Here is a 72089-nt window from a genome sequence, read left to right as displayed (position 1 = left end):
CAAGCGAACTTTGGTGGGCTTCACATCTTAAGACTTATTTCCAACTTATCTTTATGAGTTTATGTGGCGGAGGCACGACAAAATAGATTTATTACATTTATGGTTTACAAGTATTACATTTGGGTGATTTGTTTATTACATTTATGGATACCATTTATTACAATTGTGGTTGGTGTTTTTATTACATTTATGGTTGATTTTTTGTTACATTATAACGTTGGTAACACACTACGGCCTCCCACCACAGCCTAGCTTGCAGACTGATATAGAAAAAACCGCTGGTGGCTCCTCAGAAATACGGCGGGCAGTTTCTTCGCCGAAAACAGCCGATTTTGAATTCAACACTGGCATTGATCTTCGTTTTCGAGCACACCCATCTCGCCAAGGTACACGATGTGCCCAGCCGCGCTTGTAAACTTCCGCAAAGCCTACTTTTCTCTATCTATGCGAGGGAAGCGTTCGTATCCGCCGCCATTGTTCATCTCATTCAACCCATGAGCACTCGGGCGAAAACCAGCCCTGCCATGCAGAGCTTTGCGGATCAAAGGTCAACCCCGCCACCGCATAGCTACGCACGCTACCCGCCAACAGATAGCTGTGTTTCGACAGCTAGTGTTTGAAGATTAAAAACCTCAATTCCAAAATGTTATGGCTTTATTTCGAGAGAGATTTGTGAAGCTTCACAACTCCCCTGACTAAACAGGTACTGTAGTGACTGTGGGAGTACGTGTTCATACTGATGACAGTGATGTTTTCATGGCGGCCCATGATTTCGCCATGTATCACTGCACTTTTTAGTTCGACCGTGATTGAAGTCACTAATTCAGTACCTAATCCGTTCATTAAACCCAGTAAACCGACTGCAGTGGTCACGGACATTATTTAAATATTGGATTTTATTGGAAAAAAAAAATTGGGGTTGTGGAAATGTTGTCATTTCGTGATTTCGCAAAGAATCTATTTCGTTGTTCATCATAAGGGACTGGACATAAATTACAGGGGGAGGGGTGGGCCGCCATTTTTCGCGCAAGCATTTTTGAAGGGTCATAAAATGTTGTGCAAGCCTATGGGGGAGGGTAACCTTTTTTCATGCATCAAAGTTGAAATTGCATATGCACGTATTGAAGAATATGGAATACCGAAAAAAGAAAAATACCTCCTGGCACTTTCATTTTCTGCCATAACCATTTTTCGGCGCGCCCTTCGGGCGCAAATTTCAGGTATAATAAACAATGTATTGATGATCCAAGCAGCCACATTAATTTAAGTTGTCATGATTTCTACTTATTCAACTCCTCTATTGTGCATAACTGTCCCCTATAATGACTCTTTCAATAACAAATTGGGAGATCACTTATATGACATCATTCTCCCATTGACAATACATTAGGCATAGGTCGGTGTCAAAACGGCATTCATGTCGTTGTATGTACATTTTCTATTTTTTGAGGACATAGAAAGAATACAAACTATTCAGAAGAGTGCACAGTGTCATCAATAACAACTGGAAGCTTCAGGTCGAACAACTTTTGAATAACAATTTAACCTATGAGTTATTTGTAGTTTCCTCATAGCCTACAATGTATAGTGAATCAACATTTTGGTGAAATTCCAAAATCAAATTTCTTGCACAACCATTGACTTGAAACCACTATAGTCTAATCATGAACATTAATACCAATAATCAAGTGTACATAAATGCACAGGTTTACCTAGTTTTGTATTGGAAAAAAATTATTCATAGTTTCATCATAGACTGCCATGTATAGTGAATGGACATTTCAGTGAAATTCCAAAATCAAATTTCTTGCACAACCATGGACTTGAAACCACTCTAGTCTAATCATGAACATTAATACCAATAATCAAGTGTACATAAATGCACAGATTTACTTAGTTTTGTATTGGAAAAAAATTATTCATAGTTTCATCATAGACTGCCATGTATAGTGAATCTACATTTCAGTGAAATTCCAAAATCAAATTTCTTGCATACCCATTGACTTGAAACCACTCTAGTCTAAGCATGAACATTGATACCAATAATTGAGTGTACATAAATGCACAGATCTACCTAGCTTTGTATTGGAAAATAATTATTCATAGTTTCATCATAGACTGCCATGTATAGTGAATCGACATTTCAGTGATATGCCAAAATCAAATTTCTTGCACACCCATTGACTTGAAACCACTCTACTCTAATCATGAACATTAATACCAATAATCAAGTGTACATAAATGCACAGATTTACTTATTTTTGTATTGGAAAAAAATTGTTAATAGGGTTTCATCATAGACTGCCATGTATAATGAATCAACATTTCGGTGAAATTCCAAAATCAAATTTCTTGCACAACCATTGACTTCAAACCACTCTACTCTAATCATGAACATTGATACCAATAATTGAGTGTACATAAATGCACAGATTTTCCTATTTTAGTATTGGAAAAAAAATTATTCATAGGGTTTCATTATAGACTGCCATGTATAATGAATCAACATTTTGGTGAAATTCCCAAATCAAAGCTCTTGCACAACCATTGACTTGAAAGCATTCTAGTCTAATCATGAACATTAATACCAATAATCAAGTGTACATTAATGCACTGAGTTACCTAGTTTTGTTTTGAAAAAAATATTCATAGTTTCATCATAGACTGCCATGTATAGTGAATCGACATTTAAGTGATATGCCTAAATCAAATTTCTTGCACAACCATTGATTTGAAACCACTCTAGTCTAATCATGAACATTAGTACAAATAATTGAGTGTACATAAATGCACAGATTTTCCTATTTTTGTATTTGAAAAAAATTATTCACAGGGTTTCATCATAGACTTCCATGTATAGTGAATCAACATTTCGGTGAAATTCCAAAATCAAATTTCTTGCACACACATGGACTTGTAACCACTCTAGTCTAATCAAGAACATAAATATCAATAATCAAGCATACATAAATACACAGATTTGCCAAGTTTTGTATTTAAAAAAAATATTCATAGTTTCGTCATAGACTACAATGTATAATGGATCAACATTTTATGCGAAATTCCAAAAACAAAGTTATTGTACACAGATGCACGTGTTACCACCGTCTTCTAATCAAGCACAATTATGTCAATTATTCAGGGTTCATATATGCACAAATAGTGCATATTTTTAATTCTGAAATTTTTTTTTACAGTTTTGTCATAGACTCCCATGTATAGTTTTGTCATAGACTCCCATGTATAGTTTTGTCATAGACTCCCATGTATAGTGGATCAACATTTTGAGTGAAATTCCAAAATCAAATATCTTGTTCACATGTGCACTTGTAAACAACCCATGCTAATCAAGTATATCTATATCAGTTATTAAACATCTATAGATGAACAGATATTGCTAGTTTTATACTGGAAAATACACGTTCGTTGTTTTCTTATAGTCGACTACCATGTATAGTGAATCAACATTATCGATGAAATCTAAAAATTACATTTTTTGTACAGGCATGCACTTTTTACCTGCCACTTCAAGCAAAGTACATTTACATGAATTGTCACACACATATGATTTGATATTTTTTGGACAACGCGTTATATCGGCCACATTTTGCCTTCCTTTCGGGAGGGCGACTTAAAAAGTATAGCAAGTCAGAAGGGGGTCTTGAACACATTGCGGGTTTGTTGGGGGGGGGGGTTATTGAGTAACAGGGGAGGGTCACTTATTTTCATGCACGGATAAAGGGGAGGGTCACTAATTTTTGTGCATGAACTTTTGAAGGGTTACTATTTTTGATGCAGTGGTATTTCGAAAACACCGGCCCACCCCCACCCCCCTGTAATTTATGTCCAGTCCCTAAGCCTTTTCATTTCTGTCTTCCTCAGAGAATGCAGCACAGTGCAGTGTTGTTGCATGCAAATTTAAGCGACCTGTATTAACGGTCACAGCTGCACAGTAAGTGAGACTACCCACAATTCCCCTTGATTTGTGTGCTCAGACATTATTTCCTAAAGGCTTCTTCAATTTTATCAGTTTCTGAACAATTTGAAACCTAAAATTTAATTTTAGAATTATTTGTTTAAACTATGGTCCAAAATTATTCATTATGTTTAAAATTCAGGAGTAAATTGAATAAGAATTCCACGTTTGAAGGTACTAAAAATTGTACACTTGTCACGGTAAAGTTATCAGCAACTGAGATGGTCTCATCATACCACTTGTCAGACATGCAAATTTCCTTTGTTACGCACATTCAAAAAAATCAATACCCTTTCTTTTGCCAACACAGATGCAAATTATTCCCTTAGTTTTCTTGAAAATATTGCATATGGCTGTCAAAAAACTATGTTGAAAAAATCACGAAATTGCTATCTCCTCCGCGGAAAAGGGGTTGATCTTCTCATTATTCACAGTGAGAAATTAGAGAATTATGATTATCAAAACTATGGTCCCAGACTTTCGAAATATAGACCGAGCTGTTCTGTGTACAGAAGAAATTTGCTTCAGTTCAGTGAGTGATCTCCGTGTGTACGGATCATGGAGAATTGTGGGTAGCCTCACTTACAGTGAACTGTCGGTCTGAACAGAAAAAGACCCACGTTGATCGTCGTATCTTAGTATAGATATCGCCTTGGAGTAATCTATCGAAATAATGCAAAATACACGGGGAAGAACCTACATCCGTGGAAAGGCAACCAGCAGTGATCTCCGGCAATTAGTAGTTCACGAAATAGAGGAGATAGGTGGTGATAAGGCTACTGGATTTGTACCTCGTGAATCATATGTACAAACAGCGAAGAAATGTCGATTGGCAGCAACGACCGTAAAGAAGATTTGGGTAAATTTTGCAAGACCGGTTCAGTAATTCCCCCTAGAAACTATCGCCGTGGTTGACAAAGAGTGTTACTGGACGTTGAAGTTGAGTTCATAGAAGCCATCAAATCTGAGAAGCCCTCCGTTACAACTAAGGAATTGAAAGCACGCCTTGAGCAGCACTCATTATCCAGAGTAAGTTTGTCAACGATCAACCACACAGTGCGAAAGCGACTCACCGGTGGTAGCTGGACATTGAAAGTAATGAATCGTCTAGCCGTAGAGTACGGTGGCCCATATGTGACAGGTATAAACTTATTTACACAGACAAAACTTTAGTTTTGGGGACATAATTCTAATTTTTGCGGACAAAACTTTAATTTGGACGGACACAATTCCAATTTGGGCCACCAGATCTCTATTTTCTACGGACACAATTCTAATTTGGGCAGACAAAACTTTGATTTGGACGGACACAATTCTAATTTGGGCCACCAGATCTCTATTTTCTACGGACACAATTCTTTTTTCAGCGGACAAAACTTTCATTTGGACGAAGACATATTTAATTCTTATGGATACAAGTCTTATATTGTACAGACACAACTCTATTTTTCTTGGACACAATTTTAATTTCTTGAGATAGAGCTTCCATTACTCCCGAACAAGTCTCATTCAACGTAGGCAACTCCTATTTCAATGGCCTTCCCTCTAGTGTTCAATGAGACAACAAGCAACTTACAAAGACAAAACTTTAACTTTCGAGGACAAAACTTTCTTTTCCTCACGGCGGATATTGAAGTATCCCACAATACTGTTCGTCTACATCGCAGTAGATCGCCTCGCCAACCATGGTGCTAGTGCTTACTGTATGTTACATCCATTTATGGTTGAAAAGGTACTAAAATCATCTTACAGCTTCATTTCATTGTAAGATTTGCAATGAAATGACGCTGTAAGATAATTGATGTACTTTTTTTAGTCTCCTCAGGCAAAGACATTGTTCAATATAGAGCCAAATGCACTCTAAAATTCAGTTAAGTAGAGCCAGAACGGTTTCACACCTCTGGAGCAAACTTCAGCCAAATAAATCAACTATTCCTGGGCAGTTCTATATCTTTCTCCCAGTACATTGAGGGTAGGGGTTAGTAGTTATCAAACAGTGTTTACTTTCATAACATAATTTTGAGACCAGTTCTAATAGTTTTAAATTGTAATTCTGAAATCACTACAGAAAGTTGCTGATCATAGACCTTAGAAATCAAACAAGGTGTGTAAGATGTCTCATAGGTCCAAGTTTTACACTCAATGGATCTTGCATTAGAATAGTGAAAAAATGATAAAAAAGCTATTGATTGGTCTACTGTTGGATGCTTGTTGTTTTTTTTTAAATAAATGGGTTTTTTTTATTCAGCAACTAAGCATATACGTTGTCCATACATGCTTGCATGTGAATGAAGTTACATTAAAGAACCACATGTGAAGTAACACCAAGAGAGTTATTGGATATTTCACTTAGCAAAACTCTCTACAAAATACCCTATTGCAATTTTGTAACAATTAAGTGGCCTCTACACCAAATCAGCGTAAGGATCAGACTTTGAGATGAAGATTTAGGTGCATCTGAAGTTTACTTTTCAAAACAAAGAGTTCTGGCTGTATGGATGCAGGTATTGGTGACTAAATACATACTATTTATATGAATTTATGAATGGGCCTGAAATATGTTTGTATTGTATGCTTTAACATGTACTCAAACTCCCCTGTAAGCCCAATGACTTCCTGACAACCATATATAGCATGAAACATGAATGAAGGATTTTAAAATGACTAACAGTTTTGAATTACTGAACCAACATTCTTCACTGTACTGAAATTTGCATATTTCTCCCCTTTTAACGCATACTGTAAAAGACAATGGAGTATTTACCTATATGAATCTTTGTAAAGAAAATGTGATCCCATTCACTAGGACACTTGGAACTGAATACAACTGAGATACTGCATACTGTTTCTTCCATTGCAATATTTGATGTTTTACAAAATGAAGAGAAATTTCAAATACACTGATATCTATTTATTGTCTTTTCTATTTTGTCACAAACAAGTATTTTTATGATATACTTTCAGCCAATATTATTAATTAGAAAAAATCTGAGACAAGAATATTGGCGACATTTGAGTCACAAATTTTATTGAGCTGCAGCTCATGGGGCTTTAACAATACAAAACAAAAATTTACTATTCCACTGCATTCATTCCTTAATGCACATTATGTGCCATCACTTGCACATACGAGTAAATTCTCGTACAGGGCTTTGGCTTCCCGCCAATTTTCTGGTACTGACAGTTGACAACTTTGAACCACATACTTGAAGTAATCCTGGTATTCATTTGTACCATCTGATTCAATGATTTGTGTTTCTGCATAGTTTATTTCTTGCTCTGGAACAGGCAGAATCAAATTGTCTGTGCCACCATGGTGTTCTGGAATGAAGTACAATGAGTCAGGTCTACCACAGACAGTCTCATTTCGAGACTGTCTTATATAGTGTGTGTTCCAGTGTTCTTTCACATGATCCAAGTCTTCTTGAAGGAGGCCGGCAAAACAAAACCATAAACATTCCTTATTCAGTCTATCACTACTGGCAAAGATAACCTTTGCTTCCAAATCTTTGAACAGGATGATCCACCATGATGAACGATTGTGAGGCAACATATCTGTGAGCATCTGAGTCATCTCGAAAAAGCACTGAAGTGCTGCCACTGTCCCGTTTTCAGTAGCCAAATCAGTATCCAACTCAATGGGGCACCCTCCAAATTCACGCACAGCATGTAAATAGTATGCGGCCACATTGTCTGGCAAGTTATTAGAACGGGTTATATACAGCCATAAAATCTTCCTGCTATATCCATCAACATACCCGTGTACAGGGAACCCAAAGGGCTTTAGCTAATCGTAGCCATCGATGTGCCACACACAATTTGGCCCTGAGTAAAGATACTCCCTCTGTTTAAGACGGTGCGCTCCCCGTAATTCGCTGCCTTCCGGATCCAATTCCCTCAACATTTCTTGAACAACACTTCTTGGCACACGTATGCCACGCAACTGAAGGGAATGCCACACTGTTCTATACCCCTAAACAGCCAGGGTCATCCAGTATCTGAATAATAGAGTCTCTCACAACAATGGTATCATAATAAGCAGATTGTTGCCGTAAATTCAACCGTGCCAATCGCCTCATGAGAGTTCTTGGACTGATATGAATGTCATAATATTTTGCCATGAACAACACATTTCGTCGTACCTATATCCTCTATAAGAGAAATAATAGATCAAGTCGTCTTCGCAATACTCCGCAATAAAGTCGCTACAAGTCTCCATTGCGAATGCAGCAGCACAGCGCCATTAGCGGACGAACAGTATTGTGGGATACTTCAATATCCGCCGTGAGGAAAAGAAAGTTTTGTCCTCGAAAGTTAAAGTTTTGTCTCTGCAAGTTGCTTGTTGTCACATTGAACACTAGAGGGCAGGCTGTTGAAATAGGAGTTGCCTACGTGGAAATGAGACTTGTCCCGGAGCAATTAAAGTTGTATCTCAACAAATTAAAATTGTGTCCAAGAAAATTAGAGTTGTGTCTCTACAAAATAAGACTTGTGTCCATAAGAATTAATATGTGTCCGTCAAAATGAAAGTTTTGTCCGCTGAAAAAAGAATTGTGTCCGTAGAAAATAGAGATCTGGTGGCCCAAATTAGAATTGTGTCCGTCCAAATCAAAGTTTTGTCTGCCCAAATTAGAATTGTGTCCGTAGAAAATAGAGATCTGGTGGCCCAAATCAGAATTGTGTCCGTCAAAATTAAAGTTTTGTCTGCCCAAATTAGAATTGTGTCCGTAGAAATAGAGATGTGTTCTTCCAAATTAGAGTTTTGTCCGCAAAAATTAGAGTTATGTCCCCCAAAATTAAAGTTTTGTCTGTGTAAATAAGTTTATACCTGTCACATATGGGCCACCGTAGTAGAGAGATTTCCCCCCGAAAACATGGTTTACACCCAGACGTTCATCGATATGCTGCATCAGTGTGACCCCCATCGCCTTAATTTATGGATGAGTCTGGGTTCAAGTCAAGAGACGTAGCAAATCGCACCCGGTGGCCATGCGCTTATTGGAGAGTGATGTGTGGAAATTATTTAGGTATCATCAGACGCCAAATGTTAAGTTGAATTTACTGATGGGTATCAACGGTGTTATGCACGCGTCTACTATAGACGGCCCATCAAACTCTACCATTATCCTTGAATTCATTGGTGAATGTGTTGACACAGTAACCCTTAACGGAGAGTCCGCCCTCCAAGCTGGCGACATACTGGTAATCGACAATGCACCCATCAACCATAGTCAAGACGCCCAATTTTTAGCTCGATGGCTAGCTGTTCAGGACATCGATTGTGTCTTTACACCGAAGTATTCACCCGATATGAACCCCGCTGAGAACTGTTTCAGTAAAATAAAAAAAAACTTTTAACTCAGCCATACTACACAAACTTGATCCACCGAAACCTACATGTTGCTTATTCACGATGCTGTAGCCGAGATAACAGGGGTGATACTCGTGGCTATTTCAGACAACTCGGTTATCTAAACATGGAATAAACTCTGATACTTTTAGCGGCAAAAACCGGACAGTGAGCAAGTCACCACTGTACATTTTCTGAATTTGTAGCGTGTTGGTTTTTTTCTGATTTAATGCATTCAACTTATTATTCGTACCAGAATATCCTGTTATAAAATACAGATTTTTTGTGATTTCCTGTTTTCGACAATGTAGAAATCAGCCTAAAACTTTCGCATTTACCGTTACGTATAGTATAAGCTTATGATAGACTACAAACACCCAACCGTAACACGGATATTGTGAACAAAAACATCTGATTCAGTAGCAGTACTTCACTGTAGATTTTATCAGTGTTCTATCCGTGATAATGTCTCTACTACACCAAACATGAAACTTTGAATTTCGCTTTCCGAAGAGATATATGTGATTATTGTGCCACATGTTCAAGATGTTTGTTGGGACAAATAAAATGACACATTCGATGGCGAAAATTGCCCATTTTTCTCTGTTAACGAAAAGTACACACACATATCACTGATAACTGCCAGATTTATTTAAACTTCAAAGCAAACTCTTAGCAATGAAAACATTTGTGTAACATACTGTCACTGCATCCGAAGTTTATACGTAATGAGACCAAACTTCTGTAAATTTTGAGAAAGAAAAACAACTTGGCATGAACCTTAGTTGAAGCAAGGGAATACTAAAACATTCTGAATAACATTCATCATACAATTTTTTGTATTTTCCTGACTGTAGGGCAACTAAGCTGATCGGCCCTGTTTCAGTCTTCACGAATAAATGAACATACTGCTACATCCTCTGACACTGTGTGAAACGTGGAAAAACGAGGATAGATGAGTAATAATAACACTTCAAAATACGTCGAAAATATACTTGCTCCTCATGTGAATTCCGCCACATAAAATTGTGCCGTATGATAACAGTAAAAAAACCTTCACTTATATCGCAACCTTTTAAACATGTGTTTTGTCCTGTATAAACTTATTTGATGCATGGCAAACTGCAATTTTTGACCAAGTTACCGTATTTAAAGTTATGAAGTGGTCGTGACGGGTTGATCATCCACGATATCTCTTTGCAGTAAAGGTTGGTTGCAGATGTTATTTGTTTGGCTGAAAATATGTGGATATTGGTGGGGCACATAAGGATAATAAAATGAATCTTGGGGTAAGTACTGCAGTTGTGACCGACTAGTATATAGAACTGATGTGGCCGTGGGAAGGAATATGACGGTGTATATTGGTAAGGTGTCATACTACTATAAATTATCAGTCGACCAGCGGCTTGATTCCATGTTTGCGAATCGGTCACACAAACACTGGCCGAGGCACTTGTTAGCCTACTGCAACTGTCGGCACGTCTGGTGACAACTCATCTGTAGCTGTGACTGCCTCATGGCCGTTGGGTGCCAGTGCTACGGTTTGACGGTCATCCCTGTCTGTTGTAGTATTGGGAAATCTTATGCCCTTGCTTTTTAGTGTTTCCTTCACAGTATCTTTTCTCAGGGCTCGCCCAGTGCTTCTGTCAAAGCGACTCAAATGCGCTGGAAGTGCTTGGCTTCCTCAGCTAAATTTTCGGGCACTTTCTCGTGATAGTGATTCTTCAGGATGCAGATATCACAGTTGAGAACTTGTTTTCTTGGTCGGGGCCGATGGATGTCTAACAGAGATATTTTTCTTTGTTGCTGTTGATGAGAGCTGCCTCAACTCGACGCTCAAATTTATTATGAAGTTTATCCTGCAGTTGAATTTTATCTTTTAGTTAATTCTGCTTCTTTTGTAATTCTTTCTTTGTAATATCGCGTTTTCTACTGATCTCAGCAACCGTATCCTTTTCATCCTTTAATATGTATCGACAGATCTCCACAAACTGCAGCTGATATACACTGACCATTTGGGCAATTACTCCGGATATGACCTTCCCTTAGATAACACTTGCTGCACTTGTTTCCGCTTCCGAAGTCGGTGGCTGGCGTGTACTTTTTATTCATGCGAAGAAGACTTGTATCTATCAATATCATTTCTTCTTCCAGGTCCAAAACCTCCTCCTTCATTTCGTCTATTTCACTCTGCAAAGGTGTTTTGAATTCATAGTCGGCGAATCGTAAATTATCTGCATGCATATACTCATCTTCACGGTCCGTGACTGAGTCTGAAGACTCGCCAAACTTCGCAACGTACGCTGGGGTGTACTTAAGTCAGACAAAGATTTGTCCGTCTGAGGTTGACCAACGATCTCGATTGCACCACTTGCCGGCGAATAACGCTCAACCACTGTTATCTTGATCCTACGATACTCTACATCTGCGATGAAACTGGCACACCTTTTAAGATCAACTATGTCCATCTCACTTGTTTTTGACAGAGTGATTGCAACACCCTCTTCGTTCTCATACTGAATTTGATACTCACATGAACTGAGGGACGGAATATTTGACCGAGCTTGGCTGTCGAGGTCGTGGTACGAGTCCAAAAGGGTTGTGTAAAATTGTCTGCGTTTTCCCCTGTATTGGACTTGGACTTGGTATAAACAGGTGCAGCCAACGGAGCTATTCATCGAAAAAGCTATTCCAGGAGCAATTTTTGAGGGCAGGGGAAATTTTAATTTTGCTAGGGCAGGGAACATGTTTTTAGGTGGTAGGGGAGCAAATTTTAGTTTTTTTTGTAGGGCAGGGCGGATATCGGTTGATTGTCCTGGGGACAGGGCTTGGCGAAAAACTTTTTGAGGGGCATTGTTTCCAGGGCAGGGGAAATTGGCAAGTTTTTTTCGCCACAGGGCGAGGGAGCTTCAAAAATTCACAGTGGGGAGGGGAAACAGGCAAAAATTAGTGGGGAGTGGGTAAAAATGAAGTTTGAGTGTGGGAGGGTAAGTCGAAAAATTTTCTGTGGGAGGGCAAATTATGAACAGCTAATTTATTACCCTCTTGACTTAAAATTAGTCAGTTCACATTACTTGTCATGCACAATATATCTTATCATAGTAAAGACCTTTTTAAAAGTGCATTGTTCGTTGGCTGCACCTGTATAAACTGAGACTCATGCTTGTTTATGGCAAGAACAGGCATGAGCTGCCGCTGCTCTCAGAGAGCAAAGTTGGCGGGAACAAGTTTTCATGTTCAAGTTTTGATGAACACTGAATACACAGGTGGTTTCCGTTATGGAAGTCACACCTGGCTACACTGAGTGAGTGTTCATTTATTTCTCATTATTTTGAAGCTACCCTTCAGGGTACAATACCAATAAATGTTTAGTCAAGTTCATAACCAATAGCTTCAATTTTTGCATTTATTTTAATACTCCCGGTAAAAATCACGCCCTTTAGTACAAATCACACCCCTTGATGTTAAATGGAAGAGTCTTCCGGTGTGTTTGACCGAGAATGCGAAGGTTTGAACCAATCATACGCCTGTATCGGGAAAGACTACTGTCACTCTTAGGTAAAAGTTCTGCTACAGTGTTATAGCTCCGTAACATTCTGCATGATAAGACTAGAACGTGCGGCAATCGACACATCCTTTGATGTTGTGTGTCGGAGTACAACAACTTGTACGTTACAGTCCACAGGCGCTTGGCACATTGCTGGATAATAATCGTATTTAATATGTAGAGTTGATTATTTAGTAAAAGAATCACCGTAACGTGAGATATTAGTGTAGGCCTATAGGCCTACATGTTGACTGGCATTATACCGAGTGGCTATGGCTGCCTGGCTCGGGCCAGGCGAACGCACTGCATAATCATCAATGCGTAGAATGTCTACATGACTTGATTATTTAATAAAGAATAACGGTACGTGATATTACTGTACATGTCGGCTAGCTTAACCGAGCGGCTGTAGCTGCAGGGCTTTGGCCATGGCCCGGCTTGGGCCCGTTGTCCACTGCTGCACAGACATAAACTCAAGGCGTGAAAGCTTTTCACCGCCCGATTTCATAAATCAGCGAAATTCAGGATCTCCGAGCGTTTTCGGTGATAAAAACTGGTCATCGGTCAGGTGGTTGCATAAACAATCGATCGACTGGCCCTTTTGCCTAAATCATACCTTACCCTATGCTACTGGCAAGAAATTGTCCTGAGATCGGCTGGGCACACCAACCCAGCGCCGGCCATTTTGAATAAGCTTCCTGCAACGTACGCGTCCAATGAGAGAAGAGCAATTGAAAGACAATACGTCATCTGCCAAGGGTTGTATGCACAGGCGCATACATTGCATGCAGCTCATTCAAAATGGCCGGCGCTGGGTTGGTGTGCCCAGCCGATTTTAGGACGATTTCTCGCCAGTAGCAGGGTAAGGTATGATTTTAGGCAAAAGGGCCAGTCGATCGATTATTTATAGCTAGATAAGTTTATTTCAGTACTGATGGCCTCCGGCCAAAATGTACAAATCAAAAAGCATAAATTATGAACTGGTCGCTAGAAATATACAGATGACAGCAAGGCAACGAAAAAAAATATTATCTTAATTATTAATAGTGTCATCTCTGAGTTTTGTTGCATAGAAAATAAACCTACTGAGTTTCCTTATTGTATTTGTATTATGAGATGTTAAAAGTATCTTGAACTTATGTACAAGAGGTGGATTAAAGTAATATTGTGGAATATATTTCTGTCTCAGATTGTTATACATTGGACAGACAAGTAAAAAGTGAAACTCGTCTTCAATGTGGTCTCCTTCACATAATTCACATATCCTTAATGCCCTTGGAATATTGTTCTTGCGCCCGATTCAATTTTCAAATTATGGGCAGAAGTTCTAAATTTACATAGTGCAATTTTGAAGATAGCTTTGTCAATACAGGTTAAATATGGTTCTAAAGTAAGGTCTCTTTTAAAGGTGGCATATGTATCTAATTTTCTTGATGCATTCATTTCGTCTGACCAAAGCTGTATATCTATATCTATACAACGCTGTTTAAATGTTTTCAAAAAAACAGTCTCGTTCCCAACTCCTTGCTGCTCCCAAACTTCTCCAAAGCCATAGCTCTGGAGCAAATGCTTAACATCATTTGCCCAAAAGTTATATTTTTTACACCAATATTCTTGAGTTGAAAATCGTAACATTTGTAAATGAGTCTATTTTTATCCATATTTACAATTCTTAACCATATTTGATAATCTTACAAAATCTTGGTACTCTCAACGACATTCGACCCATTCCCCTCTAATGGCAGCAACTGAAGTATTTGTATACAAACTAAGTATATAGCGCAGCATATTATTGTGAACCCTTTCCGTATCTTTAGCAGGATGGAAGCCCCAGATTTCAGAGCCATAGAGGAGGATTGGCAAGATTTTACTATCGAAAATTTTTAAAGCTAGTGTTGGTTGAAGGGTTCCAAACTTACACAAACAACTTTTCAAGCTGAAAAGCGCCCTGTTGGCCTGGTCACTCAAGCATTTCTGTGCTTGGAACCATTGGCCAGTCCAGGATAAAACGATGCCCAAATAACTTTGAAAAGAAGTAACTGCCACCCTTTTCCCGTCATAAAACCACTTCTCATAATTCTTCAGGCTCCCACCCCTCCTAAATACAACAACTTTAGTTTTATCAATATTAACTGACAGTTTCCACTTACTACAGTAATCATACAATTTGTTGAATAAACGTTGTAGACCAATTTTAGAACTACTAGTTAAGGTGAGGTCGTCTGCAAAAAGTAAATAAATAATTTTCAAAACACCAATATCGACTCCAGAAAAATGTGTACTTTGTAGTGCTTCCCCAATATCATTTACAAACATAGAAAACAAAATAGGTGAAAGCACTGAACCTTGCTGGACACCATAACTACAGGTAAATAACCAGTAATACAATTCGGTGTTCGTACACAGGATTTGACATTTTGATACATCGAGAAGATAATTTGTACATTTTACCGTTTACACCAGATTTAAGTAGTTTGTAAAACATACAGTAATGGTCAATTCTATCGAAAGCTTTCTCGAAGTCAATGAAAGCTACATACACTCTGCCCTTTTTATTTGCTAGGTATTTTGAAATAATTGTGTAAAGAATAAAGAGATTATCAGAAGTACAGTATGATTTTCTAAAACCCGCTTGTTCTTCAACGATTGGAGAGTTTTCTTCTATCCATTTATGCAATCTTATATCAAGAATGTTACAAAAAATCTTCCCCATTATTGGTAACAAGGTAATACCTCTATAGTTACTTGCAGAGTTTCTGTCTCCTTTTTTGTAAATAGGAACAATGACACCTTGAGCCCATTGAGATGGGAAAATTCCTGCTTCAAAGACAACATTGAAAAGTTTACACATCATTTCTTTCATGACAAGTGGACAATTTCTGTAAAATTCTGAACTAACACCATCGATACCCGAGGCTTTGCCTATTTTAAGCTTATTAATACACATGTCGATTTCATCCAAAGTAATTGCAGAATTCAAAATATCTAGGTCATTATAACCACCTTCTTCTCCCAACTCCACGTTATCAACAAAACCCTTAATTTCGTCATAAAAATGAGCAAAACTATCATTTACTAGACCTGGTGTATTTAAAAGGGATTTAAAATAATCCAACCAGTCATCAGTTATTATTTTACAAGAAGGTGGAGTTGGCTTCCCCTTCACCAATGACCAAAAATACCTTGAGTTCGTTTGTTTGGCCGCATCAACTAGTTTTTGAAGATTACAACTCTTGTGACTTTGTTTCTTGTATGCGACAAACTCTCGGTACTCACGCTTACATTTTTTCAATTCTTCTAATTACATATTGATCTATTATTTCTGTATCTATTTACACAAGCATTTAAAGTATGTTTAAAATTCTTACACTCATTGTCATACCATGAATTCCTAGAGCCCGTTGCAAAGTCATTTTGTCTAGGAGCACAGTTACGTGTATGTTTCATATCATTGGCCGCAGATTGCAACATCTTCAAAAGGCAGCTAGCGCCTCATCAATATAAAATTCGACAAATATAACTCAAAATTGTCTATCTGTGCTCTAGCTTGAGTGGAATCCCAGTATGAAAAAAATGCTCAGACTTTTCCTTATCCCAAATATATTTGACAAAGCTTGTAACTGTGTTCAGGTTGTCAGTGTCATCACCGGTACTATCACGAACATTTTGTACAATATCTGACCCTGGAAATTGGTTACAACATCAAACAAAAGGGGTTGATGGTCTGACTCAACTCTGACATCAACTTGAAATTGTACAATATTGGAAAAATTATATGGAAAGCTTAACAGATAATCTATTACACTGGATCCTGAGCCACTTACAAATGTAAAATCCCCACTTCCGTTCTGCTTACACAACCTACCATTAACAATACGCATATTAGTGGTTTTACAAAAGTCAAGAAGTTTCTTGCCAATATTATTACATACATTATCTTTGTTTTCACGGATTGATACATCCATGTCAAAATCGTTCAAAACAACACTGTCAGGCCATACATATGTGGATACATCATCATTTGTAAAATCTGGTTCGTTCGCTGTGCGGGCATTAAAATCGCCACAAACGTAATATTGCAAAGAGGGAAATTGTACAAAAAACTGTGCTAACTCATGGCTTAAAATATCAAAGGTGCTCCCCGAATCATCACTTTCAACATTTTCGGGTGGAATGTACACGACAGAGAATATGTATACTGGAACTTGTACAGAATTTTCATTGTACATAAACACCCAGACAATATCATTAGACTTGCTGCAAATAAACTTCACCTTAAAGTCTAGTGATGCCCTGTACAAAACGACTATACCCCCAGGGTGTCTTCCATACTTTGATTTTTTAAAACCTGGTTTTTTGAATGATTTAAAGCCAGGAATACCTATGCTTGAATCTTCTGAAATCCATGTTTCTACCAGACAGATTAAATCAAATTGTTGAATGTACATGACAAAATCAAAATCACTCAGTTTTGACACTAATCCATGGACATTCCAAAAAATGCAACGCAAGTAATGCTTAGTTATGTGATCACAATGTGGAGAAATGATACACTCTGTTTCATTATTGCAACTCTTCTCTCTTTGACCTTGGCCTTCATCCTATCTGCGATCGCGGTTCACTATTCTATCGGATAATGGACGGATATTGTCTCTCGCGCTATCATAGACATACAAGATACCGTCTATTTTCAGTTTATCGTATGATAGAAACGCTCTCTTACCCTGAGCTCTTGCTGCTGCTAGGTGGTGACCAAGTTTTCGCCGAATGTCTCTGACTCTTTGGGTAAAATCTTCCGTAATCTTGTAATCGGTGTCTTTCAAAATCTTAGCTGCTTGATAAACTTGATTGCGTTGTTTGAAGTTAGCGAACTTTGCGATTATTGGCTGCTGTCGTGAACGCGCACCCGAGAGACGATGTACCCGGTCAAACTGTATCGTGCTGCCGTCAATTCCAAGATTATCAGTCATGAATGATCTCACTTTGGTGCAACGTACGCGTCCAATGAGAGAAGAGCAATTGAAAGACAATACGTCATCTGCCAAGGGTTGTATGCACAGGCGCATACATTGCATGCAGCTCATTCAAAATGGCCGGCGCTGGGTTGGTGTGCCCAGCCGATTTTAGGACGATTTCTCGCCAGTAGCATAGGGTAAGGTATGATTTTAGGCAAAAGGGCCAGTCGATCGATTGTTTATGCAACCACCTGACCGATGACAGTTTTTATCACCGAAAACGCTCAGAGATCCTGAATTTCGCTGATTTATGAAATCGGGCGGTGAAAAGCTTTCGCACCTTGAGTTTATGTCTGTGCAGCAGTGGACAACGGGCCCAAGCCGGGCCAAAGCCCTGCAGCTACAGCCACTCCCGACATGTACAGTAATATCACGTACCGTTATTCTTTATTAAATAATCAAGTCATGTAGACATTCTACACATTGATGATTATGCAGTGCGTTCGCCTGGCCCGAGCCAGGCAGCCATAGCCACTCGGTATAATGCCAGTCAATATGTAGGCCTATAGGCCTACACTTATATCTCATGTACGGTGATTCTTTTACTGAATAATCAAGTCGTATATAGACATTCTACATATTAAATACGATTATTATCCCAGCAATGTGCCAAGCGCCTGTGCATTACAGTCAAGAAACCCGTGTGTGCCAAACCCTGAAACTCCACACTAAATGACAAGCGCTGTAAAGCAGATCAAACAATACTCATTCTTGGCCATCACGCATGTGCTGATGGACGTACTGCCAATCATGGACCGTTGCAATCTTGTATTCCAACGAGAAGATGTCAACTTGGCTACTATCGAACCGATGGTCCAATCAACTATCGCGTCTCTATAGCAAGACAGTCTAGGCGAACATGAGAGCAAGCTGACGAGGGAAAGTGAAAACAATGTATATCTTGGTCATTCTCTAACTCACGTAGCTGTCAATCATATCGAAATTTATGCAAATGTCAGGCGTGACTTCATAACGCATCTCATCGAACGACTGCAAGCACGTGCACGATTTCCCAGTGAATGTACTGATTTACTAACGTGCCTCGATAAAGTTCTAAATGCCAGCAAATATCCAGATCGTGATCCTGAGATTCGTGTCTGGCGACACTGATTGGCCCATTTTGGTGCTAATCGCATTGAAGATGGCGTGCCAATGGTAGCCCCAATACATGGGCCCGATTTGCAGGGCGAGTTTACTCAAATGAAACCCACGGACGACCCAATTTCAGTGAATATTGTCGTATTCTGAGAAACGAATATGGAGAGCTGTTTCCAATGTTCCAATTGTTAGCCTGCATAGCTCTGGTGACTCGGTTTCGTCCATGCCCTGTGAACGGGGATTCAGTTGCCAAAACCGCGTACTCACAGCACAACGTAATCGACTACGTGACGATCATGCCGATGATCTGATGCTCCTTACAATGGAAGGACCACCGGTTGCAGACTTTCCTTTTGACCGAGCAAGGGAAATCTTTGCTTCGCGTGCTAACAGAAATCCCATTAAATTCTAGAGGCACTTTTTATAATTCCCGGTATGAATTTATACCACTGTTACATTGTTAGCTACAGCATGGAGCGAGAGACGTTACCTCTATGATTACAGTGCCTCAGAATACCACGTTGCACACTGTCAGTGTATGTGTGATTTTGATCAGTTTCGTATTTTTATTTTTAATTCAATTCAAATTTGTTTCTCTGTTCAGTATGACTACCAGTACATCAAATATCATGTTACTATTAAAAATATCATCATTACTGTAAACATTTATTACAATTCTCCGGAACCAACAGTTATAGACGGCTCCGAAATTTAGATCGTCAGCAAGTACAATTATCTTGGTTCTACAGTGGATGATAAGTTATGCTGGAATGAAAATGTCGATGCTATTTGTAGTAAAGGTCAACAACGTGTGTATTTCCTCAGGAAGTTGAACCAATTTAATGTAAATAAGTCTCTGATGACGTTATTTTATGAATCTTTTATTGAAAGTATTTGCACTTTTTCAATGGTCTGCTGGTATGGCAATTTAAATGTTAAGAACAGAAACAGAATTAGTAAGATAGTTAAAGTCTGCAGCAATATTATCGGAGAACAACAAGTAGGCCCCACTGACTTGTACGAGAAACATGTTTTACGTAAAGGGAATTCCATCATACATTCCAAGTTTCAGCATCCTCTACAAAACGATTTTGACTTGCTACCATCCGGCTGCCGTTTCAGAGTACAGGCTTTTAAAACCAATAGAACCAAAAACTTTTTTATCAACAGAGCTATTGGTCAACTGAATAGATTGAACTAGTTTTTGAATATACTTCTTTTTATCTCTCTGTGATTTTTACTTATTGGATGTGCTGTTTGGTGTTTAACCTTTTTTAGTTTGTCATGTTTTTTGATTGATGTACTGTGTTTGTCACTGCTGCAATGTCAATTGCCCAGTCATGGGTTAATAAGATTGATTGATTGATTGATTGATTGATTGATTGAAGTGTCAAAAAAATTAATCACAACATTTTTGCTCATGGTTGAATGCGGAAGTGGCCGTTACGCATTCAGATGACGACGATACGCATTTTTGCTAAGCCTTTGCGTATGTGAAACGCATTCGACCGCGAACACTGTCACAGTGTAACTAGTATAATAAATTGAAATTAGAAAAACCCACGTAAGTCATATGTTTCAATGACTTACGAAAATGAAGCATCTAGCTGACGGCCACGACGTATATAGCAGAACGTGAATTCGCGATTTCGACCATGAGAAACGTCAAAGTAAGACAATTTCTTGTACAACAGTACTAGATGGTATAATGCGCTTTTTCGCAGTACTAACTTTTGTGAAAGAGCTTGTTTAACGATAATGGTGACAAAATAACATTTTTGTCTCACTGTGTCCTTTTTGACGAATGTACGCTTTGCCAAAGTGTTATTTTCAGTCCATCCTTCAATCAAAAACATTCGTTTCTGCGACATTGTGGTCCCCGATAGGAACGCCGATGAGTTGAAACATGTCTAGTATCTCTTCCCTTGCAAGTTCCACGCGACAGCTATCATCATTCAGGATTTTTAGCAAGTTGCTGAAAGTACTCTCATATATCTCGAACCCTCATTTGGCGACCCCCCACTTTGCCTTCGCTCTGCCCATCTTTCGGACCACTCTGATAAAACAAGCTTTGTCATCGACATTGATTTAACCACCCATCCTCTTACTTTGATGTGTGGTATGCCCATTAGACTTGCCATAGTCCAGAAGTCACCTGCTATTTGTCTTTCTACATCCATTATCATACAAAGATTTTGTAGTGTGTCATGCGTCATCCATTTTACATCTGACTTTTCTCGCATGATACGAAGTATTGTGGTATCAAATCCAGCGCAAATCAAATCAGTAGTTGCTTCTTCGTAGCCAAGTTCTTCATCATACACGTTTACACCTGTCAGCTCTGCATCCACAATCTTTTGCATCGGGTAAAATGTAGCTTTTTCAGGATTGTTATTGCGATTCAATGAATGAGCACTAAGGACATGGCTCTCGATATCACTGCCAGGACAACAGATTTCTACAACATCATTGATATCCTCTGTCACCATTTCTAGTAAGTTGTAGCAATTTCTGATATTATTTTCATCCTGTGTTTTAACGCAGATGTGAATGGCCCTCCAACCCCTTGTCATGTAAACCAAACATTCAACCACGTGACAAACCTTTATACCATTCTTTCATATTCCACTTGGTGGTTTACCCAAATCACAAAAATGATTGTAAAGTCTAGTCTGCAGTCGTGGAAACAATCCTGGTGAGAAACTATCTGTTTCATCTCGACACTGAATTCGTCGACCGAAGTAAATTTGTTTTGATTGATCTTGGGCCCATTGAGATTCAGGCATGTTTTCAGACAACAACCCAGGCGCGATGTATTGTGTGTCGCCAACAGATACAGAAGGGCTAACATAGGCTTCAAAGACAAGTTCAAATGTTTTGAAAAGCTGTAAAAGTAAATCAATCTCGGCAAACTCACAAACACCTCTTCGATATCACTTCGACTAAAAAACTTTTGATGCTTTTGTAGCTTCTTGCTGTATTGAGAGAAATGTCAGTGGCTAGCATCGGACCAAAGATTCTTGAGCACAGCCACTGGATATTAAGGACAATGATGTCGTCACCATTTGGATTCTTTATGAAGAGAAGCTGAAAGAAAAACATTTAGGGTCAATAACATAGCGAATTTAAGCTGTTCATTTAAGATTGTAATAGCCATGTCATTAAATGGGAAGTTACAGGACCGTAGGCGTACAAGGGGGATTGCTGATGAAGCAGCCATTTGAGTTTTGAATTCTCATAGAATGGCACTTTTGTGACTTATGCAAAGAGAGGTCAAATTGTCGTAAAGGGAATAGTCTGGGCCAGGGTGGCATCATGCAGATCCTGATTCGATAGGCTTTGAAGATACAGAAACCACCAAGAACCATTATGGGGCCGAATTTTTGGGTTCGACCAAAATCAGGGTTTCTGCACCGACTAGAACACATATTCGTTCTCCGATATAAAACGGAGCAGTTTTTCAGTTTATTTTCCACTCGTTTAGTCATCGTGTATTCACAGACATAATATGCAAGATTCAATAACAATGAAGGCCTGAAACGCGGCTTCTTTTATATTTGCATAGATTTGCGACAATCCGGCTTTTATAGGCCTGGGGAAGTTCCTGTTTAAATAAGCGACTATACTGTGATACGTAAATCTTTTTTTTTTCAAAATACCCTTGAATATTAAATACGAAGATGTATATTATGAGGTTATCTCTCGATATCACCTCTTGGTGGGGTCGTATTGCTGCGAGTGCGGTTGTGGGCCGCATCACACGAGTCGAAGACGAGTGTGATGCGGCCCACAACCGCACGAGCAGCAATACGACCCCACCAAGAGGTGATATCGAGGGATAACCTCTTTATCATATACCTATGCCCACGTTATTGAATGAATAGATCTCGTATATTAAAATATGATACGTTTCACTGTGGTTTTTCTTGATGGACTACATTTGTTTGCGTCATCTCGCTCAGGCGGATTGATATACTAGCGTCTGACGTAATCAATCAGCTGGCTCATTGAAATTATTTTACGGTTGAGCGGAGAAATGCTTGAACTCTGTCACCAAACATGTAGGATATCTACCGAAGTTTCCTTCACAGAGAAAATGAAGCATCTTAGATGGTTTATTCACTACACAGACACTGCATCGATGTAAGTTCAAACTTTCTTTAATAACTACGAAACTCGGGCTGAACAGCTCACGAATTAATTACTACATCGGGAGCGACTTGTTGACAATGATATATCCTCCACATACGCATGCAATCTGAAAACTTTTGTTAAAATTTCATTAAAATCGGATGGACAATTTTAACAAAATCACGAATAAAATGTTTTTAAACTGATATTTGATCTGGAAGAGTCATTAAATTGGCGAGAAAAAAACAAACACGGCAATTTCAAATTCAACTTCAATGAAACACAACAGTCACATGTTTGAGTCCAACGTGTGAAATCTGGAGAATACGAGCGCGAAAGAAATTGAAAAATCTGGTTTCCGAAGATCACCAGTCCTGGGAGTTGTCAGAACTTGAAGAATCATATATTACGGCCCTACGACGTTTGCGTGGTGGAGACTTGAACGTGGACGTGGCAACATTAATGGTGAATGAACCGCTGTAAATAACCGCCCCGCTGAATATACCCGCTGTAGCTGCTGCCTGGGTTTGGTACATGCTTTCGTTGATGGTCTTGTGAAACTGAAATGGTGGATTTGCTTGTCTTGCTTCCGTCACATTTCCCGATGATGGAACCATTGCTGTTTCTTCCTTGTTACTGTTGGATAGTATGTTGGACATCTCATTTTGTTGCTCGAGCGACGCTACGGCGTAGTTGTTTATGCTCTGAACGTTACGGTGTCCAGACAACTGCTGCACTTGAGTTGGGGGAATCCCGGCGTGGAGCAAATTTGTTATGGCCGTTTTCCGCATGCTGTGATTAGTTTTACTTCCCGGAGATTCCCGCTTTATTACACGTCGTTTTGACAACATTAGCTAACTTGTTTTGACCCATTGGATTTTTCTTGTACCAAATATGAGTCGTGGGGGTGTAATTGATACTGAGATAAAACGGACCGTCCGGAGTGTTCATTTCTTGGGACGACGGCTAGCGAATTGACGATAAGTCTCGACCGGGCAGCTGTTCATGGCGTTGGGTGTCGCAAATATCTTGGGGTTAAACGGTCGTGTTGAACTTCCTGCTTGCCCCCATCGCGTTTTTGTTTCCCGCTCGTTGAATTCGAGATATTCTAGGCCGCCGGCGGTTTTCTTCAGCATTATATCACCCCATTTCAGCTGACGATTTTCTTGCCCGCCGCGGAAACCGAGCATTTTGGTGTTGTTAGTCCACACTGCATTGAAGAGAGCTTCAGGGGTTGATCGGCCGATAACTTCCTTGTCAACGAGAATTTTTTCTTCTTCCTCAGTCAGTCTGTCGGTTGCGTTTGGTTTGTTTCCCATTCCGTGCTTTTTAAGTTCTACTCTTTTGGCTGCGAGGCATTTTCGCGACTTCTCGAACAACTTATCGCGTATGATGGAAAACCCGTAGCCGCTGTCTTGTAAAAACCGATCGATACCTCTTTGATAGTTGGTAAGTGTATCAGGCTCATAGTCGCTGCCGTCCTTCTGGCGAGTCCCTAAAAAAACGCTGCCAGATAGTCGTCAAGCTCAGCAGGAGGGATGTCACATATTCGGCGGGTTTCGTTTGGCCTCATAGCATTCAACCATAGCTGAAACTGTTTGGTAGCCGTGTTGGTGTTTCGCACGGTATTTTTCTTTTTTTGAAGACTGACGAACTCCTCCCGGTCACTATCAGTAAACTCTACATACCGTTGATGTTGTTGTTCGGGTTGGGGTGGTAAATTGTCAAAAACTTCTTCCGCAGCTAACAAATCTGACAGACTGAAAAGCTCCTGCAGGTTTTCGCTGACAGACATGGTGGAATGGCAAGGTTGTTGTTATAGTGACCGTCTTATACCGGTGTCTCATGAAAATCACAAAATATTTCAGATGATGAAAATTGTGTAAAATGAAGTTCATTTTACTTCCAAATCGGTACGGTACATGCAAGTGTTGTGTTTGGTATTATTTTTCATAACGCATTTACCATGAATACATGAAATTTTTGAAAGTTGTGCTTTTGAATTTGCCGGTCCTCCGACATGTCCGATAGCACTTTTTGCTTGTCATCTGCACGTCTATGCTTAGCAGCACGGACGGAACAGCTGATCGGTCATCGATCTGTCAGTGCCCGTACGGTGTGATGCTCTCCTCTTTAGTAGCAGGTTAATCCGATATCGACACATGTGTTTTACTTAGTTACCCCGCATTTCCCTATGCTTCAAAACCCTGCCACTTTGGAGATCGGACACGAAATCGTAGTCAAAGTCAAAATCATAGACGGGCACCATGGTTTGTTTTGATTAGGGCACCACCATGTAAGTAGTCCGGTATGCAAATCAACAGGCCGTATCAGGCTTTGTTATGTAAATCAACAGGTCGTATCACTTTTTCATATGCAATATTCAATTGAACGAAAGAAAGACGCGCTGATCATTCCTTTCATATGCAAATCAACAAGGCGTATCACTTCATTGACATGCAAATGAACATGATAAATCATATCACTGAACTCAGTACAGACACGATACAGGGCATAGGTATATGATAATATGTATTATTGAATTAAAAGAAGACCTTGCTTCTGGAAAAGTTACAACGATGCAGTTACCATTCAGATTACTAATGAAGAGAAGCTGACTAAAGTATTTCAGAACCAGTAACATGATAGCAAATGTTAGCTGTTCATCAAATGTGCTATTTCTATGTCATTTAAGGTAGTATGCGCCTCGAAAGTGAAAGACTCAAACTTTCCTAAGGGAATATTTCAACAGTTATTTTTCAAAATCAAGAATAAAAAATCGGGGACACCGTGCAAATTTGGTACTAGAGATACAAATTAAGGAAGATTTACCGATAATTGAAATTCAAAATGGCGCCATCCCTGTGTCAACTCTATGGAGAAAAATTAAATTTTCGATTATCGAAGAGCTAAAAAGGTGAAAAGTTTTCAAACACCAAGACCTTCAAAATAACCCCCACAAGTGGTAAATCAGAAAAGAATAGTTAAGTATGAACGCCCAAATATTTGTCCCCCAGGCGCGTTTTACTTAAAATTAGCAGCTTTCACTGTAATATGTAAGTCTTTTTTCACAACATCCTTGCATTATGAAAAATGAAGACTTATCATGTACTATTGAATTAAAAACAATATTTTTCATCGAGAAGGAGCCTGTTTTGTCCGCTCTAAGATGTTACAAACGACATTTTCGTATTGTTTTGAATTTCGATAATCTTTGAATTTCTGCCTTCTGTACAGAGTTGAGTCAACCTTTACGGCATTGCACTAACTTGGAGAATGACCTTTGATCGGTAATTCCGCAACTGTATTAAGGGCAATCCATTAACATAGCTGCGCACTACTGTTTTGCCATTGTTAACGACCGCTGACTGGTTAAAACTAGTTAGGTCCGGTTATATTTGTTTTTTTTATCCCAGACAAGATATATCCTTATGCTAATAGTGTATTCATTATTATTTCAATTAAAATATTCTGATATACAGGAGTCCGAAAAAATGGTTCTGCTCTGATGAAATCGGACAAATAGAAAAACGTACTCCATTTCCAGATAATCTAGCAACTGTGCCGACAGTACATTTCTACTTTTGATGCGTCAAAAAGACTTCTCCGCATACTATCATGTGCCCCCGAGTTTGATGCCATAAAAAATGTTAGAACAAGAATCTGTTTCAAAATTTTCCTTGACTTTGTGCCTGACGAAAATCCATGCACGCTTACAGTCAAGCATATACAATGCTTAATTGGTTGTTAGGCATTCCACTGTTTTCCGACAAATGTCGTTCTAACCAAACATTTTTTATAGGTTGACTTAATGATTTGAGCGAGGCTCACTGTCAAAACAAAACACCTTTGGCTGGAGAAATTCTTCGACACAGCCAAACGGGCAGATGCGCATACACTCTCATACGAACGCTTGGACAACTGAACCCTAATTTGCCCCTGTATCATTAAATTGTGTATCGATCAGCGTGGCTTGGTGCTTCAAGAAGGGCTTCCTGCTGCTGGTCTTATAACGTCTTCCAAATATACAGCTGAGGTAGTCGGCATCACAGAATGTCACCAATATATGTTATTCAAACATCTGTATTACAATTTGTAGACTCCACCAGATTTGATTGAATTTCCGTAAAAGTGAATTTACGTGATTTCATCTGTAATGAGTTTCCTTGGTGGAATAGTCGATTATTATTTTGGCACTTCGCGCAGTGGAACTCTTACGATGGCTGGGTACCCAAGCTTCGTTTCGTAGAATTTCAGAATAATTTTAGACTTGCAAAGAAAATTGTCCCTCATTTTGCGGATGTTAGATAAAATTAGATTATAGAGCTCAAGTATTGTTTGGACATATCGATGTGGTCTATAGGAGTGCTTGAAACTGACGTCTTGGGAAAGTAGTGTATAGTATGTCGTCCTTTTTTAGACATGAAGAAACATGGACAAAGTATGCCCCCTCTTCCATGACGTAGGGCACAGGCAAGCGTACCTTTTCCCGAAAAGGAGAAATACATCGTAAAACAGATCATAAAATAGCAAATCACATGAGGTGAAGCTACATCTGAGAACCATTCAAGAATTGTGCAATTTAGAGAAAGCCGTACCTCTCCTATGCTGTCAAGATAGGACGTTGCAGTTCTCAGGAAGTCTTCTTTTATCAGGGGATCTATTTTCTTCACTAGTTCCATATAAGCAGGCCAATGCAATATTGGAAACTTCTCGTTGATTTTCCATTTGTTCTTACTGTCTGCAATCCTTGCACAAAGCTTAGGTATTTGTTCTTCTCTCTATAGCAATGGTCATATTGGAGACTTAATACATATTATATGGTAACACTGACTGTAGTGTTTTGTCAGCCGTTTTCCCCAATCTGTCAATTACTCATTAATACTGAACAAAACTTCAAAAATGTCATGACATCTTTTCTACTGAGCAAAAAATGCGAACTTTAATCCACAGAGCGATTCACAGGGCAAGTCAGTATCAAACACGCAAACGTGTCACAATTCAATCTGACAAAAAAGGCATTCACGTTTGTTTCCCATTGAGAAGATTCTTTTTTCGTAAGCGATATTAGCATGGTTTTATGTTATAAGACATTTACAATATTTTCTAGTTCAAGCCATTTTATTTCTTACAGATTGTACTAAATTATATATCAGTATTTCCGTTTGTCATTTACTATTTGAGGCTCTGTAAATACAATAAAATTACCTTTGCTTTTGATAGACACTTTCGAAGTCTATCCATATCTTTATGCTGTGAGTCATGACAGTTTAGGAGAAATGTCTCATCAACTATATTCAGGTAACTTCCAAACATTTCTTGAATCTGTGCTCGTATGTCTTCAACGACCTTGATTGCTTCAAGTGAAAAACAATAACATGATCATCATTTCAAAAACTATTATAGAGTAAACTAGTCTCGCAATTTAGGGTGAGTGAATCACAAAACTGGCCATCAGCAATTTTAGAGAGTTTTCTACATCACTGCGGAGTACAACTGGTGACTAAATGATCTGAGTCAATAAAAATTTAAAATCAATGGTCATTTTCTGTCCCTGGTGCAGAAATCAAAATTGTATACGTGAATGGAATGTGAATGGATACGTCATCAGTTTCTGCGCGCTCTTATCATGTTCTGATGATGTTACGCGTTCTCTTCTCACTTTGGCAGTCTTATTCTACGTGAAACAGCCACTTTTCATTCCACATGTTTCAAAGTGATTTTCACGCTTACTTCGTTGTGGACTTTGATTTTCGAAAATGACATTTCTTTCGTTCTGTATTGTGCTAAGGCCAATAATGGACGGAAACAAACTTTGCACAATATTATGTACGAGGCGAAGCCGAAAACAACATGTTGTGAAAAGTTTGCTTGAGTCCATTATGGGCCGGGAATGGGTATATTATCGCTATTATTCTATAGTTTTATATAGATAAATGTTTTTTTCACATACATAGATCCAGTTATCTGTATAGCATGATGTCACATTATTGATTGGTTATTGATTAATCTGTACTCCACAGAGTCAGTGGATACCTTCAACGCTAACAAAAAAGTCAACTGTTCAGAACTGATCTTCAAATTCCCGAAACTCAAAGTCATGAAGCATAGAGGTGTTAAAATAAATGTAAAATACAAAATACTGTCGAAAGAAGATTTTGTGTGACATTCCCTTTCTTGTTGTCGATTTGTGATGAATCGCTTAAAATCATTCATCACTGTCACTTTGATAAGGCTTAGTGACGCTGCTCCGTTCCCCGGTCGACGTTTTGTTTTATCATTCCTTCTCGTCAAGAGAATTTATGTCAATGTTCATCAGCAACAAAATAAGCAAAGACGATGACCAAAGACAGAACACTGTGACCGCTGCAGCGGCTTTGGTGTTAGCTAAATACACTGCACAGCGACAGTTTGAAAGTTCAACATCACTATAGACTCTGCTATGGCAGTCAACAAGTCAACCAAAGAAGCGACGAGCTTCTGCCGTTTCTGACAGCATTGACAGATATACTTCTCCGGACCAAGCCGTATAAGAAGAAATGCCGATTTAATCGTCTACAATAGATGTCTCAGTAGATTAATCATTGTAAAGTTTCAATGACCATATAATTTAAGCGCAATCCACGTACATTTCAGAATTTTGCGTTAATATATCAGAAATATTGTTCGCTTTATTTGTAATTTGTAATTATTTCTCCAGAAAATCACGAACATCGTACATAACAAAGGAGTCACTTAATAAACGCCATTTCGGTTCACGGTTAACTGCAATCTTTTGATAAATTCAACTTATCTACTTTATTCAACTGAAATATGTAAATATGTTTATAGTACTGACCGTGACTGTGTCGAGACTCTTCCACCATATCAGCTCCACTCGCTACAAAAATTACTGTCGGTTTCTTATCGCTACTTTGGTCATCTGATCTTCTTGACTTGATGAATCTTGGCCATGCCAGCAACTAACCATATAAAGATATAAAGAACAATAATCATTTTAAGTTATCATTTCGATTCATGTGTCACTTTATATAAAAATTAGTTCATATGTTTTCATAGTTTTGCATATAACACTTACGTCTTCGTAAGTGTATCAAATCCGTCGATGACATCCATTATTTTGAAAACCACTATAAACACTGCTTCGTCCGCCCTCAGGAACATATTATGTGTGACGTAGTATTCCGGTTGCCCTGCAAAGTCCCAGACTGTATATTTACCAACTTTTGGTATATGGATAATATTGACGTCAATACCGGGTGTGGGAATGTGCCTTGCTTTGTCCAGAGGAGGTGCTTTCTCTTCTGATCGATGAGTGAAAATTGCTTGCAAAAGGCCCTGTTGAGGAATAAAGCAGTATAAGTACAGTATTCCCTTTTTGGAGAATATGTCGCAACATCATTGTGTTGAAGGCCAAAAATGTTCCATTGAGTCACCGCACTATGTGTTGATACGATTCCCATTCTGCTTTTGTGTTTAAGTCGGCCACTTCCTACATTCTATTCTATATTTACTGCATTTTTTCGTGACTTTTTGCCTTTTGGACGTAGGTGCTATCGAAAATGTCCGTCCCAAGGTGTGAGGGCGGGTGTAGGGTGTCTACGTCTCAGCATAGGTTGCTTGTTGCTATTTCTTTAGTTAATTTAGTGCGTTGGACTATGATATTGCACATAGAGATAAATACCACTAAAGTTGGGCGTCCTTACCTAATCTCGATACTGATTTTCAAAGTTATCTTATGTTTTTTCTCAAATACTGTGTCATGCAATTGTCCTGTGATAATTTTGCTCCAAGTTTTATTACTTTGTTGCGCTGATGCTTTTTAGTCTAGTCAATCGTCGATATTTTGGCACCCTATCAACCAGTCAACCACAAATTGCAACTGAATTTCTTCTTAGAAAGCATTTTGGAGAGGTACCAAGAACAACATATTAAAAGGTTACCCAAATATAACCTGGGGAAATATTGTCTAATTTGCATAAATAAAATATGGCTCCCAGCAATCCCCAAAATAACATAACTGACATTGTCGCATGCACAGGCCAAGTTTGTCGTCTCCGAACAAAAAATACGGGATTTATTCTCTGGTCATTCTACGTCACAACAACCCGCGTCTATGTCATCAATTTTGGTGCGTCGGACCTTTTTGTGTCGATCTTCGGTGTGCTCGTCAATGTGAACAAACATTGCGGCCGGTATTTCTCCCACGATCAAAATGTGTCTGACGTAAAAATGTCATAAACATTAGTCATGATTACTAGAGTCTGACAAAATACACCTTCTAGACACATTTTTGAGCCCTCGTGTTTTAGTTTTGTCGCCATATGCATGGGGGTTCGTATTAGTATAGACCCCACCGACGCCTCTGCCTGACCTTTCGACGCACTGTGTACTTTCATGCGGTAGACATACGGTTTCCACTGCAACAAGGGGGTCAAGTGCGGTGTCCAGGCCTCCAAAAGTCATGTAATGAAATCGATATTTTCACAGACTACGACAATAATAATCCGAACAATGTAAACACAAGAGTGTACCGCCTGTATATTCCGAAGGAATTACGTGAATAATTTGCGGAAACAACGAACTCGAAGCTGGTCGCGTTACCGTGGGTTCCGTAAGCATTGCAACTATGGTCAAGCGCAACCTTTAAAGTATTCGCGCCGTCGAGATTCGTCGATGTTTGTTCCCGAAATATTGCGTCTCCTCGTCTGAGGTAAATTTCTAGGCCCATGCTATCTTTGAAATAGTGTATAACTTTGCGGAAGGTACGTGTAGACCGAGAGGTCGTCTGGCATTTGCTCCATACACGAACGAACGTGAACGCCGTGTTCCTCGCTCACGCGACGGACGACTGGAAATGATTGACAACTTGCCCACGGCGTATTGATATTATTCCTAAAGTAGTTCAAAAGTTTAAACGCGGAATCGTCATGGAAAACTAAGCTTCTTTTACTTTGCAAAAAATAACGAATTCTTGGCTTGTGCATGTGATAAGTATATTATTCCCTAATATTTTTCTTCGTTCAACTCGGAAAATACTCGTGACGTAATGACCGTGTCACCATTCGTCTTCGACTCGTAAATAAATAATTAAAAAGAAAAACAAATATATCAATATATATCTTAAGATTATAGGTTATATTCATATCACTCTTATTAATTTTCTATAACGAAGTAAAATATGCATTTATTCGGCAAGAATAACAGCCATTTAATATGCTAATCTCTTGCCTGAGGTGTTCTTTAAAACGATCTGATTTTAGCACAACATAAGGATTTTATATCCAAAACTGATGAAATAAATTACTCATAGCAAAATTTAGTAGAGAGCTAGGAGAGATTTACCCTCGGCGTTAGCTACGACGGTTTCAGAAAAACCTACTCCAGTATAAATGTAACCACCTGTAATACCTGTCCGGCTATCTATGTATTTGCAAGATCGAAATGCTAGTTTTTCTTTCTAGGAGGGGTCGAGGCTTTCAGAAAGACATCGTATGACCTGATTACCTGATGAGCCCATAAACAACCGTCTGACGTACGCACCGTCGAACTCTTAGCCATCCCAAGTCTTCTTCGGTCTCAACTCGTCAATCCCGTTTATAGTTATCAGTGTGCACATCATAGACTATATGATGTTTGCAGTGGCATATATCCCGTATAAAGATACTTTATTTCAAATCTCTGTCACCTGACAGAAACTCAGTTGTGTTGACAATGTTTGACAGAATCGATAGGGCTACAGTGTTCAATCCAAAACTACCCACTAATGACTTGATTTTACAGTTTATCTGTAGCTTGTCCATGGGCCATAAGGCTATCGAAATGCCATGTCTTCAGCTAAATTACGTGGTAGGTGTATAGGCTCACAGGTTTATCGGCAGATGTGACATCTACATTGAGCCGTACAACTGGGGCCAAGACCTACTAACTCATCGGTTGATGGATCACAACCATCATGCAGTTACTTGAATGCTTGCGGACCAGGGACACTTTGATCAATCGAACCCTTGCACCCCTTGCAGTTATTGAGAATATAAGCTTTAGCAACTTGAGATTGAATTGGGCATGATCTCCGTTGTTTAAAGGTTTGGCATCATCCTGCTTGTAATTTTTTGAACGAAGTAAAAATAATTATTGCATGATCGCGACAGGTTTGTCTCTTCGTGGAGGACAGACTATTTTCTGCGTCCACACCATTAATAACCGAAGCCCCATACAAATTGTGATTTCGCCCTTCGATTGTTTAGTTTTTTATCCTTTGAATTTAGTTTTAATGACTGACAACGACTCTGATTGGCATTTTGTTCAGTAATCGTTATTAACCCTACATGTGATGCATCACGAGCAGATCTCTCCTTGTTTATTTACCGGACCTTTGAAGTAGCTTTTCAACCTCTTTTAATGAATGTATTTGTTTAAAAACGTTGCTTAAGTTATTAGCATTGACCGGACGTTGAATCTAGACCTCCCTGCTTAATGATGGCAGTTGTACTTAGATGGGAGTGACCTTCCTTCCTGATTGTCTTCAGTTAATTAAACATGCATACCAAAAGCATGACAATATGTAGATTTCTAGACGATTAAAAATTGTACTCTTTCTGCCGAGAGACATTTCCTCATGCGACTAGACACTGAGATGTAGACGCTCTGAAACCTTGACATACCGGCTTCTCTGAGAAGCCAGTCTGTTCGACTGTAGTGGATCACGTCTTAATAGACAGCTAACCTTTCCAGATATTGAAACACATAGAAGTATCGTGATAAACTAATTGAATCATGATGTACAACATCGCCTGCGTGTGCGTTATTACCGGACTCTCTCTCTCTCTCTCTCTCTCTCTCTCTCTCTCTCTCTCTCTCTCACCCGTCGCAATGCGTTCACAAGAGTAGTTTTTCCAACACCACCAATCCGCACACATTAAGATTGCTGCTATTCCTCGTCATGCCAGGCTCTTTCATCATACACTGAAGTCTGCTTCTTTCTTTGCTAGCTGAAATTGCACGAAAGTAATCAGATCAATATGAAAGTCGAAACATGAAAATAATAATATTTTGAATTGTATACTTAAATAATCATGTGACAAAATAAAGACGAATGCAAAATATCACAAGAGATGGCACGTTTAGCGTCTACGAATAGAATGCAGTTTGACTTTCCATTCATCCCGAGTCCCGTTAAACACCAGCGTTCAAACTACACCATTATTAGTCCTCGAATAAGTTTTTAGGGTGAACCACTACAATCCGAAAAACAGTTTCTGCTATTCACACTGTCCTACTCAAGGCATAGATAGAAAATATTTACTGTATTCCACTTGTTGGTGTAAATTTTTTTCTTATTAAAACAATTTGGTGTATTAACTGAGCTGTCGTATTTTACCTGCGATAATTTGTAAAAGAAGGTAATATTAACTTTGGTCCTGTGGCCTTTATGTTGTCGATTAAATTCGAGGAACATTAATGGTATTTTGCACAGATTGTCTTACTTTCAACAGTGATTTAACTCTTCTACCTTCAGCAACATCAAAAGGAGTGTGTCCACGCTGCAGAAATGAAGCCGAGAGGAAATATTTACGTCACTTTAACCTTGCACAAGCAAGATGTTGAAGCAACGTGAGTTACTATACGTTCACTTTAAAGAAAATACTACTTAGTCTGAAAGATTTTCTGATAACAAAATATGAGACGGCCAAAAATGCGTTCAGAGAGAGAGAGAGAGAGAGAGAGAGAGAGAGAGAGAGAGAGAGAGAAGGGTAAAAATGTGTACATGTGCAAATTGTGTCATTGTGAGAGTGCATTAGATTTGTCAGGGCATACTAATTAATTACTCACTTCGTTTACTATGTCTATAGAAGCTTTGTGTTCCGACAGTACTTTGACGACTGTCTCTTGACCTTCCTGTGCTGCAAGGTGAAGAGGCTGTCTCCAGACTACAAGAAATAAGAAAGAAGAAATTAATTGCGCAAAGTGAAATATTTATTATAAGTTCCCCCCCCCCCAAATTTATTGTTAAAAGGTTACTTTGCGAATACGGCGAATGCTGATTGGTTCCCATTAAAACGCATACATCACTCCAAATCATCGGCTTTCAGTTGATATCATCATACTAAAGCACCTTGTATTTACGCCAGTGGATATGCTTTGTTGTAAATATGGGTTTCTTCGACACCGATCGGGTCTACGACAACCACTTGATTGCATCCGTATACATGTGTATAGCTTTAATTTCACTTACTTTATGTCATCAGTGTCTGATTTATGCACACATGTAGACTAAAACTGAGAAAGTGTTTAAACTGCTAAGCAGGTTGAGTATATATTGCAAATACACATCCTATGCAGTTTTTCCCATGAACTTTGTAAATATTCCACTTCGAAGGTATGTTGTGTGTCATTTTAGTTTTGTAACCATGGCAACAGTATGCACAGTCTGTTCATCAAAAACATCTTCACTGTGTGAACGTGTACACTTGAAAAGGTATGACATGAACCGGTCCGTGTAATCGAGAAATAAGCGATGTCCATTAACTACGCGTTCGTCCGACACAAGAGAACCAGAAACATTTGCATTCATTATGCTATCCGAATCCAGACTTATTAATTAATAGGTAGCACACATGTTCCTTAAAGGTCATTGGTAACCTGAGGAAGCATAGGCGTGATTGAAGATGGAATTACGGGTTACATTTGTTAATTTTCGTAGCTCGACAGGTAGCATACATTAACTCCATCAAGGGACAACAAAGACAAACATCGTGAAATTATATTTCAATTCTTTTAACCTCAGAATATTGCACGAGGGGGTACAGGATGCTCTGTAATATTACCATTGAAAGTAAAAGGAAATTATACTTACATTTGATTGAACGTCGATTACTGCTTTCGATTTCAACAATAATGCGACTATTCGTTTATGACCATTTACCCCTGCATAGTGTAATGATGTCCATCCACCTTTTCAGAAAAAAAATGAAACACGTGCTACACATTACAGTGCAAAGACTTAGGCATAGAGAGATGTAATATATGTGATGCAATGTCTTTCAATGACTACAGGCTCTTCAGAGTTTAATGCGGTTGTTATTCCTAATGCTCAACTTTTTACACTCACCGGTAAAAGACAATAATCAAAATATGCAACAATAGTTATACTTATAGTTATACTTCTTGCCACGGCAATATTAAATTGAATAAATTAAAATTGCTGCATCTGAAACGTATTCGTCCCTTTTAACTCAGAGAGCTAAGATGATATTTTACAATTGTTTTATTTTACCCCATTTTGACTATTGTTCTAACATATGGGGTCATTGTTCCAACAAACTTTTACTTCGTGTTGAAAGACTACAGAAAGCTGTAGCCAGAGTACTTTTAGACTCAGATTTTAGCACTCCTAGTCGTAATTTATTCGACGTTTTACACTGCATGAAAACCCTATAATACTTACTGTATTAACATGGATTATTGCCTGTATTTTAGCTGAAGAGTGCATATACAGATGAATACAGTCAAGAATCCATTTTTTGTATTCAGCAAGCCTGTATTCATGTGGATTCATGTGAATTCACGTGTATTACACTATAATACAGGCAACTCATTAATGTGAATTTATCTGAATTATTTGGTTTTCATGCAGTGTTAAACTGGTTACCATTTAGAGAAAGGATTGTTTTTAATGAATCGTCTTGATGTACAAAGTCCAAAATAATTTGGCTCCTAATTATTTGAATGTTTTTAGAAGTGTCCAGAACGTCCACAGTCGTAGTACAAGATCTATAGACAGAAATGAATTATATATTCCAAGACAGAACTCAAATTTTTAAGAGGAGTTTTACGTATAGCGGTGTCAAAATATGGAATAGTTTACCAGCAGATGTTAATTTTGCTCTACTCTTCACTCTTTTAAAATGAAATGTAGTCTCATATTTTGGGCAAAATGTAATTTTTAAGCCATTTTTGGCGTTTTTTTTTATTTTGTCGTCTGTTCCTTGCTGTCTTAATGTTTTGTTTTTCTCTGTTCTGTTTTTTTTTTAATATTCTTTAATGTACATATTGTATATTTCTTGCATCTCGACACTGTGTGAGAAGAGCCTTCGGCTCACAGTCTATCGAGTTTAAATAAAGTCTAATATAATAATAATAAAAATAAAACCTGGACAGTAAAATAGAACAATTGACCTATGTATGAAAGAGTGTTGCCTTTATGACATTTTAGTCCTACAATCCGTATAAACAATTTTCACAGCCTGGTCCAATAAGTGTACAACCAGATGCTTGGCACAACTTTTGACAATGGTCTTGTAATTTGCTCTGTAAATCTGCTCTCGTGTGCTATTTTGACACATAAAACTATTGGAATGAATCAATGCGGAAATTAAAGAATTCTAAAGAATTATTACATCTTTACAAACCAACAACCAAAGCAATCTCTTTTTCTATTTTGCACACCACATCACATCACAAATATAGCAGAGCCAGTGAAGCAAGCCTGTTTTCAAAAGAATGGAAATCAAACTTTTAAATACATTCGTCACCAAGCGCAATAAAGTGATGGCAAATTACGAAAAGTACAGTTATGTCACTGTTGACACAATGTTTGTGAAGACTTGAAGGGAAGCTGTCGAAATAACCTTCTTTCTTAATCAAACACATTGGATCAATTCATACATATTGTATAAGGGTATTATTACTATATTAGAACATTTTCAGGTGGCCACTTACCGCACTAGATAGATTTCGACGTTACAAATGATTTGTAAATTGTAAAACTCATACAAGTGCACGAAAGTGACAACCTGATAGCAAAACCTATTTGCAAGGCGTGGCATTATGGTTCTAATGCATATTTGGCTATGAGTCCATTAACCATGATCATAGGTAATTCCGTAATGCGAACTGTGCCCTCTTTCGATACCTATGACTATCGCCATTGACAGTGATTGAGTGCATTGCATCTCAGAGGTATATGCATGCTTTCTTTATGGTTTTTAAATAAGCTTTACTATTATTCACTTCACATTCATGACTTGGCACTCAAATGGGCCACGAAGCAACCGTTTTATGCAATATCTACAATGTTCCTCCAAGTTATCATATGAGCATGCAAGCATATTCTTTAAGCATTCTTATAGCCTGTGAAAGTTCACAAAGAGATTGCCAGTGTGGTATGAACATAATGTCATGATATGTGCTTTTTTGATTATGTAAATGATCTACCATCTTGGTTAAAGTGCATTTGATATCTGAGTTGTAGTTTGAATATCATATTATAGGTATCTGTGATATAACCGAGGTTACGTTGGTATTGTCGGTTATGTGGCTGCGTGTCGGGGCCGGCAAGGCTGGTATTCCAATGATGAAGGGATGTAAAGACAACTGGAAACAGCGAGTTCTATATAATCTAAGATGCTACTTTATTACACTAAGCTCTAAGCTACGTACATAGAGTGATGGTAGGCTGGAGACTGGCTTGAGTACACGTGCCAAGAGAGATATACATGCCCTCATGAATAGTAATGACAGCTCATGAATAATAATCACATGACACTACGTCACTTCCTCCCTCCTTATTTTGATGGAGACAGGGAGTCTACATCACTAGTACGGCAAAATAATTCAGAAAATCAGCAAAATCAAAGTAAATAATACAATGCTAATACTACTGAATCTAAAGGAAAGTACATGACAAAAACACACTACTGACTAAGTCGGGTACAGTAACCTAGGCAAACACCATTACTATAAGGGTTGAAAATTCAACACACATTTTCCAAAACAGTGTATATCAGGTCACTACAGCCCTTTCACTACATCATTCATGCCCCTTCACACACTACCGTACATCCGAGCTCCACATTCTCGACAATGTGCCTGCATTTGTATTTTCGCTGCCTTCTTGTACTCAATCTTAAATTGATGCTCTTGCAGTATTAAACTCCATCGCAACAACCTACGATTTTTACTACACATTTTGTCTAACCAAACCAACGGATTGTGATCTGTTTGAACTGTAAACTCTCTCCCATACAAGTAAGGATTCAAAGCTTCCACAGCCCAAACAATGGCTAAACACTCTCTTTCTATAGTTGGGTAATTTCTTTCCCTGGGGAGGAGTTTTTGGCTAATATACTGAACTGGATGTTCATCTCCCTTGTCATCATATTGACACAAAACCGCACCAATACCATGGTCAGACGCGTCTGTCTGCACCACAAACGACTTATTATAATCTGGAACCGCCAGAACTGGTGATGATGCTAAAGTGTCTTTCAGCTTCTGGAAAGCATCTGCACAGCTCTGAGTCCATGGACACTGGCTGGGCTATTTTCACATGTCAGCTCAGTCGATGGGGTCGCAATGTCAGAGAAATTTGGGATAAACTTCCTGTAATATCCTGCTAATCCTAAAAAATGATCTGATGTCACGCTTTGTCACTGGTGTTGGGTAATTGACAACAGCATTAACCTTATCTGCCAAAGGTTTTTTTTTCAACTTCCAGCACCGTAACCAATGAAAGAAACCTCACTGCCACCAAGATAGCACTTAGTTGGTCTAGCAGTTAGTTTACAACTACGTAACCTCTCAAATATGCTACGCAGGTGTTTAACATGATCTTCCCATGAATGATCATGTGGACCCGAGTCATCTTCCCATGAATGATCATGTGGACCCAAGTCATCCATATATGCTTTTTCTCTGGGCTGATAAAATGTCTTATCCATTAGCCTCTGAAAAGTTGCTGGCGCATTTTTCATCCCAAATGGCATAACAGTAAACTCATACAGTCCAAAAGGAGTGATAAAGGCGGACTTCTCCCGAGCACGTTTGCTCAAGGGAATTTGCCAATATCCCTTTGTGAGATCAATCGTCGATATATGATTCGATCTACCGATTTCCTTAATCAATTCATCTGGTCTAGGCATCGGATATGCGTCAGATACCGTAACCTGATTCAGTCTTCTATAGTCAACGCAGAATCGAATTCCGCCTTGTTTTTTCTTGACTAAAACGAGAGGTGAGGCATAGGGACTCTTTGATTCAGTGATAATTCCAGCTTTCAGCATTTTCTGCAGTTCCTCTTTAACTGTCTGTTTAGCTGCCTGCGGTAGACGATATGGTTTCTGACAAATTGGTGTTTCGTCAGTAGTTATCACATCGTGTTCTACCTGATCAGTACAACCAGGTACATCAGTTAAAACATCACTGTACTCTTGCAGTAAGCGTAACAGTTCCGCACGCTGATCTGCAGTTACCGAATCCGCAATTACTACATCTCTCCAAGTCTCTTTGCTCTGATCCTCCGGTGTGTAGTACATAGAGTTTTCTATGTCCTTGTTGCACACAGCATCAACAAAATACACCGGTTTATTTCTTTCTTTCCATGCTCTTAGCATGTTGATATGATAAACCTGTTTCAGTTTTCTATGGCCACCTCGCTCAATTTCGTAATCAACGCTTGAGACTTTCCTCACCACAGTAAATGGTCCTTGCCACATGGCACTCAACTTATGTGTGGAGGAAGGTAAGAGTACAAGTACTTTATCACCATTCTTAAAAGAACGTTTCCTTGCTCCGCTATCATACCACCTTTTTTGTCATGCTTGGGCTTTTTCCATGTTCTTTTTGACAATTTTTCTCATGGCTGCAAGCCTTTTTCGCATCGTTATTACGTATTGCGCCAAGTTTTCCTCCTGTGAACTTTTCTCAGTCCACTGATCCTTGATCACAGCGAGTGGTCCTCTTATACTTCGACCATACATTAGCTCGAAAGGTGAGAAACCGGTACTCGCTTGCGGTACTTCTCTGTATGCAAAAAGAAGGTACGGCAAATATCGGTCCCACTCCTTTGGGTCTTCCGCTACAAAATGTTGTAACATGGCCTTGAGCGTTCCGTTAAAACGTTCAGTTAATCCATTGCATTGTGCGTGATATGGGGACGTTCGAATTTTTGAGATCTTCAACTTCGCACACAAAGCAGTCATAAGTTGCGACATGAAATTTGTACGCTGGTCTGTCAGAATTTCACCTGGTAGTCCCATACTTCTATCAACGCCGTCGCAACAGTCTCGGCTTCCTGGTCTGGCATAGCCAAAGCCTCCAGATACCGCGTTGCATAATCCATGATGACTAAAATAAAGTTATTTCCGCATCGAGTTCTTTTCAATTGACCCACAATATCCATTGCGATTAACTCAAACGGTATATTTATAATAGGCATCAAAACAAGAGGCACTTTCTCAGATGCTCTCCGTCTTGCAGATTTTTGACATGGACTACAAGTCCTGCAGTATTCTGCTACATCCTTAAAAATACTGGGCCAATAATAGCATTGTAGCAGCCTTTGTTTAGTCTTTTCAATGCCAAGGTGTTCTGACAGAGGTATGTCATGTGACACTCTTAACAATGCATTGCGACATTCCGCCAGTACTACAATTTGTCTAACTTCACGCACCTTATGTGAAGAAATCCACTTACGATACAATAATTCTCATGCAAGAAAAATCCAGTTTGATTTTCCAACAGTTAATCTGCATCTGCATGCTCTCGCACCTTTGCAAGAGTAGGATCGGCCGATTGAAGTTCTCTTAACTTATCCCGATCTAATCTTAATATTTCAGCATATTCCTGCTGACATTTAATCCAGTGGAAATATTCTTGGACACTTTTGAAGTGACGTCATCACTTTCCTCGTCATCACTGATGTCACTCAGATCTGATGAAGTCTCATCAAACGGCTCGTCAAGGGCTGATGCATCATGGGAGGTATCATTACACTCACTCTCACTGTTTACATCATCCGCTTTCCAATTGTTTAAATTGTCCTCATCAAACAATCTAGAGATACCCAGTGAATCATCGTGTTCGTCATGTGACCCATTTACCTCTTGGATTTCATTGACCTTGTCAGTGTGTTTTGAAGTACTGTTACTTTCATCAGATGATTCTACTTCCTCATCGAAGTCATCATCACTTTGTTCTGCTTCACTGAGAGTCGGCAATTCCTCAACAGGTATTGCTTTCACGCCAGACGTCATTTCATTTAGCTTAACTATAGCCTCGCGCTCGTCCTGCGCTTTCTTTGACCTCTTGTGACCACTAACGCACGGCGATCCTGCAAGGCAAGCGTGTCCTCACCTAGCAGAACGTCCTTGGGTATACCTTTCCATACCCCCATACGCAAAGGTCCAGTGAAAATTTCACTTTCAATGTGGGCTTTGAAAACAGGCACCTCGTGCACTGTTTCGTCTGCAAAACTAATATTGCAAGTCTCTCCAGGCAAATAGTTAGATTGTTGTACAAACTCTGGCTTTACCAAGGTTTGACAACAACCCGTGTCCCTCTGAATACTCACTGGTTTACTGTCTAAACACCCAACGTAAGTATTTCTCCCAAATAGATAATCATTACCAAATTCAGCCCAAATATCATAGCCTTTGTCATCCTGACTTCTGACATGGCCAACGACCTTTGTCTTTGCTGAACCTGCATTTTTATCAGACTTTTGTTCGGGACAATTTCTTGCCAAATGACCAGTTTTCCCACAAGTATAACATGCAGCTGAGGGCTTTGACTTCTCACCACTCTGGGATGAGTTATCAGACTTCTTTCCCTCACCCTTTTGCTGCTTATTTTTATTGTTAAAACTTTTGAAACCCCGCTTCCGCTCAGTCTGATCGCTAGCAGCGCCAGAATGTGCAGATTTATATGTTTCACCAAGTTTTACCAACTCCTTATAGTTTTCAGGATCTCTTTCCTTCAACCATGTTTGCATTTGTTTGGGCACGCCTTCAACTAATTGCTCCATTATAAATAGTTCACGTACCCGTTCATATTTTCTTCACCACTTAAAGACGGAACCCCACTTGTTTCCATCCAGCGGTCAAAAGTATCGGCAACAATATCACCCCACATACAGAATGTTTCTTCATCTGTATGTTTGCAAGCTCTGAATTTAACTCTGTATGACTCTCTGGTGAGCTCATACTTCCTAAGTATAGCAACTTTGACCTTATCATAATCCAGGGCATCGTCTTCTTTCAACCTAGAATATGCCTCCTGGGCCTTACCAACAAGAGTCGGAGCTAATTTCTTTGGCCAAATCCGCTTAGGCCAACTGTACGTTCGAGCTAGCCTCTCGAATGTACGCAAATGTGTGTCCACATTGTCACCTTCCTTGAACTGAGGGAGCTTAGCAGTCCAATCATTGAACTCACGATCCGTATCATGCGAATTTGCTTTCGCTTTTACCTCTAATTCTTTCATTTTCAAATCGTGTTCGCGCTTTTCTCTTTCTGCCTTTAGTTCAAGTTGATGTTTTGCTTTTTCTAGCTCATGTCTTTGTTTTTCTGCATCTATACGCATGCGTTCTCTCTCTAAATGCTGCGCATGATTTGCCTGCTCTTGTTTATACAGATTCAATTTGAGCTGAAGAATTTCTTTTTGATGCAACAGGTTTTCAGCTAATTCTTTTCCACTTAAACCACTTGTTGCGCCATAATCATCAATAGGCTCTTTTTTAACTTTAGGGTCTTGGCTTTCTGTCATACTTGGAAAGCTTACTTCACCCTCCGTATCGGACATACTCATTCATTCACTAGCACACGGCTGTAGTAAGAGATATGCACTTACCTGGTCACCCCTAGAATGCAATGGTATCAACCACAAAGTGTGTTGACCCCACCCAGTCAGTGTAAATTTCTTAATTGAATGCAACTGAATGATAGTATTTCCCACGGCTTCTTATCTTTGTTTTTCACTGCATGAAAAGATACACAAGTGCACAATCATAGAAATGCAAATTTCTTTGTTGTACGATTTGCATAGGTACTTAGTTAGGGGCGTTCACCCCAGAAAAACAACCTATCTTTAGATCGTTAAGACTTTGTTTCAATAAGTGTTTATATTAGTACTTACAGTCTTTTGCGTCAACAGGTGTGTCTTCCCGCATATACTGAAAGATTAATTAAACACTGAAACAAAAAGATTGTGAAAATTCTCTGCACACAGAAATTTTCAAGAAATTTCAAAGTCATAAAAAAGCAAGTCCGGTTGCTTCATTGACAGTGTCCACGGCAAGGTTCAATTAAGTTCACTTCACACAAAAGTTCTTTTGTCTTCTTAATTGTCCCCCGTCTTCTGTGAACTTGCTTCTGCTGGCTTATGGTTGAGTTCTCTTCAAGGTTGACAGTGCTCACAAAATCCAACTTCTCGTCTCTGGTTTATCAGCTACGTCCACACGGCGACGTCTGAACCAGTATTAAGTTGATCAGCAAATTCAGTCCTGCTGGGCTATCTCAGGTATCGGAGATTCTGCTATGATGGTATGTCCACATACCAATGCATACATAAAAATGACAACAGTCTCCCTCTCCAGATAACTTTCCCAAAGTTCCGGCAGATATTTAACTTGCTGCTTGTAGCAAAGTCAGGTTACAACAACAATCTCAGCGTTCGTTCTGAGTCTCTCAGCTTTTAGTAGCACACAGTTATTTGTCAAAATTCCGAGTGTGTCTTACACACGGCTTATCAGTGTCTTATAGTACTCACAGGTTAAGCTTCGTTACAACCAGGTTTCCTCCAAGTCCGTCTTGAGAATGTGAGTTAGAATCCCACCCGCTGGCTCCAATGTGATATAACCGAGGTTACGTTGGTATTGTCGGTTATATGGTAGTGTGTCGGGGCCGGCAAGGCTGGTATTTCAATGATGAAGGGATGTAAAGACGACTGGAAACAGCGAGTACTATATAATCTAAGATGCTACTTTATTACACTAAGCTCTAAGCTACGTACATAGAGTGATGGTAGGCTGGAGACTGGCTTGAGAACACGTAGGCTAAGAGAGATATACATGCCCTCATGAATAGTAATGACAGCTCATGAATAATAATCACATGACACTACGTCACAGTATCACAGATAAAAATAATCGAATAAACAGTTTAAAGACTGTTGCTCGGTGAGCCTATCGTTCAAAAGTGAAACATTCCTGCCCTGCATGCTTAAGTCATGTTCGAGCTGTACTAACAATCTCTTACTGGGAAACACCGAACTCGTGTAGAGGAACTCGTATCTCTGATACAATCAATGTTATATCAAAATTACTTCTAAAAGCCATAGTCAAGACCCTCGGCCTTGTAATAGCAGCGAATGGTATGTACAGTGTACACCCTGACTTCTCTGGAACATGTCATCTCTGGCAAGTAGTGATATAAATGCAGTTAATCCATAACTATGGCCAGAATTTTGTCATTTAAATTTGAAGACATTTTGATTTCCCCAGGTGAATTACTGAAGGGGCTATTATTTCTTTCTTGTGTGACCTTTAGTCCTACCTTTGCCAAGGTAGTTTCTGGTTGTCATCAGTAGGACTGTCTTGAAGCCTGATCCTCTACAGAGTTTATTATCAGGCAATGGCGAGTGGTGGTTGTTCAAACAGTGTCGTGATGGGTTTAGCCGTCTTACCCACCATCCACCCACAAAACAATGAAGAGAAACCAAAAAGCGGTTAGGTCAGAGCCTAATTTGATTGACTAACTCTAAACAAGCTCCTATTTCATACTCTGCACCATTGGTAGTGGCAGTTAATAACCTTCTGTATAAGACATAGCTCTTAGGTGATTTTACGTTTCATTTATCTTTACTGTCTTTGTTTGTACTATGCAACACAGCAATTAGAAGCAGCACTGCGCGTACGGCACCAACAACGTAAACTGCTTATATTATGAGGATTTCCTTTAGTACAACAGCCATACTAATCATATAAATTAGTTTATAACTGTACAATTATACAGAATGACTCACTTTATGTAATAATTCAACCTTAATATTTAAATCACGAATATGTTAGGTCTATATAAGAACACTATTTTTATATTTATTAGAGAATAATGCGCTGTGTGTCTTTAGTTGCACCAGAGAGACTCATACTATAATTATAATGACGTTTGAGCAACTACTTATAAGTTTTATGCAGGTCTTCTTTTATATGAAACGGTTTACAAGTTTTTACAACATTCCTGTGACAATAACAGTTTCCTCGTTGCCCTGTGAGGATAACCGTTGTATATGATAAATTGATATTCCCTTCATCTTCTTTATCATCACTACTTTTTGAATCAACACTCTTCATGAGCATTGGCTATTACACTTTCAAAATTTATACATCTTCATTGAATGGGCCAAAAACATCATCCTAAGTTTTGATCCTCTTCACAGGCAATATTGAGTAAGGTGGGGATTACTAAATCTCTTCTTTTCAGTTTCGGAGGTATCCCACGAAAATACTTGATCTTTGTTACTTGAATCTTCTCAACAATGCTAAACCTCAACTTCTGATTGTACCTGGCATTAACACTTTCGAATGTCTCATTGTCTGTTTGTACTTTCTCATCATCTTGAGTCATATGAATGCTGCCAGGACTAGTACCATCGTGGTTGCTAGGTAATCCCAATATACATATCAGTTCATTGCTAGTGCCTTGTTTGTTTCATAAGTATGGCAGCAGGAGGTCGATTTATTGTATTAGGCGTCGAATTTCGGTAGTACGAAAATGTTGCATGAGTCAAATTACTTACATGATTTTTAGCATTAACATCTGAAGAGTGCCTAATCAGCATTCCAGCAATATCTACATGACCTTTCTCAGAAGCAGCGTGTAACGCTGTGTCTCCAGCCTAAATAGAATAAGGTCAGTGTTATTCAAAGCACATGCTAACAAACACAAGATCGAGGATGTATTCATGAGAGATGAAGATTCTTGTCTTCAAATGTTGAAACGTTTTATTTACATACCTCATTTATACTGTTGACATCCGAACCATGTGTAATCAGCACTTGAACGACATCTGAATGACCTTCCCTTGAAGCAGCGTGCAATGCTGTGCACTTGTACTATAAGAAACCATATAAAGGATGTTATTATTTTAATCAGAAACAAATCCTTTTTGCGATGTTACAGCTAAACATTTAACCACTGCCAGGAAAAAATCACTCGAACAGACAAACTTGGTATGATATTAAAAGTCATGCAAAGGAACAGACTCTGCTCTGCACTACCTGACTCCCTGCCAACTGGTGTGGATATTCAGTATTGCTCTAAACCTCGCCGATCGTCGAATGTCATTAGCATTATCCTAATATCAATGGAAATTCTGGAAAAAGTCGGAAATGCTTAAAAATGTCCTTCATCTCTTAAATTTGCATCCCAGGAATTCTTTGTGAATAAGAATCGCAGTACCAATCTCGTAATTCCAGGAAAGAACGCTTACAGCCGGTTGCTGCATACCTTTGCTTTTGGATGTCTGGTATGCACATATTGTATGCACAGATCGCATGGTGCTTTATCTTACACATACATTAGTGTTTCTTGAAAGTGATGATTTCTCCTCAGATTACATTAGATTAATTACAGTCGGCGGGTGAGTTTGTTTATCAAATAGAATGTAATCGTAGTGACTAAAATTTAAAAATTGGAGGATACACCATCTCTCTTACGTTACCCTGTAGTTTGTAATAGATAAGAAACGCCATGCAAACTGTACACACAATGTGTGCATACCAGAAATCGAAACGGGAAGGTAAGAAGCAACGGGCTGTATGTAAAGAAATTCCATAATGACGAAGAAATGCTTCCGAATTATGGGTTACTTGGGTAAACAAACAATGGCTCTATCTACATGAGAATTAGCACAGCGCATGCCCGGGTTAAACTTGCACTACATGCACGTATTTGTAGACACAGTAAACAAGAAGTGAGGGCTGAGGGTCTAGCTGACTCACTGCAATCTCATGATCTCAACACTGTTTGAAAGAAAGTAAACAGTCAAAATTTACCCTTATCTTCTAATGTGCACGATTATTCAGGTCAACAAACTATCGCAAATATGTACTAGATAAATCACTTCAGTTCGTTACTTTTATCTGTGACGAACAATATGAAAAATTTGCGACGTCATTGTTAAAGATCCTGACACCATAAAGGAAATTCCAAACGTTTTGTCAGCTTATGTTGCTGAAGCGATTGTAAAGCTCCCTTTTGGAAAATCTATCGGCCATTATCAATTGTTTTCCGAACACTTCAAATATGCTAATGAACTCTTTCATGTTATGCTACCTTTGTCTTTTACTGCAATCTTAATCATGGCTTTCTTCCTCAAAGTAATGAGAACTATTCTTGGTCCCCTAGTCAAAGACAAAACTCGTGATATGTCCAGCAAGGATAACTATTGACCAATCACGATAACCACGGTGACTTCTAAGATCTTAGAGTTAAACATTGTAAAGTGTTGTTAAGACACTCTGAACACTACAGATTTTCGGTTTGGTTTTGAATGAAACATTCTATTGACTTCTGTATTTATGCCATGAAAGAATTAATTAAATAATGCAGTCATCTCAACAGTAGTATTTATGTGTTTTCTAGACGCAACCAAAGCATTTGATAATGTCAATCATGGGCTTTATTTAAAAAACACCTCATGGATAGAAACATGCCGTGGTAATCAATTCATGTCATAATGGTTTGGTACTGCACACAGTTATTTTGTGATAATTGGAGAGATTATTATTATTCGTTTATCAGTGATAAATGTCGTCAGTTAAGGTTGAATTATGTCTCTATACCTGTATAACATTTATTTGGATGAGCATAGTTCTCGCTTAGAAATGTACAAAAAGACTATATCATTGATGGACTTATCATCATCACCTAATGTATGCAGATGACATTGTGTTATGTGTCCTTCTTTTAGAGGTTTGCGTAATTTAATTCTAATTTGTGAAACTTACGGTTTTGGATATGGTGTTGTTTTTCACCCAAACAAGTCAGAATATATGTACTTTTTACCATGTAAATTTGGTTTGACTACATATATGGCCCCTCCAATTTATTTAGGGGTAAGATTTTAAAAGTTTTTTTCGAACACCGATATCTACAATGTCAGATGACACATATGTCAATATTTTATGGCCAAGTCAATTCAATAATTCGCAAAGTCTCAAATTACAATGGCCGTGTGAAAGTTTCTCTGTTTCGTTCTCATTGCACTGATATGTATTGTTCTCATTTAGGTGGCTGTACACCCAGAAAAATATGAATAACCTCAGAGTGGCATATAACAATGCTTTTCGCATTCTCTTACGTTTACCACGTGACTTCAGTGCCAGTAGAATGTTTGTATCGAACAACATTTAATCTTTCGTGGCTCTCAGAAGAAACCCGTCCCACAATTTCTTAATCAGACTGCACAATAGTAAGAATTGTGTTCTGAACAAAATTGTTAGTTCTCATACATTCGTCGTCTCAAATATAACGAATCGCATAGGAACCGTATAGGAAGTTATGTATACTGTGTAATCGGGAGTACCCACTTGGTCCTTTTAAACGTATGTTTTTTTTTATTTTAAGGAGATTCATATAAACAACTACAAGTATTAGATACATACAACGCCTATAAGAGTAGTGCAAATAAAGTTGTTATACTATATAATAATATCGAGTAATGACTGTATTTACTTACTGTCTAGATTTTATAAATTCTATTAAAGAAATTCCGTAAGGTTATCTGATGTTAGACCTTATATCACAGGTTCAAAGTTTATTGATGTATACCCAGAGTCTCCGAGATGGACATAACTAAAATTCTGCTCTAAATTAATCGCGATAAAGATTAAATGGTCTATGCCATTAATTCGGCAGTTCACGGCTGTGAGCATCCGCGTGTGAAAAAACACTCACAGTGATGTTCTTGGTCGAGGGCGCAGTGTTGCAGATTAAGGATTCCCTACTACCGATGCCGTTTGTTAAAGTTACATTTGACGCTCAGCTTTGCAAGCAGAACTTCATGACAAAACCTGTTCTTCGATGCACTGTTTTGTTTGTTTTTTTCAGATTGAAGCAATATACTTTGGCGACAGACGCGTGCATGTATCGATGCTGCCGAGAAAAGCCATCGCGATTGCGCGACGACGTATACTCAGTCAGTGCCACCTCCATGGTGTGGTAAGCGCAGTCGACTGCAAGTCACAAAATGGGTTCAAAAATTGCATGGGTCTGGAAGAGTGTTGGTCTTTTTTACCCCCATGCATATGGCCAGATAAATATATTCGCGGACATCGACCTTGAAATGACATCATTTACGTCTTGGAGTTAAAAACGCATCGATAGCACAAACCCTGCAACGCAGAGCTACTGATCGACTTGTCGGGCCCTCTCTGATCACTACGTGAATATGCAGTAGGACACTGTTTCAATCCGGCGAGACATTACTTCTATACTAGGATTGTTTTCATTTGTTCTGTAAAGCAAGTCTAAAGGCAACAACGGTGAGATAAAGAAGTTCTCCTAAAAGAATTTTGATTCTCTCCCAGTTATATGCGTCAACTCGGGCTTCGTTTATACAACAATCTTCTTCATTACCAGTGGCAGTAGGGTTTACGGACACAATTTGTACGGATAAAAGTCGAACAAAATGTTGGTGTTCGTGATATTTTACGGTATTCACAGCAATTATTGATCAAGGCCGATTTCCTATAAGCGGCTGTTTGTGTTTGTTTAGCCGTCTTTGACTTTGATAAACCATTGTCAGTCAGCAAACGCAACAAAGACTGCCGTACTAATGACTGGCAAATCACCGAAAGACTAGCGCGACTGCTGCCGTGTCGTCACCGTCATAGCCATGTACATGTACTCAGCTGCGGTTCGAAAGACCTCTCAACTGATGCAAATAATTGCATGAGGCACAGGGAAATTTCCCGTTCAACAATGTTCGAACTGATGTGTGTCAAGAGGTAACTAAAAATCGTGAGCAGTATCGATCGACAGTACCCAGCGGTGTCACGATGTCACCGATGTTCAGTCGCACTTCTGGGTGCAATGTTTCAAAGCGATCATGTCATGTTTGAAAACAAAACACGGAATGGCAGGAAAATATCGTAATATCTTAAAAGTCTACAAAGATTTAGGTATATCAAGATTTGCTCACCACAAATGGCAAAGAAAATGTATTACTAAGTAGCTGTTACACTATCACCATAGCAATCCTACATCGTTTTAGTTTTATCATAGAACCATAAGGGTCTATGGTTTCATTTCTATGTCATTCGAAAGTTAAACTTACAAGCAAATGCCCTTTTAAATTTCATTATTTCACAGTTGTTTGTTTATGTGTATGTTCCTCATTGTCTATTGTGCCGAAGCTTGTATGAGGTTCATATGTGGCTCACACACTCTTCTACACGATGACGTGAAGTAGTGTGCGGTAGTAATTTGTTCTCTGATTGGGTTCTGCCATGGCCGTTAAGTCAAATCTTATGGGCGCCCAGACAAATATTGAACAAGAAGACGGATTTATATATCCTTGAAGCCATCTATAGTCACTAAATAGATCGCCTACAGATTTGACTGGGGGTTTTTGCCATCGAAAAAATTGTAAGAATGACCGACTTTGTCTTTTTAAGAGGTGCAAAAGAAAATTGATTGCATTTAGATGGAACAAAAATGCCTGCCAGCTGATCAAATAAATGACCTGGTTCTGTCTTTCTTGTCAAGTGTACATCACAGAGAAATGTTTTATACAATTTGGTTTTGATCGAGTCAAACAATGTTATGATGTTCCACCCTCATCACAGCACTATGATTATATATGTTTGAGGGGACGTCAGAATTATTAGAAGTTGTTCAGTCTTAATGTGACTCTAGGAATGTGTTTGTCGAAAACAGTGAGTTAAAGTTATGAACACACAACTTTAAGTATGTCGTAATCAAGTAGTGTCCTTCACATTGATGATATCATTACATAAGGCATATGAAGAGTTTTGCCAAATTGGCAATGTCATAAAGCGTGGAAGAGTGACACCTTAGTTGTTTTTTACTGTTTTTTATATATTCGTCAAGTCACGACAACCGTACAATATATCTAGGTCTTCTTTATTTCACGCATCAGCAGGTTGTTAGAAGGTGTATGAACTGTACTTGAACCTTTTGTGTTAAAAATGTTCAACGTAAATTCATAAAATATTTGTGTTTCAAACACATATTTCATATCATGCTGACCAGTATGAAGCTCTCTGCACCTTGTTCAACTTACCAACTTTGGAGCAACGTCGCTGTTATCTTGATATGATGTTTTTACACAAGTGTGCAACTGGAGTTTATAATTTACCAGATATTTTATCAAAGCTATGCTTTAATGCACCTTGCAAACTTTTGCGCACCTGTCCCACATTCAGACCACCTCGTAGCCGTATCAATGTTTTTAAATTTTCTCCTCTTAACAGACGTATGAGTAATTTTAATGAATTGTTTCGTAATAATCATAATATTGATATTTTCAATGACTCGTTTAAGTCTGACATTAGACAAGTTATTTTTTAATGGCTGTTCTTGTTGAGTTGTTTGCTTTGTTTTTTGTCTGTGTGTGTCCTACACTTCATTTTAGTTTTGTAAATACTTTCTGTTTGGTGCTGTCTTGTTAAGTGTTTTTTAACCGTTTCTTTTGAGCTTTTGAGGAACCTGTAAATGGGACTTGATCCCGTAGGATTTCCGAATAAATAAATAAATAAATAAATCTCTTACTCACCAAAAATATTCACAGTCATGTCACATGAGTATTCACATCTTTGACCTCGTATGCTAACTATCACGGCACGGTAACGTTTCAATTTTATTACTATGATTATGATTATAAAGCAGGAATAATGACTAAAGAGGCTTGAATTGGTGCGTTAGAAATATTTTCTTTACACTTACCTTAGAAAAACCATTTCTATCAGTGTAAGTACCTTTTCCATTTACATTATACCCCTCCGCTATCAATGACTGAATCCGCGACACATGACCATCACTAGCCGCAATAACGAGATCCTATATTTATAAAAAAAGTTGTTTTATTATACATATAACATACCGAATCTATGTAGCAGATTAAAGACACGTGAGATGCAGAGATATATATTGCATTCAATGTTCTTAAAAGAAGTATGCGCAGTGACACGTGAGAATGTTAAAAATACAATACTAGAACTGAAATTGGAAAAGACAGACAGTAGCCACTTGAAGTCGTTTCAGTGTTGTATTTCTATGTAATCCTCACAATTCTACCATCAATATTTAATACTCTTTACTCGTTATGGACATAAAGGCAAGTTTTTATTGATCATATTTACTTTGGCAAATCGATAAGCTGATAATCCATTTCTATCGTTTGATACTTTTTCATATTATAACACATTAAAGAATGTTTCAGGAATGATATACCAGTGCTTGGATCACTTACAGAAAGATTAAAAGAGAGTTATCCATAAGAATTACGAGACTACTCAAGAAGCAACAATCCAATCCTTAGATGTAAAAGTGTGACCAAGAATCCCAGTAGGCACTGTAGTTAACTCCATAGTTCAAGAATGTGAAAGAGGAATCGAATATCTAGGAAGTGGACTATTTATTATATATATATAATATATATATATATATATATATATATATATATATATATATATATGGTGAATTGTGCAACTGATATATAGATAAAAAGTTGAACAAGAGCACGCTGACATTCTGGTTTTTCCTTCTAGACTTAGATGCATTTCTTGCGTACGGCATTTCACTCTATAGGTAAAGCTTCTTAGGTACACATAAAGAGAGTTATAAAGTGTAGAGATCTCAGTGTGTTTATAATTACAACTTGGCAGTAATTAGTTCAATTCTGCGTACACAGAAGTTGGATGAATATTTTTTAAAGTTTTTAAACTTCATCGCCGATTTAGGACACTTTCAAAATGGCATTGCTTCATGGTATAAATGACTTTAAAAGGAGTACAGGAGGATTTGACTGCAAACACTGACATAGCAATCTGGGTTGGAAAGACATGTCACCCGACATTTACTAAAAAGATGAAGAACAATTTTGTTCTTATTATGGTCAATAACAAGCAGAATCCAGTCCTGTGGCTGCTTTAATTGTGGAGCTGCTAGAAATTACGTCAAAGTGTGGAAACACTTGGTAAAAAATCTTGAAACACATAAACCATAATTCTGGCCCCTGTAGTTGAAGAGATGGGAGCAGGTCAAAAGTTATCAAAGGTCTACTCATGTTTCAGATATAGTCGTTGGTGCCATACTTATCATTATTACATTATGTACCACATTTTACTTGCATCGGAGTGCACACGTCTTATGTTAATTAGCATTCTTACTCCGGACTTCTTTTATTTGTCAACAACTTGTATCTTTATGTAAGGAAATCAAAAATGGTTGCCTGCAAGCCGTGTTTCACAGGAGAAACATTCATTTGCACAGAAGATTCAAAGACGTTAGGTATGACATAGTTAAATGTATGCTTTTGTCAAGGGAGAAAATCACAGTACTGAAGTCTTGATACACTTGTATCATTGTAACATTTTTTTATTTATTTTTTTCTTCCTTCGAGCTCTGACAAGCTACAGCTATCTGACAAAATAATGATACTTCAACTCTCTTTCTTTGTTGATTATATTTCTACCGTCTTTGTAAAGAATTTAGCGTAAACCCTGTAAATCTTGAATGGGTCGCTATTTGCTCTTTTCATTCTAACTTTGATTGCAGTAAAAGGTTGAGCAAGACCTGCTCTGCAAATACAAAAATCTTCGCCCTGTACAAACATCTGAACATAATCAGAACTCTGGCTGTAGCATAAAACGGGAAGTCAATGGCATCGTCACATATCAAACATGATATCAAAAATAATAACTTGCAACCTTTTTTCTTCCAAACTTCACATGTCGAGACGGAACACGTCTTTTTGTTTTCTTGGGCTTGCTGGGGATTCTGATGCCCGCCCTTGCTTGACGCTCATGTGGGGACAGACGCAGAATACATCGGAAACCCTGGTAAATACCAAAATACGAAGTATTTGCACTGTCTTGCCATGGAATTCAGTTATGAGATAAGTTGCCATATCAGTCAATACAGAACTAAAACAAAAACTTTTTAACCTTTCATTAAGAGACACGCGACAAAAGGCCAAAGATCACCTGTCAACCTGATTAGGGGAACATTGATATTGTCATAAAATATCAACTATAAAGCACCTCTCTAGCTTGTTTGGTTGCTGAAATACATGATACAGGGTCACCTAAAGTAACTTTCGAAAAATTGGAAGACATTTGTGGTTCAAAATTTATGAAAAGAGAAATTACTCCATATTACTAAATATCATCCAAAAGCCAACCTTTGAACATATTTGTTATTGAGATACGTGAAAGAAGGTAAGTTCTCATATAAAAGTCATTAACAGTTTTATTAAGTTATGGTTCCACACTGTTCAATTTCAAGAAAAGGTTCCCTCCGGCTCTTTTGGCTTCTGATATATATGTAGGCAATTCAGTGGTCATCCTATAGTTTTTTGAAAGTTTTCGAGGGGAACTTGAAAATTTGCTCTGCCTATAGGGGGCCTGAAATTTCTTGGTCCCTTTGACTTTTTAAATTTTCCGATTCCAAGTCTTGGAAGTAAGTCATGAAAACTAATATCATTTCAATATCACCCAATTGTTCTAATTAAACAAAATCTAGAACAATTTGTCACATTTCATGACTTTTATCTCGAAAAATCAAAGCCTGTATGATTTTGTCGCAAAAAGAAGAAGAAAAAACTTGGGCCTAGTAACGAGGCAGAAGCTGTAAGTGTTTTTGCAATATTTCTTTGCAAAATATCAACTATAATTTATTTCTGTCTCCCTACAGCATGCTGAAACACACAATATGCAGTTCGTCGACAAAGCCAGTATATATACATATGCATTAGGTGATAATTTAGGGGGTCCACGCCGAAGTAGTCTTGGGCCCCTTAGAAGATCATTTGAGCAAAAACAATGTGCTCGAGCCACATTCGCTCCGGCCCATATAATGTCCGTTTTGCTTTAGTTAAAATTTCATTAATTTCTGATTTTCACAATCATTGAAAGGTTGTTTCGATACTATCTGGTCAGCTTGTCCATTCAACTTAAGCAACGTCCTTGCTGAGAATGGTGCGATATTTAAAGCAAAATGAAGTTAAAACCTTGTCACAATATCTTCCGATAACTTGTATAGGTGACTTCACGCAATGATTCCACGATTTAATTTCCTGTAAAGGAATCTAATGATATCGCAGATGATGACCAGGTTTCATGTGAACACTTTGAAGAAGAAGTAATTAGGAGAACAAGATGGCTACGTCTTTGTAAATTCGACGTAAAGTGTCGTCCACTTCACTTTACGTTAGCAATGTACGTTTGCCACGACCACAGTCATCGGCGCTCTTATGTACTCGCAGAAAACCGAAACACACTTGACAAACCCTGACATTACAAAATCATGACAAGGAATCATAGTACCAGCTTACCTGTGGGTTTCTACGTTGACTGACAGCCATGGTCATGACATTGTCATCGTAAAGAAGCAACAAGTTTTATGTCTGATAGGTTTGCACGCTCTCAAAGTCAGTCACGTTATCGATGTGCATTGTGGTGTCAATAAATACTGTGTTGTTGCCGACGCTTGGTTAACGTTTAATAAATAAGTAATTTTTGGATATTACATTCAATCAATGATAAGCATTCCTATGCTCAATAAACACAAATGATACGGTCCATATATGGTGATTACACGTTTCCATGTTGAGCGTGTACGAAAAAGTTTAAGCTTATCTGCCATTTACTACTGCCAATCGTCTTGCAGGATTAAATGGTGCAGTGTTTATGGAAATTCAAAGTATAATTCGTTATCAGGTTTTCACATGCAAAACATTCATTCAGATCTGTAGGATTCGGAAGGATATCGAACGTACGGAGTGTTTTTAATTGTTGCATTTATGATTTTCACATATTTTGAGTATTTAGGACGAGTTTCCACGTAGCCCTTAACAACACTTCGACTTGATCTCTGCATGTCTTTGTAGAGTACGGAGGGGCAGGGCTCAAATCTAATTTTTAGTCACTGGTCACCATTGCACTGATTAGGAAGTTAAACAACGTTGGCACAGGCTTCATTCCTTCGGCACGATGACGATTAGCAGGAACCGATCTATACCCAATGGGCAGATTACGTTACAGAACACCTGAACGGGAACGTCAGGTCTTTCTGCATGGAAATTCAATGCATTACATATTAAATTGTTTCCTTGCATCTCAATAAAGAGATGTGAATCAGGATGTTGTTGCTGTTGTTGTTATTATTGTTGTTGTTGTAGTTGTTGTCGTTGTTGTTGTTGTCGTCGTATTGTTGTTGTTGTTGTTTGACAGATAAACTAACTCAAGTATAGTTAATTTCAGTGTCTTTTCGAGCCTAACCACAGCAAAATCAGTTGGAGCACCAAGATAAAAATAAGGTCCGCACTTGTTTAAATTATAAACTAACACTTTATATCCATGCCGTTGCTCCTCCATCTGTCGAGGTACATTTCATCTACGTGTAACGTAAGAGTGGGCCTGAATTGGTTGACCAGGTAAATGATAAATGCTTGCCAGATCTCAATAGATGTTTTTCAAGGTTTCCGTATTATTAAAGTACTTTCTCGCATTTCTTCACGGTCATACGAAGATCAACGACGTGCAAACGATGTACAAATGAGTAAGGTATACAGATGGTTAATATTCAGTCATTACTCCTATATAGTAAAATCTTTTCAACTTGCACGATTTTGATCTCGTTTCTTATTTGTCCCATCCTCGCGCTGTAAATCGAAGAATGACGTCATTTTGGGGCTCTGGATTCTCTACGATTTCAGAAATCTGGTGGTATGGAATTGTTTTGATAAAATTTCCGAAATTTGATTAAAAATGTAATTCTTTAAACTCTCGTTTCAGTGTCGCAAGAGAGATGAAAGTTTAAATATTCCACAAGTCGTCGGTAGCCCTTTCCGCGGTACCGGTCATGAATGGTTAATTACAGGGATTTTTTGCAAAACAAAATTGGAGTTGATAATCCCTAATTTGAACGTCAATAAATTTATAATATCTTCATGCGCTAATTTCTTCAATTTTCAGCAAAATTAGCACTTTTCTGTATTTTATACTCTATTGGTCGAGCGTGTTAATGACGCTCTTCCATTTACTGCATGGCACCATTTTCGAACGCTCTTGATACGTGACCACCGTCGCTTACCCTATGCACTTCTGTGGTTTTATGATGCCGAAGGAAAACAAAAAATGGCTTAAAATTGGCGCATCTTAATTGATTTAACATATATCGCAAATTTGTATGTTATCATTATTTCGAAGTGTGAATGAAGAATTACCTACACCTAACAACGAAAAGTAATACAACACGACATGTTACGAGTGTATCGGTGTGTCCCCCCCCCCCCCCCCCGGCGTGGTATAACCAGGGAGTTATCGAACTCTCAAGTAGAGTTTACGCGCGGAAATGTATAAATTTGCAGACGGACAAGCGGGAAGGTTTCGTATTATGCGCGCAGAACATGGCAATCACAAGTTTACTGATCCGGTGACCTGCTGAGGTCAGGTGTTCAGCAGGGCAGCGGAGCTAGGGCCGCGGTCGGTGGGGCGCGGGGATACATATGCATAGCCAGCATAATTCTGCTGTAATACAATAAGCCGTACTTCCCTTCGCATGTCGGCTTTCATACGACTACTGAAGTTATAAAATGCTGACACAAAATGTATTATTATCCAATGACGATTATATCTTTGCATTTTCACAAAAATATGTTCTAACTCTTGCTACCTTGTCATGTACAGCTAGTTTGTTAGTTTATTCCTTAGTGGAAGATTTTCAAATATTATTTCAAACATCATGGATTTTTACATATAGCAATATGGCAGCAAAACCACGAGACAAATCTTGATGTTTTGTTGAAACTCTAAATTACATATATTACAATACTGAAGATATCAACCAATTTTAAGCTCGGATGGTTTGTTTCTTCAAGAGAAGAAGATTTTTGAATATTGCTGAAAGGTTATAAAAGGTTTCCCACGTATTGCAACATGGCTGCAAATACATGTGACCAATCCAAATGCCACTCACAACTTTGTAGAACTTCACTAATGGTATGAGCTAAAATGGTTCTAGTGAAGATATTTTTAATTAGATTTGTCCTGCAGTTTATAAGTCGAAGCCATTGTTGATTTCACACAGTCCAATATGGCCGCCTATTAATGTGATCAGTTGAAATTTTAAGGGTTAGATGGCCGAGGACTCGTACAGTCTATACACCTTAAAGTTTGAGAGATCTATATGCAGAGGTCGTTTGGTTCTCTGTCGACAAAGAAATTGAAGAAGAAGATGAGAAACAATACGAGCAGGGAGTAGAACTCGTGCAATAACAATACAGGCTTAAGCCCACTTGTCATAGTGTCTTAGCCCGTAAATCGAGCAAATTCATGCAATAACCACCGCTGCTTGTAGCTTATTTGATAGCCCCATCCAACTAGCGCGGGTACCCTAATAGACTGCATATAGCATTGCTGAGGCCCAAGTAGTTCCATGATTACAAGGCTCAGAAAGGGAAGATAGGTTGCTGTTTGATACCTAAATCAACGTTAACAAGTTATTTTTCCATAAATACATTGGTTTTGCAATTCCAATAAGTACAGTCATGGGTTGAACGTCAAATTTCACCCGAGCACCCAAGATCACCAAGAAAAATTAGCATGAAGTCTAGTGTCTTGTCAACGTACAGAAATACAAAGTTTTATTTACCCCTTGTAATTGTTTAGAAACATGAAAGACGTAAATGTTAAACCAAGGTCTTCAAAGATACATTTCGAATAACAATAGTCAACATCCAACCAACAATAAAAACAAAAACACACCTCAAGCACTTCAAGGCGTCAAGAATTATAAATATAGGTAAAAATCATTAAGTTAATCTGAAAGGCTTTGAGAAAAGCACGGATTTTTTTATCAATAACAAACAAATATAAACGTACAAACCATATTTGATACTCAAAAATGTAAAACTAGTTGAAGATTATCCAAGTAATCATCACGTCGGACTAGGGCTTTACTGCCATATCAGTCACTAAAGAACTAAAACAAAACCTCTTTAACCTCCCATTAAGAGACACGTGACAAAAGGCCAAAGATCACCTGTCAACCTAATTAGGGGAACATTGATATAGTCATAAAATATCAACTACAAAGGACCCCTCGAGCTAGTTTGGTTGCTGAAATACATGAATCAGGTCAAGGGTCACCAAACGACTTTCGAAAAATTGGTAGACATTTGTGGTTCAAAATTTATGAAAAAGAGAATTACTCCCATATTACTAAATATCATCCCAAAGCCAACCTTTGAACATATTTGTTATTGAGATACGTGAAGGAAGGTTAATTCTCATGTAAAAGTCATTAACAGTTTTATTAAGTTATGGTTCCACACTGTTCAATTTCAAGAAAAGGGCTCCCTCCGGCTCATTTTGCTTCTGATATATATGTAAGCAAGTCAATGGTCATCCTATAGTTTTTCGAAAGTTTTGGGGTAGAAGAGGGGTAACTTGAAAGTTTTGCTCTGCCTATAGGGGGCCTGAAAATGTTTTTGCCCCTTTGACTTTTTAAATTTGCTGATTCCAAGGCTCGGTTGGTAATTCAATGAAAAACGAATATCAATTTAATGTCACCCAATTGTTCTAATTAAACAAAATCTAGAGCCATTTGTCACATTTCATGACGTTTATCTCGAAAAGTCAAAGCATGTATGATTGTGTCACAACCCCACCCCCCCCCCCCCAAAAAAAAAAAAACAAACAAACTTTGGCCTAGTAACGAGGCAGAAGCTGCAAGTGTTGGTGATTTTTGCAATATTTCTTTGCAATACATCAACTATAGTTTATTTCTGTCTCCCTACAGCATGCTGAAACACACAATATGCAGTGCGTCGACAAAGCCAGTATATATACATATGTATTAGGTGATAATTTGACAAAGCCAGTATATATGCATATGTATTAGGTGATAATTTAATTAGAGTCCAGACTGACTCATATATTAATAATACAAATGCATGTTACACATACAAAGTCTGTGTTTGCAAGCTGATACTTGATAGTTGAATATGCTGTAGGGAGTAGAACAAGAAGGCAGTTGTATAACTATACAAGAATATTGTCAAAATTATCAAGTTAATACAGCTACTGCCTACAGGTAACTGCAACTGCAACTGCAGTGTCACTGTCACTGCATACCTGGGCAGTGACAGAGATAATTCTGACTCTGATGTACATGACAATTGAAGAACGGTTTTGGTCAAATAAAGCTCATGACAGTGAAAGATTGTTGTACACAAGATCAGGCGGGAGAGCAACACATGGAAGAGCAGGAGACTTGAAAAGTTATCGAGGAGTTTTGAATTCTTGCGTATGAGAATAACCACATGTTGAAAAAATTAGGGTCATCATTCTTGACTTTCTAAATGTTCACATTCTCATAGACACATTTATTATAGACTGATATATCCGAACTGTTCACTGATGCGTTTGAAAATGAATCAATTTAAGAACTTAAGTGTGTCTGCAGAAACTGCTATTGACAGATTGTGTTGAACATCTGCGAGCAGAACTGCGCGATAAATGTTCATTTTTTCTGCGCGCACATCCCATACAAGTATGCAGGCTTGTGATAGTTTGGTCGGACTAGATAAAAATGGATCATGTAGAGAGGGGTCAAATTTTTGAGCGTATCGGATGGGATCTGAAAAATAAGATTTCAATCGCGATTCCTACAGAACCCCCCCTTAAACCGTGATTGTGAACGCAGCCTTATATGACCCTATAAGCCCAGCAAGTTTGAGGAAGTTAATTTTGACGGTTTTTTAGTTCCCTGTCAACAAATCAAAAGCAGAAGAAGAAAAAAAAAGGAAGAAAAAGAGGAAGTTAAGCTCGAGCAGTGCGAATAGGTGTCAATACCTATTAAGCCTAGGCCCTTTAGAAGAAATTGAAACTCTAGTAAAAGCAATAGAGGCGGAACTGCAGTTGATGTGATCCCCTAATCAAAGCAGTAAGCAGGGTTACAAGTGCCCAAATGATTGCAATGGCTACATGTGTCCTTTTGGGATACAGTAAAGTAAATCCATGATCATCTGAAGTTATCCTGATTGTGCAGAAAAACGTTTCCCATGGTGATCATTAAAAATAAAAATGAAATGTCTTACGCTTGTAGTTGCTGCGATATGTGAATGTAGGTCAAAGGTAATCCGATATTTAAAGGGAAGAAGACTCGGTAGTGTATTAATCAATATCAAAAAGATACCAAATGTCTACATTCAACAGTTTCTGAATAAGAGATAACTTGGTCAGAGGTCACACAAGCCAAAAAAGTATCCTATACACAAACAATCAATACTACAGCATTTGTGAATGTTAAGATGATTAAATTCGGTCAAAGGTCAACCAAGCGAGGCATTTTGTCGAATAGTTGCATGTTATGCGATCTACGTAAGTAACTAAACCTTTACTGTCATAGCCGCCGAGATACTCGACGGCATATGAAGTACAACGAATGTCCTAAAATCCAATGTTACTACAGAACGCATATCGACATTTTGTAAAGGGTTGATGCTATAATTCAAATTTTGAAGTCAACGTGCAGTCACTTTTTTGACAAAATTCAACTTGACACTACGCCACTCGGCCGATCAAATTTAAATGAGTTACATCCAAAGGTACAATAGGGGTCCACGCCGAAGTAGTCTTGGGCCCCTTGGAAGATAATTTGAACCAAAACAATATGTGCCCGTGCCACATTCGCTTTGGCCTATATAATGTCCATTTTGCTTTAGATAAAGTTTCATTAATTTCTGATTTTCACAATCATTGAAAGGTTGTTTCGATACTATCTGGTCAGCTAGTCCATTCAACTTAAGCAACGTCCTTGCTGAGAATGGTGCGATATTTACAGCAAAATGAAGTCAAAACCTTGTCACAATATCTTCCGATAACTTGTATAGGTGACTTCACGCAATGATTCCACGATTTAATTTCCTGTAAAGGAATCTAATGATATCGCAGATGATGACCAGGTTTCATGTGAACACTTAGAAGAAGAAGTAATTAGGAGAACAAGATGGCTACGTCTTTGTAAATTCGACGTAAAGTGTCGTCCACTTCACTTTACGTTAGCAATGTACGTTTGCCACGACCATAGTCACCGGCGCTCTTATGTACTCGCAGAAAACCGAAACACACTTGACAAACCCTGACATTACAAAATAATGACAAGGAATCATAGTACCAGCTTACCTGTGGATTTCTACGTTGACTGACAGCCATGGTCATGACATTGTCATCGTAAAGAAGCAACAAGTTGTATGTCTGATAGGTTTGCACGCTCTCAAAGTCAGTCACGTTATCGATGTGAATTGTGGTGTCAATAAATAGTGTGTTGTTGCCGACGCTTGGTTAACGTTAATAAATAAGTAACTTTTGGATATTACATTCAATCCTATAAGCATTCCTATGCTCAATAAAGACAAATGATACGGTCCATATATCATGATTAGACGTTTCCTTGTTGAGCGTGTACGAAAAAGTTTAAGCTTATCTGCCATTTACTACTGCCAATCGTCTTGCAGGATTAAATTGGTGCAGTGTTTATGGAAATTCAAAGTATAATTCGTTGTCAGGTTTCCACATGAAAACATTCATTCAGATCTTGGGATTCGGAAGGATATCGAACGTACTGAGTGTTTTTTAATTGTTGCATTTTATAATTTTCACATATTTTGAGTATTTTGGACGAGTTTCCACGTAGCCCTTAGCAACACTTCGACTTGATCTCTGCATGTCTTTGTAGAGTACGGAGGGGCAGGGCTCAAATCTAATTTTTAGTCACTGGTCACCATTGCACTGATTAGGAAGTGTAAACAACGTTGGCACAGGCTTCATAATCTTCGGCACGATGACGATTAGCAGGAACCGATCTTTACCCAATTGGCAGATTACGTTACAGAACACCTGAACGGGAACGTCAGGTCTTTCTGCATGGAAATTCAATGCATTACATATTAAATTGTTTCCTTACATCCCAATAAAGAGATGTGAATCAGGATGTTGTTGCTGTTGTTGTTATTGTGGTTGTTGTTTTGTTGTTGTTGTCGTTATTGTTGTGGTTGTTGTTTGACAGATAAACTAACTCAAGTATAGTTAATTTCAGTGTCTTTTCGAGCCCAACCATAGCAAAATTAGTTGGAGCACTAAGATAAAAATAAGGTCCGCACCTTGTTTAAATTATAAACTAACACTTTATATACATGCCGTTGCTCCTCCATCTGTCGAGGTACATTTCATCTACGTATAACGTAAGGAGGGCCTGAATTGGTTGTCCAAGTAAAATGATAAATGCTTGCCAGATCTCAATAGGTGTTTTTTAAGGTTTCCATATTTATAAACTACTTTATCGCATTTCTTCACGGCCATACGAAGATCAGCGACGTGCAAACGATGAAGAAATGAGTAAGGTATACAGAAGGTTATTATCCCGTCATTTCTCCTACATAGTAAAATCTTTTCAACTTGCATGATTTTGATCTCGTTTCTTATTTTGTCCCATCCTCGCTATAAATCAATGACGTCAAATTATGACGTCATTTTGGGGCTCCGGATTCTCTACGATTTCAGGAATCTGGTGGTATGGAATTGTTTGATAAAATTTCCGAAATTTGATTAAAAATGTAATTCTTTAAACTCTCGATGAAAGTTTAAATATTCCACAAGTCGTCGATAGCCCTTTTCGCGGTACCGGTCGTTAATGGTTAATTACAGTGATTTTTGCAAAACAAAATTGGAGTTGGTAATCCCTAATTTGTACGTCATTAAATTTACAATATTTTCATACGCTAATTTCTTCAATTTCAGCAAAATTAGCACTTTTCTGTATTTTATACTCTATTGGTCGAGCGTGTTAATGACGCTCTTCCATTTACTGCATGGCACCATTTTCGAACGCTCTTGATACGTGACCACCGTCGCTTACCCTATGCACTTCTGTGGTTTTATGATGCCGAAGGAAAAAAATGGCTTAAAATTGGCGCATCTTGATTGATTTAACATATATCGCAAATTTGTATGTTATCATTATTTCGCAGTGTGAATGAAGAATTACCAACACTTACAACTAAAAGTAATGCAACACGACATGTTACGAGTGTATCGGTGTGTGCCCCCCCCCCGGCATGGTATAACCATGGAGTTATCGAACTCTTACGCGCGGAAATTTTATGTATATCAGGATATCTCGGAAAACTAAAATATACAGTCTTACTTTTTTAATGCTTAAATCTCACAAAATTAGGTAAGTTTTATGTAGAATTAAAACCTGTAAAACGTGTGAAGTTTTAGGATAAGGAGTTCGTAAAATAGGTAGGTTGGATTACCTACTGAGTATACATGTAGATTTTGTTACCATCAGTTTTTATGACAGGACATATCGACAAATATATATTACAGAAAGTCATTAACTTAGGTTTTAATGAATTGATCTTTTTTCAACTGATTAAATGTTGTATAAATTACAACTCACAAAAACAACATGATGATGAAGCAAAGATTGACTGAGGGAAAACTCTGACACATATCCACGAAATCGAGGATAGACCTTTGTACTGTCGTTTGTTGATAGTTATAATTTTCAGCACGACTATATCATTGCAGGTCGTAAATTCAACACTTGACTCTTTGCTTTAGCAATCGTACTCACACTTATCATCCTCTGCTTAATTCATTCTTAAACACACAAGTCACTTTTTTCTAGCCATGTACTTCCACTCTCTCGAAAAAAATTGTAACACCTTCAATATCCATAAAAGAGTGTGTAGAAATAGTGGTGTTTATTTCAAATACTATATTCATGAATATGCAGGCAAAATTCAGTGGATGAAATTTTATTTAATGCTGTATCATTGATACAAGAAATATGCCACTGGATCCAGAAATCCTAAGCGTACAAGTTTGGCATGTACTTGATTTTTAGGGCAGCCCAGAAATAAATATTGAACAAACATTATTAATTGCTTGGTAGGCTTTTCACAAAACTAGTACAGAATGAATGAATGAATGAAGAATGAATGAATGAATGAATGAATGAATGAATGAATGAATGAATGAATGAAGTCAAGGTGACATTTTGGTATGACTCAGTGTAGCTGTGAATACCACGTTGCGGGTTACGGTTTGAAAAAAGACAATTAACTCGAGTGAAAATCAGCAAGCAGTATATAAATGACCCTATTTCAAACTTTGTCCCTCAGCTACAACATCATATATATTACCTAGAGATTCAAGAATCTCACAACCGAAATCTAACCCTTAGCTACCAGCCATGATTTATCTGACCTCCCGCAATGACCTAAGAGACACCTCAGACACAAGATGCCGGAGAATCAAAATTTGATTTATTTGATCATTTCCCGACCTTCCTTATTTTTCATTTTTGGACAAATAATTAAAGATCACCGTGGAAGGGATTGAGAGATAATCCTAAAATTACCAACTCTTTCTGTATATTAAAAACAAAAACTGTCTGTAAAAACCATTGAGAACTTTATCATGTCATGGTCTTCAAACTAATTCTGGGAACCCGTTGTAACTTTGTAGTCAACTTGCTGTGTATATTCAGGCGAGATAAACACTTGCGAATGTAAAATGACGTCATCCTCACACTCACCTTAGCTTCACAGAGCAGGTATGAATTTTGAGTGTGAGATGCTGCGGTGTAATAGCTTCACTTACGGTCAGATTTAACTATTCCCGACAGTACAAGCTTCATATCCTGCATTTGCAAACACTGCTGCAACATAATCGGGAACTGTTTTGACATATATACTATAATTTTATGTCTCTGATGCCACATTTCAATCTTTCTAAACAACTGTTTTTGAATATCGCTCCTGTAATCAGAAGGGAACCTCCATGGTTCCATACATCATATTATACCATTCCAAAACATAAGAAAAAATGCCATCAATTTAATTTTTCTGGATTACCTAAAGTAGTTGCAAAATATCGTACATCTGGCACAGCCTTCTTATTTTGCAATGAATGCATGACGGACTATAGACGTGTACTAGCTTGATGCACGCTGTGTATGCATCCAAACGGTCTCACTACCCGAGTATCAGGCCGCTTCCAGTCTCGCTATCCGATGCATGTTCATAACGCCAAGTGATGTTCTGTCTTATTCCCGGGTCATTCAAGTCTTCAGACCTGATGATCTGTGGTAGATTAACGAATGAGTTATTGCTTGACGACATTAGGCACGGCTTGGGTGTTTTTTTAGGAATACTACTTAATATAACCATCCCATGTTTGTGTGCGCTGTGCAGGTGGGCAATAACACAAATGTCCGTCAGCTAATCTACTGCTGTGAAATAAATTATTTATAGGGGCAGCCTAATTTATTTTGTCACATAATATGCCAACCTACCAGCATTGGGGCGCAATATTATAATCATATGAAGTTACTTCAATGCATTTTGTATAACTCATTCTACAATATAACTCTGGTAAATAACACAATACAATGGAAGATTGATAAAGGCATGCCCGACGCTGCCAAATGGAAACCAAAGACCCTGGTTCTGGTTCATTTGCTGTACGGAGTTTCAATGGTAATGCGAAATCAGGTTACCGATCACTGTAAACAGCCAGCCTCAGTGAATATGCATCCCAAAAGATACCACTGGAAGTAACTGATAATTTGTTTATATAGGCGTCCCTATCTATAATCCCACTGAACGCGACTGGAACTAATTTCGGATAATTGGATTAACATATTTTTTAATTTCTCAAAAGCGTTACATGCCATACAGCTGAATGTTCTAATATTACAAATTACTAAAAAACAAGTGTGTGACGTAAAATGAAAGCAGATGAGCTTACATTTCCAGGTTAAAACGACCGTACTTCACCATCCAATTATCCCAATTAGTTACAATCGTGTTACTAATAATAAGGGGTCTTAAATTTGCCGCCGAAATAAGGCAAGCTGGTGATTGGTGAGCTGAACTCTTTTAACTATCACCCGCATCCACTCGGATGTGAAAATGTTGACAATTGACCAAAAACCTTACATTTGCATGCTCAGGGGAGAGGAATGAGGGGAGGGGAATCACTGTTCATGTTCAGAGCACATTTTGGTCTCAAAATCAGGACTTCCACTATGATTGAGAAGTTTACGTCCATTGATGTTTTGCGTACGCGATAACTTAGTAATTATATAGACACGTACTCATACATTTTCAGAACTTACAGTCACCTGTAAACTAGATAAGAACATATATGGTCAAGAGGTGTTACTTGGTATTCAAAATGCCCATGTGAGGGGGCTGTTTGTAAAAAGCGGCCACCCGCTTAAAATCTGTGATCGCTAGATTTTCTCTTTCCATGGTAACTGTGTGCAAAATTTGAACAGGTGACATTATACCTTTAATCCGATGTTGTTGTCATTGTGAACTGAATTAATTTTAACACCAGTATTGTTTATTTCTTGGTTTGGTTTTACGGTTGTTTTGTCGTCCGACCAGAATTTGACATCTGTAAAATTGACCGGAATGCTGGGGAGTAAATGCACTATCCAAGTGCTCTTTTGAAATGCTATAACCCCCCGCCCCTCCGTTTCACGCAAGATAAACCATGCAAATTTAGTAATCGTGACACTTAAACGTTGTGGAGGTATGAACCATTCAGCGCTCAAATCAAAATTTGTATAGGAAACTCCGGAATTGAGCATCAGGAGGTCAGTCAATCCTATTGACAACGAGGTATTATATAATATGTCATGAAACTATGTAACGAAGGCACCATGGTGCATCAAACATGTATTGTCTACGTGGCTGGTAATTGAAGTATTTACTCAACAAGGTAAGAAAAATAGAAACAATATGATCACAGATTTTGACATTTCAGAGCCATGCTTAACGGGTGTAACATGCTAGCAGGGTACGATTTCCCATTCTGGACACCCGCTACCACCACTTATAATGGAATTGTGGTTCAACATGGATCTTCATTGTCTTGTTTTTTTTTTCTTTTTGATATTTAATACTTAAGGACCTGGTTATTTATTTCCTTGTATGATTTGGATTATTTAAATTGTTTTGACGTCATATTATCATATAGCCAGATATTTTTTTTTCTAATTTGGCAACAAAGCTAATATCATTATATTTTGCTCTCCTTTTTTCTGGTCCTAGCGAAGACTTATAGATGAATAACATCATCTACGCAAAACAAAGTGAACGTGTAAATTCAATACAAAATGTCCATGAAAGCAGCGAGTTGTCTGTCTGTGGTTGACAATTTACGGCTAAAATTGTATCAAAGTAATCCTAACATAAACTAAAAGTGGACTAAAAATGTCAATTATGTCATTGATACAATACTTCACATTACTATTTTTGACTCTATGGTACATTTCTTTTACCATAAAAACGAGATCATAATGACCTAAAATCATAAATGACTTTGGCTAGTTAGGTAATCTTGTCACTCAGAACAAGGTCAGAATGTCAAATACTGTCATTTCGACAGCATTGATGCTAACACCTAAGATATAGATTAAGCAAAGAGCAAACTGGGTCAATTTTATCATTTTGTAATTCATTATTTATTAATTTGACATTGCCACTCAAAACTTGAAAGAAATAATACAGGCAGGAAATCAGTGATGAGTGCCAAATGGTGATAAAGGCATCTTTGCATCATGAATTTTCCCAATTGGGTTCTTTTTTGTCGGATGTTTGAATTTCGTACTTCTTTGATGCAACTCAGTGATATCCCTCAGCACATTTTCCAGTCTAGAGAATTGTATATTTTAGAAAATTATAAAACATGAATAAACATAGGAAAACTTTTTCTATGGTTACAGCGGTGATGACTGTCAATATTAACCGGAAAGCATGTTCATATCATTTAATTTTAAGGCCTTTGAAACCGAGATGTTCTTTGTGTAATCAATATATCACGCTCTAGTTTCCGATTAGTACGTAAACACTTCTTTCTAAAATGGTTTTGACCATTTTAAGAACGTGTAATCGCAATGGCTTTTCAAAACCTGCCATTCCAGCTCATCACCTTTGCCTCATTTGTGTTTGTATTAAAAAGCTGATTAAAATATGTTCTGGAGCGGCAAGCAGCATGAAGGACGGCGATAGAGTTCAGTCAAAATTGCATTATATTTTGAGACTATAGAGTAACTAGGAGTCTCAGAGGGTTAGGCAGTCTGATCTTGCGTCATCGATTAACCCCAAATAATATTTACCGGTATATCATTACTGTAATGTTACAAACCATACTGGTAAGCCAGGCCCTCAGAGAACTCTGACCATACGAGATTTGTGTTTGCTAGAATATTCTGGTCACCCAGGCCAACGAAAGAATTTTGGTTCTTCTAATCCCGGCAACACTTATAAGCTTGTTATAGAGAAGTTTACATGTTTTACCATGGTCTGATCAAAGTGTTTTGATGCCACAATTTCCCGAACATCCGCATGTAATAGTAATGTTTGTCGTTGATATACGGGTACACTCCTTTCATGTATATTAATGTGTTATATACTTGAGGCTGTTGTTCATTGCAGAGACTGCGTTCCTAAAAAATCAGACATCGACGGGGGAATTAGTTAAGTCCATTCTTATGATCGTCAATTACCATGCACCTGAGCAAACAAGGTGCTTACAATATACTCAATTGCCATAATTTAACGATTACAAACACGGACCTTGTGCAGCTTGGCACGGTAACACCGTACAAATGAAACACAACATTCCAGTAGGGAACTCATTCCTTCAAAATACAATATATTCATCATGTGCAAAGACCTTCAGTCTTTGCGTCTAAAAGTCGGGTGATGTAGTTTATCGCTTGAATTTCTTAAAGCAATAAACTATACTTGGAATGTTCAGCGACATTACATTCTTTTTCAAATCCCTCTTCAAACTAGGTACAGGGCTTAATACTGTCATAAAGAACTGTATTTTTCGTAGGTACCTATCAATGCATTTTCCACTGCAACGTGTCACATAACCTTGTCAATTGCTGTGCCACAGAATTACCTCTAGGACTAAACCATTATTGTACGGGAAGGACAGAGGGTATGAGGAACAGAGGTATGGTAACTCTAATAACAACAACAACACGGGTGAATAAATAGAACCACCGACCACTTTTTCGGAATGCTAACCATGACCCTTCACAACAAAACACAGGATAAAATGAAACAACTCAACACATCAAAACACAACACAACAGAACACAACACGACTTGTCTCAACAACAAGAGCTTTTTAAATATTTTTAACATTATTTTTTTAAATATGTGCATACATGTCCCAAAAGACATGTCCCACTCCTTCATCGTAGCTTTCCGATGTCACCTTTTTAGTAGTCCCTCACACCCTTCGGCCATCCCAACCAAAGAATGGTACAGACCTGGTCTGCCTGCGACGCACGACATTTGACCAATTCTTAATCGCGTTTTTCCATCACTTTAGCAAAATGACACATCAAGCTATTTACCGCGGCTGGAGATAAACGCGGCAATGTAAATGTTCGTAAAGATTACAAAATATAAATCCTAGGAGCCAAGTTAGCTGACTGTCCGCGATTAAGTTTGCTATCAATTTTGCACAAACGTTTGTTCCGTAAGACACTGAGAGAGTTCTAGGGAAGCCAATGTTTTCGATAGATTCTTTAACCGCTCAGTTCACTACTTTCAATGTTTACAAGCATTGTATTAATTTCTAATATTACAAATCAAAAAGGGTAGCCTGTTCTGCATCAAACATTTACCATGAACAATCATGAGATCGATGTCTTCTCAAATTGAGCATCCTTGGTCGTGTAGTATGGTCGCTCGGAGCAACAAGAGAATGCCGTTTCCTCTAGTATTGACACAGTTGAAACCGACAACCCCCAGCTGATACAAGTAGTGATCACATTCTTGCCGGATTCTTACATATTATATGAGGTATGTAAATAAATAGAACACTTAGATGGCGCAGGC

The 72089-nt window shown here is 38.3% G+C and overlaps 1 protein-coding gene across 1 annotated transcript; it reads right to left on the bottom strand.

Moving 5' to 3' along the window:
• Positions 1–27715: 27715 nt before the first annotated feature.
• LOC139120036 (uncharacterized) lies at positions 27716–63460 on the bottom strand. The gene is made up of 10 exons (XM_070684053.1): positions 63331–63460; positions 52865–52978; positions 46909–47007; positions 46692–46790; positions 35974–36071; positions 34950–35047; positions 30196–34660; positions 29956–30079; positions 28326–28474; positions 27716–27898 (listed from the first exon to the last, which is right to left on the bottom strand). The coding sequence occupies exons 1-5, from the start codon at positions 63364–63366 to the stop codon at positions 36039–36041; spliced, it is 381 nt and encodes a 126-aa protein (XP_070540154.1). The 5' UTR covers positions 63367–63460; the 3' UTR covers positions 27716–27898; positions 28326–28474; positions 29956–30079; positions 30196–34660; positions 34950–35047; positions 35974–36038.
• Between the last annotated feature and the right edge of the window lie 8629 nt (positions 63461–72089).

Source organism: Ptychodera flava, chromosome 20 (assembly GCF_041260155.1).
Source record: "Ptychodera flava strain L36383 chromosome 20, AS_Pfla_20210202, whole genome shotgun sequence".
Taxonomy (NCBI): Eukaryota; Metazoa; Hemichordata; class Enteropneusta; family Ptychoderidae; genus Ptychodera; species Ptychodera flava.
The sequence above is the reverse complement of the archived record's forward strand: the minus strand, read 5'-3'. Positions and strand labels throughout refer to the sequence as shown.

Excerpts from the sequence above, each read along its gene's own strand:
- LOC139120036 (XM_070684053.1), bottom strand. The coding sequence starts at position 63,366 with ATGACCATGGCTGTCAGTCAACGTAGAAATCCACAG. Across the intron at positions 52,979-63,330 it reads GTCAACGTAGAAATCCACAG|GATCTCGTTATTGCGGCTAG; the intron begins GTAAGCTGGTAC and ends TTATAAATATAG. Across the intron at positions 47,008-52,864 it reads ATAGAAATGGTTTTTCTAAG|TACAAGTGCACAGCATTGCA; the intron begins GTAAGTGTAAAG and ends GGTTTCTTATAG.